Raw genomic sequence first — 71,817 nt, forward strand, 5'->3', positions numbered from 1 at the left:
AGCTCTTACAAGTCTGCATTAATCACATGGCATGACCCTACCAGCTGTCAGAAGAACGCGCGTTGCCCTTAGGCGAAGAGGCTTGTCCCTGCTCCCCCCAGAGGTCTCCGATTAATCCAAGTAATCCGATTTGCTGGAACGAACGCGATCCCATTGCGCCGGCCGCGGCCTGCCTCAGCTCCCGGCGGAAGGGAAGGTGGCGGGGGAGGGGGAGGGGGGGGGGGAGAGTCGCAGCGTGTCAGCGAGCACAGTGCAGACCCGCTGCGCAGTAGCCTCGGGCACTCGCTGCACCCCTCGGTGGTATATGGGAAGCGCTACTGTGGTTGACATGAGGCAGGGAGATCCGCGGATAGGCGCGGGTGCTGCGAGGAACCAGCGCGGGTGACATGCGGCGGACGTGGCGCGCAGCAGCGCCGCTTCCTGTCCAGTCAGCCCGGGCGGCCGCAGCGGCAATTCGTTAGCGCAATCTACGCTGCGGACGCAACGCTTTTGCGATGCTCCGCTGCAAGTACAGCACGAAGAGCCACAAAAATATGGGTTGTTCAACGATTGTGCCGTATGCACGTGCGTGGGCCCTGTCCGACCAAGTTTGGCTTCCCAGGCAGAGACTTGTGCGTTATGACCTGATCGATTTGATCTACTCACTTTGACCGGATGTAAACGGATTTACGTCAACATGTTTCCATAGGCGCTTCGATGAAATCGTGGTCGCGTATTGCATTATTTAAGGCATCGGTGTGCAACTATGCTGGGAGCTTAGGTGAGCCGCATTTTCGCGTCGTTGCATTTAACTTGAAACTTTTTCGCGCTGCCCATTGGACCTCCGTTCTACACGTTACAGAATGCTGCGGCGTGGTCGCCCTGGGCCTGGGAGGACCCTCATGCACCGCTGCCAACTGACCTTTTCATTTCCGCCGGGCCGACCACTGCACACGGTGCTTTGACGCGGCAGCAGCTCTCCGACCAAACGCGGAGCGGACGTGGGACAGCCGCACCGCGGAACACGGTGCGGTGTTGCGATGCGTCACAGCGTGGGAAAGCGCGCGAAATATTGGCGGGCGCCACGGCTGCTGGCTTCAGGCATCGAGCAGCTCACCTGCGCATCAGCGTAGTCTTCGCCGCGCCATCGGCTCGTGGGGGGGTTGCCTGCTCTGGCCGACGACTGATGTCCCGCGGGATGGGCGTGCCACGTCAGGCCTGCTCTAGACGTCAGCAGTAAGTTGCGCTTTTTGCCAAAAGGTAGAGTGTTGCGTGATGCAGCACTCCACCTGGATGCAAGGAAGTTGATGCAAGACCCGCCCAGAAGGGAGAAAGCTGACCTCGATGAAAGGCGCGACGCTTTTCGACGCTGGTAGTTTAATGTCTGCCCTATTTAAATTATTTTGCGAGTGATGGCAAATAAAACGTCGTTGCCCTGTAGGTGTCCGGAAAACGTTTATAAGCTCCGCGATGCTCCGCAGAAGTGTGCATTTTCCCACCCGCCGGAGGCCGTGCCGGAGCGTCTTCCGTCTCCAGGGGGTACAAATCAAAGGCTTTTCTAAGCACAATAACATCGCGAAAAGCGTGCCACCTGCCGGATGGTCGACCATCCCGCAAAGCACAGCACGGAAATCGTCACTTGCCCCCAGAGGGTAATGCACGAGGTTACTCTCGACGTGATGGTAAATGCAAAGGGTGGATAGTGCGACGGACACCATGCCAGGCGGTGGATACCATGTGGTGGATAGTCGGCCGACCTGGTTACCCTCTGACAACGTGCGTATCAAAGTGGATAACGCTCCACCAAATGGAATCAAGCGCGTTTCACACGTGCAGGTGGTAATGCAAAGGTTTTACTCTTGAGACGACAGCAAATAAAAGAAGTCACCACACGATGAGTAATAAGACGCGTATGTGTCTCTGACCCGTGCACCGCGGTTCTTAATCGCTAGATAGGGATAAAGTAATTTCCAGTGCACGATTTATGAGCGAAATTGTAGCTGCACATTTCGATTATTCTAATTTGATCCACTGGATTATAATGATGGGTTAAAAGCGTGACAGTTTGCACCGGCCTTCCAGCGCTTCCAGTGCCGAAACAATGGTCTTGGAACACGTTATCATGCAGCCCCATTAAAAAAGGACCATGTTCGAGCTCGTTAATTTCAAACGATTAATCTCTGCTCCAAATTTGCTTTTGTCAAACATGTTTCGTTCCGTTTTGAGTCAGACCACCCATAGGACAGCGCAAAGGAGAGAACAGTGGTCTAACGTGCACCAAAATACAGCTGTGCATGGTGCCCTATCGCAGCTACCGCTGACAGGGTGCCGGATGAATGCTCTTCCCTCAGCTGAGAGTCAATTTGACCCATGAGATCACAAAAATAAGAAAGCCATTGACACCAAATTTACATGGCAAAGCTGTCTGCACGTGAAATCACTTGTGTCAAAATTTGAGGCCCATAGGGCATAACCTTTTGGTTGAATAATGTCAAATAAAGCGAAACTCAAGGAAAGTGTCCCAGATCCCCTCACACAGTCGCCTTAAACTTAGATGCCTGTTTGTAGCAAAAGGTTACTAAGTACACTTTCGTTCAGTGACCTTGTTTGATCTTAAGAGTGTCATGGTGACAAAAAGCCCAAAGATTGTTTTATTTTTGATTTGAATGAGCGTTAAGGATGGCATAAAACGCTACATTCTTAAAAGCAAAGGATCCATCTGGCAGCTTTTAGATCAGTGATCTTCTTTGTCCTTTGAAAAAGGCCATGGAAGGTACCTTTTACGGTCCTTGTCATCAATAAATTCAAAATGAGCATGGGAAACTACCCCTTAAAGAAGGCACCCCAGTAAAAAAGTAGTGTGGTTTGACGTCGGTCTGGCCTTCGTACTAACCCGAGATCTAAGTAAGTTGCAATCCCAAATCTGATCGTTTTATTGCCTGATAATTGATTTGTTGCCTAAAAAACTTTCTCGGAAAGGCATGGCTTGATCTAACACTCGGAAAGGCATGGCTTGATCTTGCATTGTCGCATCAGATTAAACGCCTCGCCAGAAGTTGTCTTCGCCGACGGCCTGGGCCTGAATTTGACCTACCATAGGTCAACAACCTTACAAGGTGCATCAATTGTTATGCTCAACGATCCCCTTTTCCATTGCGTTCAGCTATGCAAATTTTGGCGCCGCTACATCGCACCGTTAGAAAATTATTTTGTATAAGCCTTCGGGGGTCGAATTGACCACTCTCACCCGAGTGTCTGTTAACCTGCGCCCGACCGGGGGTCTGGGACAACCGCGGCAACCCGGCCGAGCGGCAGTTGATCCCCCCCCCCCCCCGCCCTCCTGGGATATTCAATTTTGAGACGTTGTACAGCAAAAAAGATACCGTTGAGAAAATCCCATCAAATCATGAAGAAAACGCACGAAATTTTTGACGTGAAGTCAAATGTGAAATCACTAAAGGTCACGAAAGGAAGAAACGGTCGTCCCGATTGATGCAGTTAAAACATATGTTGACACATCAAAACGAATATTGATGGCACGAAAGTAAGCGTTCAGACTGTGGGAAGTCAACTTCGACCATTTTTGTTCCTCCACAAGGGTTAGGTCAGGTCAGGCTACCGTTCAAAATTAGTCAACAGTTGGCCTACTAGAACGATGCTTTCGATTGTTTTCTTTCACGATGCGCTTCTGACTGAGTTTATCTTATTAGGTAGACAAAAGTATTCCAGACACAGAATGTTATTTCAGAAAGACCTAAAGACCCCCCTGAGGTCAGCTTAGGTCAAGTTAACACGAGCTCGGGTGGGGGTCAAATTGACCCCCCGAAGTTTTTCCTGAATAGTTTCCGAGCGGCGTGGTATAGCGGCGCCAAATTTTGCATAACTGTAGACCATTGTTATGATGATGATGATGATGATGATGATGATGATGATTATTATTATTATTATTATTATTATTTCTATTGCGAACCTTGGCGAAATCTAGCGAGGGACTTCTCTAACCCCGTGTCAGTACATATCACATAGACGGACACAGAACACGCAACACATGCAAGTGGGACGCAACGCCAGCGATACACATACGATGTCATAAAACACGAGCGACTAAACAATTGACTAGCGGATCGTCTGACATTAACATTTATATGTACCTTGTAAGGTCGCTGACCTACGGCACGTCAAAGTCAGGCCATGGTTTCAGCGAAGACAATTTCTAGATAATCTTTCAGTCTCATCCAACAACGAGGTGCTAGACGAAGTCACACATCTCTGAGATACTTTCTTAGGCAGCACAACAACTGAATCATTAAATTACATTGACCTGAGGTCATGTATGAAGGTCAGACCAAAGTCAAAATCAGCCTGTTTTATTACTCAAGGGCTGGCTGTATGGGCATTCTTTGGTGCTCATTTAGAATTTATTGATACCAGGAACAGCATTATACACCTCCATAGACTTCTTGAAAGTCAGACTAGGTCACTGACGTAGAGTGACCCGGATCAACACTTTCAGCAGCATACTGTCTAGCGTAATCTATGTCGCTTATCTAAATACAAAACTCAAAACGGTCTTGTATGACTTTGGCCACCATGGCCTTCAAAACGTCAAACGAGGTCACTGACTTTAAATGAGCGTGTGACCTTTTCCTAAGAACAGTTATCTAGGTTCCAGGGGCCCTTCGGAGACCAGCCTGGAGTTTGACATTGTTCGACCTTATTTCACCTCAAAGTCAAGACCTAGGAACCTCAACCTTTGACCTAAGTGAGTTCACATACAGCCTAATAAATGCTGTGAATTTGGGGTCTTTAGCTCTCTCAATTCCTTAAATCTCAGTGGGGTAAAACTGACCCCCACCCGAGCGAAGGGTATCCAGCCGGCCACCGGGGCGCGTGTTAATATGGCATCCAAATGAAAAATATTAAATGATAATTTGGTCTAAGTGACCAGTACAATGCTCTTCTGTGGTCAGAAGCAGTGTGTCGCACGCACACAAGTACTCAAGATAGCACTGCTTTTGTATACATTATGCACAGTCCATTCGACGCATTGCAACGCATTCATAACAAACTGAGAACAGACACGTTGGTGCAGGAGAGTATACGTCATCAGCTTCACAGCCACGATATAGAGATATCTATGCCCGTCGAGCTCATTCATCTAGTCTCTGAGCTAGTTAAAGGTCTAGGTCACTAAAACATTTCTTCTTCTTTCAGTATTGTAATGCGCACAATTCCATCGCAATCTATGTTTTGTGAAAAAATGCGGTAAATGTGACTTTGAACAATGAGGACGTTTCAGTCTCTTTTCATGAAGGGTTGGTATTGATGTGAGTCTCCCACGCTCACGGGCGAGTGGGCGCTTTTTTGCCTTTGTTGGAAAGCACGGCCGGCGGGTGCCGTTCTGAGAGCGGGATGCCCCCCCCCCCCCCTAGCGCCCATGACGACCAATACAGACCGTCGGCCGTGTCGCGGCCTGGTGACCGCCGCATCAGCTGACTGCGGATCAGAGGTGAGGTGGAAGGGAGGCTGCGCGTGATGAGCCAGAGCTGGACCGGACCACACCGAGGGACATCATGTCATCGAGCTGGCTCTGCGTTCTCCTGTCGCTGCTGGGTCTGCTGCTCCTCTGCGGCCCAGGTAAGGGTAGCGACGGACCGACATTGGACGAGCGCGGTAAAAATGGTGTGAAAATGCGGCCGGGGCGAACAGTGCCATCGGAAACATGCCAAGACCATGTCTGGATCTGAAACCACTTCAGTACCAAAACACACGTTCTTGAGTATCCAGCTCGAGTAATAAATAAAATAAAACGCAGTGTCGACTGCATGCTGGTAAAGAGGTTAAAACCGATCACACTGCTGCTCGTGAGGTTTGGTCTGGCCAGGGCGGCAGTAACACCGTGTTCTCCGTCTTTGGTGTGTTCATTGGCGTTGGCGTGTTCTCCGTTGTTGGTGCGTTCTCCGTCGTTGGTGTGTTCTCTGTCGTTGGTGCGTTCTCCGGCGTTGGTACCTTCTCCGTCAATGATGCGTTCTCCGTCGTTGGTGCGTTCTCTGTCGTTAGTGCGTTCTCCGTCGTTTATGTGTTCTCCGTCGTTGGCGCTTCTCCGTCGTTGATTCATTCTCCGTCGTTGGTGCGGTCTGCGTCGTTGGTGCATTCTTAGCCGTTGATGCGTTCTCCGTCGTCGGTGCATTCTCCGTCGTTGGTCTGTTCTTCGGTTGTGACCGCTGGGTGGGTCTCAGCGTCGCAGTAGCCCTGTGTCGGTACATGCTCTGAGCAGCTCAGTCAGCACCAGCCTGAAGTGCTCTGAGTCGCAACACCTGCGCCCACTGGCCTATCCACTGGCGACGTTGTCCATAATGACGTTGTTCATGACGACGTTGTTCATGATGAACGAACGTTAAACCAACGACGTTGAGAAACGGTGCGTTCCCGCTATGATCTGATTTGCCTGTCGCGCCCTCAGGCTCTGCTGGTCCCATGATCTGATTTGCCTGTCGCGCCCTCAGGCTCTGCTGGTCCCATGATCTGATTTGCCTGTCGCGCCCTCAGGCTCTGCTGGTCCCATGATCTGATTTGCCTGTCGCGCCCTCAGGCTCTGCTGGCCCCATGATCTAATTGGTCTGTCGCGCCCACAGGCTCTGCTGGCCCCATGATCCGATTGGCCTGTCGCGGCCTCAGGCTCTGCTTGCCCCATGATCTGATTGATCTGCCGCGGCCTCAGGCTCTGCTGGTCCCATGATCTGATTTGCCTGTCGCGCCCTCAGGCTGTGCTGGCCCCATGATCTGATTTGCCTGTCGCGCCCTCAGGCTCTGCTGGTCCCATGATCTGATTGGTCTGTCGCGCCCACAGGCTCTGCTGGCCCCATGATCTGATTGGTCTGTCGCGCCCACAGGCTCTGCTGGCCCCATGCGCGCTATCCCGGGAGGTGGCGGAGTCAGCCACTCCCTCGCGACCATCTCGACCGTTGCAACTAAGCCGACCATGCGCACCGCGAGTAAGTTGTACTTCGAAGGCGCTCTCATGTTCCCCAGTCTCGTGTGCTCACCTGGTGTGACCAGCAATGAGCGTTACTTACTCATTCTACTTAGCTAAACTGCGGCCGCTATGTAATTTGTATTCCATGCCATCGGGGGTGTAGCTTCCTTTTCAGCTGGGAGACTTCTTTTTGCTAGATGTGTATCGATGTGCAAGGTAATCCACCAAAAATCTGTCATTCACGAAACGGCAGTACATCCGCTTCATTTTGGATCTGTTTGAAAATACTGGTTGAATTGCGTCTCATGTGCGTGTCCATAGCGCCGCGTGATGGGATGAGAGGAAAGCAGCGCGTCGTGATGGGTGTAACTCGTCTCAAACTCCCGATAAAACTGATGGAATTCGAATTCCGAAACTCGCGACCGTGGAGCCAAAGTAGGAATTTGCTGCAGGCGCTGAGTCAGGATGGGAGCCTATTCCACTGATCCTACAGCTGTCTCTTCCTCATATCCCCAGGGCCGTTGGCCGCTCAACATAAAATGAAGATCCCGAACGACGAATGGTCCTCGACGACAGGTAAGTTCTGTACAGAGAAGCACGACTTTCTCATCTGCATCTCATCTGTGACATTCAGATGTTTTCAATGACGAGGCACGTACTCGCAATGGTGACTTATTTGCTCAAGACGCAGCGCAATGCCAGGAGGCAGAGTGTGGGAAAGAAAGTACGAATCTACAAATGTTACAGTGACATCGTACCAAGATTGTGATTTGGAAAATGCTCGAGTTGAGATCATGCCCGTGATTATTTTGTTTTATCTGGGCTATGTTTGAGGCACCCCACAGGCCCGATTCACTATATAATTAGAGTATCCATGGGCACATCTCCAGTGTCTTTGGCGATATTGAATCAATCAGGACGAAGACAGTTTAGCGGCTCAAAATTCCCCCCCCCCCCCCCCGCCTATCACTGTAACAAGGAGATGAGCACCATCTCAGCCTGTTTTTAAAATGGATTGCGGGCCCGTGGTATTTTCATTCAAGCCGCCAGCGCCTCGCTCCATGACTTACCCCATAGCGAGCCACCTTTGTCAGTTCTCAGCACTCACGACACCGGGCAGACCATCCACGTGTGCCGTCGATGATCCCGTGCGCAAGATCATGATTACAAGCATGTCCGATGCTGAGCACTCGGGCCTCCTCCGCTCATGACATGGGTCATGTGTGGGGACCGCTTCAGCAAGCGATGACTTTCAGACGGCTGCTTGGCAGACATTGCGCCACCAATGCGCCAAGGTGCTAATGTGCCACCCTATGTCCCACCCATCTGCGATGCTCGCGGTGGCTCTGGCATGCCAGCAGCCAGCATTGCGCCCCCGTAGGACTGTCGGGCCGTCTCTTGCGCCCTCGCGCACGCCTGGGTGTCGGCCTAACCCGCCGTTTGTCTCCAGAGAGCACCACCACCACCGCCACCACTCGCCGGCCACTGGACATCAAGGAAGCCGCCCGTGCTGAGCGGGAGCCTGCCCAGGGATAATCGTGAGCTCCTGTCGACACCGCTGTCGCGTGGCTCCCGTCGGACGGACGAGTCTGTTCCTCTGCCGGGTGGGGAAGGGGGAGGGGAGGGGGCATCACAGGGTCGCTGCGTCGGAATTGTGCGTGCTAGAGTTAAGAGAAAGGGGTGTTGTATGTCTGGTGTGAAGCTGCACCAGTTACGTGTCACGGGTCACCGACGGTTGCAACCTGTCTAGGGTCAGACCGGGCAAGACCGACTCGGTCTGAACCAGGACCGACTCGGACTCATGCTCGAACCCATGAACGTTTGGACGCTCCCAATTTCACTACCGTGCTCTTGGTGCTGCAGAAGTATAGAAATAGAAACAGGGTGTGAATTGGATAAATCTCGCCCCGATGACGTACGCCGCTTACGTAGGCGAAGTGCACGGTGAAAGTTTGCCTTTTGAAACCCCGGAGTTACAAGCAGAAAGAAGACATCCGTATTTTGGAGCACGCCGACTGCAGTGGGCATTTTATACTCAACGAGTCACTGGGATAAGTTTGTGAACCACCGCCGTTGTTTCGCCGACTAAAAAGATGACCCAGACAGTGATGGAAGTTGCGGTCACTTACCACATCAACTGCGGCGAGACTGGTGCCGATCTCCCGTCTATCTGGACGGCGCGATCCTTGACCTTAACCCCTCTGCATAGACCGCTGCTGCTGAGTTTCAGTTCGATATATTTTATCTGCACATTTTGCTCGAGTGTTAGTGTATCACGGTCCACCAGCCAACCGTCGAACGCTGCAACATTGAGATAGGTGCAAATTGACTAAGTGTTGGTGCTAATTGACCGAATGTTATAATCCAGTGGTGTTGGGTTCCAGTCGAGAGACGCGAGCGTTGGGTGCGCAAAGCTTGGCTGGCGTCGTGCGAGAGAGACGGACACGGGGTGGTGGTGCTGTGTTGCGCAATGTAACATGTGATATCGCTGCAAAAATTGTCGATTTAGTCGCAAACCCTCACGAGTTCGGCAAGACTTTCGCTAACTGCGCCGGACGAGCAACGGCCAGAACTGAGTTCGCTGGGGAGTATTACAAATCTAGATGTGAAGAAGAGTGGGAATGTCAGCAACGTATTGTTGATATTTTTGGAAACGCCACAAATCATTATGTATGTCCCTTTTAGCGATTGGTAGTTGCGCTCACATGGCTGTCGCGTTACACGGTCCAAATAATGTGCTGGGTGTTTTATCTCTTTGATAATTCAGAACCACAATTTATGAAAATGACGATTAAATGCACAAAGATCGGTTGGACAACAAGTAAGCATAGCAGACTTCAATGCCATGTGTGCGACTGTGGCCAATTTGGTGCGGAAAGCGAATGGGCTGAGTAAAGCGAATCATGACCGTGGAGGCTCGTTGCCTGGTGTCGTCTGGTTTATGACAGAATAACGGATCTTCACTATTGCCACGCGTGCGTTATGTGCAGTAGACGTATGCATCAGCGTGTTCGACATTAGCAAACGACAGCCAGCACAACGATCAGCTGGCAGAAACTCTTTCCAGGTGGATCACCCAACAAGGCCACGGCCTCGACTGCAGCCCACCGGCATACCGAGCTGGCCCGTCCACCACCGCTGGACCACGGACCGCTTGCAGAGGTGGCTGCAGGCACTTCCCCCTCCCCCCCCCCCCGCCCCTCCTCGTCGTGCCATAGCCGGGACGTTTGAGAATGAGCGCTGACGCCCGGCACCACCCATTCGGCCGGCCTGTTTGAAAATGCTGATGTTTGTATGTTGCCTCCGTCGTTGTTGGTGGCCACTTGGCACTGTGCACCTGGATATTCTTTTCTCCTTTTCGAGCGTTTGTTTTTTGGCGACGGCTGTCGGATTTCAGCACGAAATAAAACAACGGCACACACCTCAGACTGTATGCGTACACTGACTTCAAAGCGCGTGGACGACACAGTGCGTGATACAGCCCTCGTGCCAGACGATACTCTGGGCGATCTGTATATAGTTACACCATGAGCATTGCCGCCATACGCGTACGGAGATGCAGTGCCATGGCAACGATGGTTGCTGCTTTGGCCACGTCAGACTATCCCTGGATCTCTACAACGTCGGATTCCTCCCATCATGGAAATATTTACATACAAAATGCACGAATTCAATATCAGTGCGGTGATACCGTTGTAGTTTTCATTAGTTGGCAACGTGAAAATAATTAAAAACAAGGCGAAATTTACACCGTATCTACGTGTGGGTGGGACCAAAATGGCATTCAGGAATTGCCTACCTCTGTCTCTGAACGAACATAGCGCGTAGGAAAGGAAATCCAGAAACTGATTGGCATGCGGTTCTGATAACTGTAAACAAACCATGGTTGGACATCATAAGCATTTTCGTTGTACCTTGGCCCTAGAAAATGATCCAATATGTGTCCGTGGTTTTATGGCACAATTTAGCTTGGGACTAGTTCATTCAAGCTATGAAGTAAGGAAAGCAATGTGTATATTAGGAATTCGAAATACATTCGTAAAGGTAATGTTTCACATTTGAAGATATTGAAGTAAGCATCACGTGTGATTTAATAAGCTCATATATATATATATATATATATATATATATATATATATATATATATATATATATATATATATATATATTAGAATACAATTATAACTATGGGTTAATTTTAGGTGCAAAATGCTGCTCTTGACAACACAATTAATTTATTTAGGAAACAAACTTTTCAATGCGTCGTTGTTTGTGTCATGGAACGTTTGTATGGCGTTGGTGGTCCTACCAAATTGGCCGTGCGAAATTGCCACGGTAGCACTCACTTGTAGTACCTCAGTTTGCCGATAGGTGGCAGCGGCAGTGCTGGACAGGTTTGCTAAAGCAAATATCGTCATGTGTTCGCGTTTTGGCCTCTGCTCGTGGTGTTTTTGCATATTCGTCCGTGAGCTTGAGTTGTGCACTGGAATTCACGTACTTAGTTGTGACGTTTTCTTAAGTTAGTCGATGTCATGTCCTACTTCTGTAAGAACTAGCGCCCATGTCCGACATATTGTCTTTATAGTACAAAGCGCGATTCGTGTTTGCAGCTTGTACTGCCTTCACAGCATTGATTGAAAGCCATTGGAAGTACCTTATATCTGAAAGCCGTGCTACGAGCTTCTGGCGAGACTGTCGGGGTCATCGGGACGGCTCGTGCAGCCTGTCGGCAGGGTGACGTGGCAGGGACGACCTAACCGAGATAGCGACTTCGCAATGTTACGTACCCATGCAGACGAATTGGAGATGCAGAAAACAGACCAAGCAAACACAAAACCTATTCAAGAGAAATGAATGTGCTTTTAGAGCACACATTGTGATGTATTGAAATACGCGTCGACGTAAGGTGTTTTAGATTATGAACGATATGGTATGATATTAATTTTTGAGTCGTAGCGTAGCATTTCATTGCAGAATTTCGTGCTCATATCCTTCCTAGTAGTAATTTGCGTCTATGGACCGTTGTCCATGCTCTATTTGGGCTCAGACGCAGACTGTTTGAACAGCTGCCCTCGCTGTCAGGAACGAGGACAGCAAGCTTGACGAAGGCGCTTGGTTTATTTTTGCGCTTTGTAAACGAATACACCATTTACACGTGCAATGCGGGCAGAGATGTCACTGCACCTCCTGGTCGATATTTCCAGTGTTAGCAACGTAAATCTGTACATTCTTAACGATGGTCACGCACGATCATCGCAACAATCAGGCATTGAACATCTGGCTTATCCTATGTAATTCTCGCATGCGCTCCACCATTCAGAATGTTCTAATTCACGCGGTCGCTCGCGCACACCTGCATTCGGAGCGATCTCCCTCCCTGACAGAGGTCGGCACCCGCAGCACCCTACTGACCACTCGGGGAAAGGCTGGCGCGTCCGCCGACCCCAGGTCAACCGCCGTCGCCGACGCGCGCTGGCCGAGGTCAGCTGGCGCGTCAGCTGAGGTGTGCTGACCGACCGACCGAGGTCAGGTCAAGCCGCGGGGCACCGACACGCCGTCAGAGGGTGCTCCACAGACAGACGACGTCCCAGGCATGCGAGCACACCAGCCGAGGCGCCCAGCTCGTCTGGGGAGCCCCGGAGCACATGCACACTGGACGGAGATACTGATCGGGGGCTCTCGGCCGGCGCGACCGGCGAGACGCGCTCACAAAAATACAACACACACTGAATGTCGATGTGAAACCTGCATCACTGGCATTTACTGCTGCGGCGCGGCGGCAGTAAATTACTGCTGGGAGCGGCCGCGCGTCGGCCTAACCTTTACAACTAAAACGCTTCTTCATAAGTAGAATGCGCGACATATTGACAACGGAACACCAGTAAGTTGCTGCGCTACATTTGAAACAGGAGAACATCGATTGTCTGCATAGGTAAACATACAAGTCGGAACAGGCGGATCTGAGAGCGGGACGCGGGCGACGAGACGGGTCAGGCGGTTAGGAGGTCAACAGCGGAACTCGTGTACAGGGCCCCCGGAAGGCTTCCACATGGAAGTCTCGCGGAGTGACCCTCACTGACCCCCAGTGACCCTCACTGACCCTCAGTGACCCTCACTGACCCTCAGCGACTCTCACTGACCGGCGATGTCTCGGCGATCCCGAGCCATTCGGTGTTGTTTTGTGAAATGCGATATAGAGCACACATTTTCCATGGCTGGAAACGAGGCGTGACAAAACTCTCAGCCTTTGGAAGGGCCGGAGAACGGCAAGCAACATCTCGTCCCGACTGCACACCGCGTGCAGAATCTACACTGGGTCGAGGCGTCTGATGCCTTAGCTGCACGAGAAGGGCACACATATCAAACAGACATCGCGGAGAATCGACCACCGTGCCCGGGGGCAGATGGGCTACAATGCAATGGCTCCGGCATGCGCGATGCGCCTGCGGAAACAATGACTGAAGAGCGATCCGACAGATCATAGACATCATGTACACAGGTCTTGTCAGTTCGCATCAGACTTGTGTTAGGCGAAGGTCATACAACGCTATAGCTAAGCGCAGGCTCAGAACGCATCCGATGGCGATGACGTAAGCGAGTGCCGTCTCAGACGAGCACTGGCGCATCACTAGCATTGCAGGGCTATCCCGAGTTGCCTGGCTCGCCCCGGCCGAGATGCCACGCGAGCGCCGGGCGAATGCACGGCAACACTGGACACTGTAAGTTCATCGGCCGACGATAGGCGGCGCTAGTGACGACAGGAGGCGTCGACCCAGGTTAGTAGTTGTAGCCGCCGTACTGTGAGCCGTAGTACGGGCCAGGGTAGTTGTAGGTGTTGTAGCCGTAGCCGGGGCCGTAGCCGCCGTTGGACGACTTTGTCGGGTACACTGAAAGCCGGGGGTGCACGGTAAGTACGCACCTGGCCGTTTATGAACGAGGGACATTTTGACCTCGCTCGCTATGGGTGTTGGGGCTGCAAAGCGATTCCAGCTTCAACTCAAATGCCAAAGCGATTGTGACTTTTGCGCTTGAATTCGGTCTCAATGCTGTAGGTTCTGCTGGGATGTAAGAGCCAATGCATTGTATTAAAGCCTGCCAACGGGCCTGCACTGAAAACAGCAATTCTTATCACTAATATGGCATAGAGAAAAACTCACAGGGACGTAATGACGCCAAACTAAACGAAAGTTCATACAGCAGCCTTGCACGCGATAAACTACAACATTGTTTCTCTGCAGTCAAGTCAACTCTAGCTTCGTCAGACTATTTAGAGCAGCAACCAAATTCCGACCAAGCGTGCACAAATAGCGACCATAAATTAGGCCTGTATATGACACCGCCGGATGAGACAGACTGTTTTTGACGGACAACCGCTCCGAATATCACCCTGATTGCGTCCCTGTCGAATATTTGCGTCAAAGCTCCACCCCGCGCATTACGCGAAGCAGCAACGTGAGCCTGAACGGATTACAGCGGTCACCAGTGCGACGAGCTGCGACACAAATCACATTGAGGCTATCAACCAGCGGCGACGCAAGTCTTGCGGTGGACCAAAACCGTTGGCTGGTAACAAGAGCATCGAAACTGCCGCGATTTCCGACGAGTGCTGGTAGCAGGCCACGGCACGGCAGCATTACGCACAGCTGAGCACTCAGGTGAGCCGCGGTTCAGACAGCCAGCGCCACCTGTGTCCGTCGGTGGGCGACTGCAGCGGCATCCTGCGGCCGACGAGCACACTAGTCCTGGTCGAGGCGCCGTTAGCCTCTGCGCAGGACGCATTGGCGGGCGCCATAAACGCTGCGAGCGCTACCCGACCTCTCTGAGGACTACATCTAAGGACCGCATCTGAAGACTGCATCGTGCTGCTGAGTCTTGCGCTGATATCCACTGGAGGTGCCAACTCCACCAGGCTCATGCCCCGCCTCCACCAGTTAGTGGCAGGTCGGTTAGGCTCAGGATCGGATATAGGTTATGGACAAAGTTAGTCCCGTGTTATAAATGACATACAGTTAGCGTGGTAGCTGACCTGGTTGGCGCAAACGTGCCAACACGCTTACTGTGGTCGCATCAGCCACGAAGTGCGGTGCAAGGGACAGTCCATCCATTTCAATGGGTAGTTCTCCTTCGTCACGTTTGATCACAAAATAAAAAGTGAGGAATGCAGAAAACATAGAGCGCCAAAATTGTATGGTGTCGGGATTTCTTAAGTTATGTTTTCTTACGCACCCGTAGATAAAACACAAACTATATGGACGCTTCGTTGGTTGTCCGCGTGGCTGTAGTGACCCAGCACCGGCCATCAGACCGCGGGGGTGAGCGCACTACACCAATCAGCGTCAATGTACGCCTTCCACAGTGATGGACACCTCACTGCCCGAAGCAATGGTCTCAGGCTCCTGGCACTGGCCAACGCGAACTGGGCGCTGGCGAGCACTGGCGAACGCGGGTCGGAACGCACGTGACCGCTGAGGTCAAGGTCGAGCCTCGCCGGTTCGCGCATCGTGAGCGGGATGCTCTGAATGTCTTTAGAATGCGGATACAGCGAGTGCTTTTGATTGGTATCGAGTCATCCGACGCCTCTTGGCACGAAAGCGAGTGTCCAGCCCTCGCAGGGCGGACGGCATCTCAGAGGGTGCCTTAAGTCTTTTGAGACGCCCCTGTAGCCAGCAAACGTATGACACTGGAATTGTCAGCATCTGAGCTTGCATCATTTTACATCCTCTGCACACGCTTAAAGATAATAAATGAATCACGATAAAAAATTGCGTCGCTGCTATATTCTATCGACTAATTGGAAGTGTCAGATGCTGCACCTAATAACATTCTGCTTTTTAATAAACTATTGGAAAGGTGACACACGTCGTCAAGCACCTCTTGATGGAGCGCCAGTGTCTACGGCAGCGGCCGTATTGGCGCTCATGGGCCGTGGGGCAACCGGAATTAGAACCCGAGGTCATGTAAGTGATGACACACAGAACTAATTAAGTATCACTCAGCGCCATACACCGCAGCAGACCTGGAGCGAAAGGCTCCGCTCTGCCATGCCTTTTGCTGACGAACCACAAGTGGCAGCATTGTCCATGTTCTTCGTGAGGAAAGGACGGTGACCTGCGTGCTGTCCGCCCCACCGCTCCGTCCTACCTACCGGGCATGATGTACGGCAGGTTCTTGCGCTTCTCGCTGTAGCTCTCGCGTTTGAGGCAGATGGAAGCGCCCACGAAGAGCAGCGCCGAGATCAGCACCCATCCGACCCCGACCCAGGCGATAAAGTACGACCAATCAAACACGGCCACGCTGTATCGCTGCAGCAGCTGAAAGCCAATCCCGGCTGTTAGTGCTGCGTAAGGGGCGGGGCTCGCCGGTTCTCCGTCAATCGCCGCGCGTGTCGTCGGCGAATCAGGATCGGGCAAGGTTTTAGCGCCCAATCACCGTGCGGCATGCTCGCTGACCAGCCAATCAGGCTGGCGTTGCGTGAAGCGTTAGCCAATGGCGGCGTAGTTACCTGACATGACGTACTGCGCCTGCGCCTCCTGCTTCTGGCGTTCTCTTCGCAGAATGATCGAAGCGATAACGAGAAACAAGAAGCTCAAGAAGGTCGAGCCCACGCCGACCCACGGCCAGGTAAAAGCTCCAATCTACATCAGCATCGGTATACTTTTTCGCCAGCTAGAAAATCAGACAACAGAAGTGAGAAGAATGGGTTGAATGGGGAAAAACTCGTGCTTTGCGTGCGTGCATGGTTTCCGACCGGCGAGATACAGCTGAAATGCACGATCATCGCTTTGAAGTCAGACACAATACAGAAGAAGGTACGATGCATGTCACAGTGTTGTCACTTGGAAGGAATTTATGTCCTAGTTGTATGCGTTCTGGAACATGCACTGCCAATGCATAAGCTATATTTTCAAGACAGTATCCTGAAATAAAATCCGAAGTTTAACAAAACTTAACGTATCTTCAACGTGCAGAAAGGGAGAAAACGGGAACGAAAGAAACTCATACATTTCTGACAATGATTTCACCATTTTGGATCAAACAGGGGTGTAACTTGTGCTGTGGGCGACTGCAAAACCATAGCCCTTACGCTGGTTTCTGGGAGCGCAAACAAGGTCCGCTGCGCTGAACGTCACGTGATGTGTCGAAAACTCCATAACCCCGAGCGGAGAAAGCAAATAAGGGAAAAAGTAGCCATGCTCATCTCTTCAGTAGAACAGAGCATGCCAAGACACAGTTGCGGCGTGGGTGGGCGTAACACACGCAGTCCCTTGTGCAAAGGGATCACCCGGCGGCCATGCAGTCACTTGACGTGTGCAAACAGTTGACAGACACTGAAATATCCGAAACGTCTGAATAGTGCGCGATGGGTTGCACACCACAATCTTTATAAAACACACTCGTAATGCCATCCATGAGTTTGGCGGATGCAGTAAAAAATTTCCTCGGTAAAATACATGAATGAACCACTTTTACAGACGCCTGACTTTTGCTGAGCCCCACCTCCTTTGGTGTCTCATTGGCCAGTGAGCGCTTATCGCCACCAGCTACTTTCGCCTTGGTTTAGAGGCTCGCGTTCTGGCTGTGTGCACAAAAGCAAAAAGACAATGGGCCCATTGCCCAGGAGCTTAAGAGGGTTGGTGCACGGCAGAAAGTACGCTCGCAAACGCTCCTGACAGCCGCAGACGGCCGGCGGAGGGGAGCGGAACGGAGGCGGTCGTCACGCTCGCGAGGCTGACGCAGGTGGAGGGCAAGCAACGGCCCATTGCCAGGGCGGCTGCGCGTGACATCCACCTGCTCATGCCAGCATCTCGCGGATCCGTATCAGCCTCGGCGCCGTGCCAGTGACGAAAAATATGAGTCTTTCTGGCACATTAGGAGCGCATTGGTACAAACTAATTATAAATTTTGCACTGGTGCTCCCCCTCTCAGCCCTTCAGGGACACTTACGGCTGGCGAGTGTCAGCAACAGCCTACTGATAGCAAACGTGCCATCTAATTGCGTGCCCCCCCCCCCCCCTCCCCGCACCCCACTAGTGGCGTCAGTGTCCCCGCCGGCGGACCGGTGGTGCGTGACCGGGCACGGCGCGTGGCGGCACTGTACTGGAGGTGACCCGTGACCTGGCGCTGGGGTCTTACCGGGGGCCAACTGCGGTAGTACGGCTCCTCGTTCAGCTTCTTCTGCTCGAAGTACTGCACTCCGTGCCACAGCCCCATGGCGCCAGCCGAGAAGAGGCCTGCGTCGGAGACAAGACAAGCTGGTTTGGCTGAAGTCTGGTCAAAAGCGACGGCGGCATCTCGCGGGTCAGGACCACAGGTCAGGAGCGCAGGTCGGGTCAGAACTCAGGTCAGGGCCGATCAGCGGCGCAGATCAGCCGGATAGCGTGAGATGGGTTTGGAGCGTAGGCCACCCGCTTATGAGGGCGACACCCTATGCGCCACGCGGCGAACGTCCTGATTTACACTTGCTCGTCTATTTCATCCAAAAAACCGATTATGTACGCTCCCCTGTTCAGTCTTTGCGGTAATTCCCCGCCTTTACGAAGCTACTGCTAAACGGTATTTGGTCGCAAGCGATCGCGAATCATCGCTGTGTATGTCTGGAATAGTTGAAACAGTTTCACGTGTGGACATTCTTTACTCCAATTCGCATGCACACCACCTTACGTGTCTCCCCTTGTGATGAAACTCAACCTGCGTCACTCACAGGCAAACAACATGAGGGCAGCTGTAGTTCCGATGTTGCCCGCTGAGCGGCGCCAGCAGCCGACCACTCCCGTCCAGAAGGCGACAAAGATGAAGAAGAATGCCACAATGAACAGCGCTATCATCGAGCGTGCCATGTCTGGAACAACATAAACTGTATTTAACAACGACACTTGTCAGACTCGCTCACCGAGGCCAAAGGTGCAACATCACAGGAATTAGTTGATATCTCCTGTCATCTCGTTGAGCAAACAATAGTTTATGTGTGGTTGTGAGACCGCAGCTGCGAGACGATTGCAGGGTGCCCAGCTGTGCATAACTGCATCAGACCCGCGGCTGAGAACACGCCAATAAGCCTGGAAGTTTATTGGCATTTCTCGCGCTGCATTTTACGCCGGATTAGTGAACAGGATCGGGGTTATTGCTTTACGCAGTGCTGACTGAGGCTTTCAGCACGCTGAACTGCGACTAACGCGGAGCGTCCTGCGAGGACTGCGACGCTGGCCAAGCATCTAGCGAGACTTCAACTGTGAACTGGAAGCTAACGATGTGAGTAATTCACTCAGCTCGGAGACTTCATATGCTCGACGCCAGGGCAGCCAGCTGCGGGCACTGTACCACCAGTGAGCAACAGACCAGGAACGATGACAGTGAGTTCCAGGCCTGGCGTATGAGCTGCAAACCGAAAGCTGCAAGCCACGATCTGCAGACCGTGTTCTATAGACCGTGAGCTACAGACCGTGAGCTACAAACCGTAAGCTACGGACAGTGAGCTACAGACTTTGAGCTCCAGACCGCGGGCTGCAGACTGTGAGCTGCAAACCGTGAGATGCGGATTGAGCTGCAGAACGGAACCTGCAGATCGTGAGCTGCAGGCCATGACCCGCAGACTGTGAGCCACAGACCGCGACCTGCAGACCGTGACCCGCTCACCGTGAGCCGCAGACCGTGACCTGCAGACCGTGACCTGCAGACTGTGACCTGCAGACCGTGACCTGCAGACCGTGACCTGCAGACTGTGACCTGCAGATCGTGACCTGCAGACCGTGACCTGCAGATAGTAAGCTGCAGATCGCGACCTGAAGATCGTGAGCTACAGACCGTGACCTGTAGACCGTGAGCTTCAGATCATGAGCTACAGACCGTGACCTGCAGACCGTGATCTGCAGACCGTGACCTGCAGACCGTGAGCGGTGAGGTGGGTGGACACTCACGCAGTCGGGCCATCAGCTCCTCGGAGAAAGTCTTGGTCAAGTTCTCCTCGTCGGGGATGTAGTAGTTGATGTTTTCGCAGTACGTCTCCACCGGACTCAGGTACAGGTCCACTGCAAACGAAACATGTAATTAGTAATCTGTAGCCTACGTTGATCAGGCCAAGACAGGACTACGTTAAGCTGGTGCGCTCATTCACCCGTGACATACTCTACTTAAGAACCGGTCCGCTAAGATGAGCTTCTACGGACAGCGGCTTTCAACATTCTAAGAACCGAAATCAGCGCATACATTCCTTGTGCATAAAACACTTGCTTTAGCTCGCTGATATTTCTAAACACGCACACTTGTAAGTCAACAGACGGCTGAGCTGAAGCGTGAGCCAGTGAGCTCGGCTCTCAAGGCCGCTCAGATGGCATGCACTTATCTCATGTACCAACGGGCAACAACAGCAACAACAGCCAGATCTGTAATTGCATGATCGAAGAAAAACCGTTTTCATGCCGCCTATCCTGCCTTTCAGGGTGATCGTCGCTTTTATTTAACATCAGAGAGGGCCAGCGAGTGCTCCAGGGAAAAGGGCAGACAGCTGGTGTGCCGGGATCTGGCAGGTCGATTAACTGGGGGGTCAGGCAGCTTAAGTGATGCCATTGTCGCTAGCACCTACAGCAATAGAAGCTCCTAAGGGGACAAATAGCTCCTACCCCACCCCCCTCTCTACACACTCGAAGCACCTCTGATCCCTACTGCCTATATGCATTCCATGTCATCGTCCCATTTCGCATTATCCATGCCACTGCGGCCTACAGTTTTTGCGTCAGTCACCGAAATTCCTCAAGCCAGCAACCGACCCGACTTCGGCCTTGTGACAACGACAACCGGGCCAAAGCCGCGGCCGCTGCGGTGCGCTGACCCACATACACACAAACCGGCAACATTCCAGCGCAAACTGCGACAACTGTGCGGAATGCGCGCTTTGGTGCGCGGCTCGCCTGTCGCGCCGCCAGCACTCGAAAGTGGCGTGACCCTCCGCCGGTGCACTCTCCGACCCCGGAGGGCTCTGCAGCTTACGATGCCTGAGATCACCGCCGCGCCGCCGCCCTCGAGCTGGTTTGCAGGGCGCGTTCACGGGAAACTAGTCGGGGCTGCAAGGGCGACGAAAGAGCAGGCGCAGTGGCGCCCTCGAAAGGAGGACACGCGAAGCTGGCTGGCGCGCGCTGTTCGTCAGCTTAGTGACCGTCCTGCAGTCTTATCGGGTATCGCGGCCACAAACCGGCCCCCGGAAGCCCCGACGACATCGTGAGCGCGGTTAGGCAATTAATGTGCTGCTAATGGTGGGAATGGGGTGAAGAAAAGCAGTCAGTTACTGTCATGGGTAAGGTGATATTCTCGTCGCTCGATGTGGACATGCCTCGAGCCCCAATCACAAACAAAAAAGGCCCTAATATTGTGGCAGCTGACAGTGCCTCGTTAGTGATTCATGTGGTCGGGCATCAGGTATTCAGTATAGTTAGGGTCTCTGGCACGATTGTAGACATTTAATAAGCGCATAGGTGATCAACTGCATGCCAGTAATTACGCATTGGTTATCAGAAACCTGCCAAAATGAACTACGAGCTTTCGGCCTCAGGCCATCGGCAGGTTGTAAGTTTTTTTCCTGTTCCTCCAAACACATTTTCAGACGCACGCAAGCCAACATTCTGCCTAGCATTATACGTCACAGTCTTTCGGGAAATAACACGTGCTATTTCAGATGTGGTTCTGCGGGGTGAGGCAGTTGCCATCGTTGAACTTTACGAAACTGTGATCGGCAGCAAGCAGTCTCACAGGCAATCAGGTATGTATATAAGACAGTAGCAATAGTCTTATTCCGCGTCGGAAGTCCAGGAGGATGGAGTAATAGATGCATTGATATTTCGACAACGTCGAAGCCATCGCCTTTATCGAAAAGAATAACAGCAGTAAATCCAAAATTGCCTGCCGATCCTACCCGATTTTTCAGGTTTTCTTTTTGAAACAGTGAGCCGCAGATTTTAAATGTCACCATATTCAGGGGATTAAACAAGAAGTAATTGCTAGCCATTACTACGATACAGTGCATATCTAACTAAGAATTATGATTTTTAGTTAGATAGTAATGTGAATTTACTACTGTTATTCGTTTTCATAAAGGCATGTTGCCAAAATATCAACGCATCTATCTCTCCATTATCCTGGTTTCCCTACGATTACTACTGTCGATTACTACTGTCTTATCTATGTGCACAATGTTCCCCGCAAAATCACTTACCAACTTAAAACCAGATATATGTTTTTGTAAATGTTTTCTCCTCATTGAGACATGGCCATTGTTTCCTAAATCGATGACGTATCATGTTTTCGGAAAGGCGAGTTGAGAAAAACTGGGACAGCCTAGGTTCAAAGCTGCGAATAATGTAAACTTGTCCTTGCAAACATGTTTTACTGCTTATACGCATGATCTTCAAAACAACGACTAATTGAATACATAAATGACATGCTTACTCCACAAAATTCAGCAAGAGTGCCGTTTCTTGCTTGCAGCCTATGCAGAACAGTTTTTCAGATGCGGTACATCTCAAGAATTTTCAGCGCTGTTCCCAGACAGTGTTCACGCAAAGGCCAAGGCAAAGCTTACTGCAATAGATGCACAAAACTTCAATCATGTTTCTATAAGCAGGTTTACAAGCACGCACAGATACAAGCACCTTACAAGCACCTGCTTGTCTGACATTTGGCAGCAGCAGATTGCAGCGCATAGCTGGGTGATGTACCAGGAACTCCTAACTCTGTGAAATCCCATGGATTATTGCCATCCATGCTGTGGTTTTACAAGGCCAGCCTTCCAGCAAAGGCTTCTGAGTCTGTGTGTTCGTCTGTCTGAGTCTGTGTGTTGAGTCTGCGAAAGCTCCTCTCGCGCAATCGATTAATCCAATGTCACCGTTTACAGGGGTCACGGCGTCGCGAGCATGCGAGAAGCCCGCCTAACACACATACCAAAATAAAAAAGGCGAACAGGAGGCGGGGGAAGCTTAGAACTGCAGCAGTGCCTCTTATGCACGGCGGAGTACGAAGTCTTCTTCCGAAGGGACGCCGCTACTGCACCTGAACTCATCTGGCGCGTCAGCTGGCTTCACCGGAGACCGTGACTCCTTCCCTCGGAGTGCGAGGGAGGAGCGTCCGCCAGCACCAAACCCGGCCTCTCCCCTGCCGCGGGCCGACCGACCGCGCGTTCGCAGATGGCTGGTTTTTGCGAGGCGGCCGGGCCGGGGGCCGTCCTAGCCCGGCCCACGACAACAGCCCACGCCGGCGCAGCGGCAGCAGCGGGAGGCGGGGAAAGCTGCCGCGCTCGCCGAGCCCACGCCCGGCCCTGACGTGGGCGATCGGCCTCGCGCACGTCCGGGGGGGGGGGGGAGGGGCGAGTCCGGCGTAGTCACGTCTCCGCCTGGTCGCTGTGCGGACTCATCTGAACTGCCTTTGACTCGGACTGACCGCAAGGCGGCCCGGCCGCGGCACGGTGACGCAATAGGAGTGTCCGCGCGGCGGCTGGTTTCCCCGACCGCACCAGCTTGCCAGGCTTCTGGGAGGCGTGAGTCAGTGTGACGCTGCACGAGCGTCCTTCTCAGCCCGTAATAGGGGTGACCGCACTAGTGCAGGGCAGCGGCACCGAGTATGATCCATAGGGCGACAGCTTTCCATAATTTTTTCGCAGTCACGTAGACGCTCAAGACTCAAAAGACAAGTTGCGGTCTTCGAGATCTGCGAAATAAAATGATATTTGTGTCCAGGCATAGACCTTTCCACTATGTTTGGAGAGGTCTGTGATCGGTGGAAATCAAGGGCATTGCAATTTGTATCCATAGCAATTCATTGTTATCCGAAGGTAATCCAATAGCGTTGCCATGGATAATCATTACCTACGTAGAGACGTTTGACCGCTTCCTTGTGGTGTAATTTCCTATTCATTTGCGGCGCCCCCCCCCCCGCCCCACCTTAGAGAAAAATGTGAGCCAAACCCGGGGATTAACGGTTTTTTACTGACTTTAGAGGCGGTTTGGAGAGTTTTCACTGTCAATCCTCCCAAAAAGGGAAACTACAAGTCCATTGATCCTCTAGATTCATCCCGAACCCCTTCGTTTCCAGTCTAAATCTTTTCTGAGCGCCCACGTGACTTCAAGGTCTGCCCGTGACTTAAGCCCGGCCGCGTCCTCGACCGGCGGCCTGGCTGCAGATAACAGCCTTCCGCCCACGGACGGCACATTGCAAGGTCGGTTCGCACGCTCCATGGCCGCCCGCGGAGCCAAGCACCTCGGCTAATCGCCGCCGTTCGTGGGAGCCGCCCTTGGTGCCCTCATCGGGAATGTGGATGGGTTTGGTGGCTGATGGTGGGTCCGGTGGAGGGTGGTGACCGATGGCGAGCAGTGTGAAGCTGGTAGCTCGCCGGATTTAATAAGCACCGGCTGCTGACATGCTAGACAAGATGTGACGTCAAAGTTTCATTCTTACAAAGTTGCGTCGGAAATAAATGAATAAATAAATAGAATATATTTGAAGATGAAAATATAAAATACAAATGTAAATAATTACATAAAAATTCGCCGCGAACTAACGAGTCTGCACTGTTCTCGTCACCGCCACCGGTGATCAGTCCAGCGCGCCGCCGCGCCAAGCGCCTGCGAATGAATGTGCGGTTCTCAGTTTCGCTGGCTCTCGCTAGCCTGCCGCCGCCGCTGCCCGAGCCGCGCCCTGCCCAGCTCGCCTCTGATTGGCTGCCGGAGCCCGGACCTGGGCTGGCGAGCCGCTCGTGCCAGGCGCGGCCAGGCGCCGCCGCCGAGTCGTCATGGACCGCGCGCGGGGGCGCGGTGGGATGGCGTGACCTGGCACCGCGAGCGGGCATGCCAGAGAGCGGGGAAGGGTCTGCTGCGCAGGAGGGCGTCCCACCCGCCGGCGGGCTTGTGGAGGCAGTGCAGCCGTGATTGCTTCTGGGAACGGCTCGTTAGACATCCCGGTAGCCATGGGTATAAGTGTTCAAGTCAATTCGTGCCGCTAATTCAAAGTTCAAGTTAATTCGTGCCTCAGCTGCATATCGGGATCTTATTAAATCAACAATAGGCCATGATGTTACAAGGAAAAAATAAACAGAAAAGACCTCTGCATCCATATCTCTTTTTAAAGCTTCGTCTTTGCCTGTGACTGCTATTCCACCAACGCAGCTCCAGCGGCCCGTCATACGCAGTCTCGGTATACGGCGTCAGACCCCGAGCACCGGTGCGCGTCTCTCCCACACCCGCCCGTCGCGTGGGGAGCGCTCGCTGGACAGGGTCTGGTCGGCGCGATCCTGATGACGTCACCGCCTGTGTAATGGAGCCGGCGGTCAGTGTTTGTCGGACCAATGAACAGTGGACAGGCTGTTAGGCAGCGCGCTCTTATTAAACTGGCCGCATAGCTCAATGTCGGTCAAATAGCTACGCCAAACATGCCCAAGGTCTGTTTTGATGCGCTGTTATAGAGTTCATCAGGAAAGGAATGCTTTCATTCGCCCGCCTAGCTTTTCATCCGCCAGAGTACCGAGAAAAAGCGGCAGCTTTGGTGTTTGTTTTGCAGCCAGCGCAGCAGTCTCCATTGAGACCGCACGGATAACCGCCCCTGCTCAAGGACTTATCAGCTAGTTATTGCCGCTCTGATAGGCATCAGCCATGTCTGGTTAGCTGTTCTTGATGTTTACACAGCACGCTGCAGAGCCAATAGCGAGACTAACACAATGGTGGCAGCCAAATAAGTGGCTTTCCATGCCTTGAATCGCTAAAGGCCTTCCATTGACCCACGAGTTACGAGGGCATATTTCCTGCCATTTTTTTGCCTTTTCTGTCATAACTTCTACTCAAATTGCGCCAGTAAACGGGATGTTACACTATCTGTAAGGTATCCTTGAGGCTCCGTTAATTATACCAAGATTTGGTGGTGCCAAATCAAGATTATGTTAAGCCGTGCCAAAGGGACTACAAGTTTTAAAGTCTTTAACCCATCAAACGATGTATTTTCTGCGTTTTGACGCTCAGGAACATCGACTTCGATCTGGGTCGGCGAAATCGGCTTACTAGTTCTACACAGGGACAAAAATAACAACTCGCGTACTTTACTACAAAGAGAGCTCGGCATCATGGCCTCCGCAACTCGCGGAGAGCTAAACGCCGCAGAAAATGTAGGGTGTTTCTTCATGTTGTTATTGCGCTCTGGCCGTGTACGAAAAGAAAGGACAGAACATCTGTGCTGCTACTGCTGAATAATGTTGTCCTGCACTCACGTTTGACACACCGCCGGGCATAGTACACGGAGCGGGCGTGCCTCACATGTTTGGAGCTCGACTGCAGCTCGACTGTAGCTCGACTGTTGCTCACCAGAAGCACGCTCGTCAGAGGCCGCCACGGCACGTTATATGTTTGGAGCTCAGCTGCAGCTCCGCCAGAAGCACGCTCGTTAAAGGCCGCCACGGCACGTTGCATGTTTGGAGCTCAGCTGTAGCTCCGCCAGAAGCACGCTCGTTAAAGGCCGCCACGGCACGTTGCATGTTTGGAGCTCAGCTGTAGCTCCGCCAGAAGCACGCTCGTTAAAGGCCGCCACGGCACGTTGCATGTTTGGAGCTCAGCTGTAGCTCCGTCAGAAGCACGCTCGTCAGAGGCCGCCACGGCACGTTACATGTTCGGAGCTCGACTGTAGCTCGACTGTAGCTCGACTGTAGCTCAACTGTAGCTTGCCAGAGGCACGCTCGTCAGAGGCCGCCACGGCACGTTACATGTTTGGAGCTCAACGGCAGCTCGACTGTAGCTCGACTGTATCTCGCCAGAAGCACGCTCGTCACCGGCCGCCACGGCACGTTTGGCGCCCGGCAGGGCCGTCACGCAGCCCTCCTGACCGCCCGGAGGCCAGCAGTGACCGCATCTCCTCGCATCGCGGCCACCGTGAGCAGCGCGGACCAATTTCGAGCGGCGCACGGAGCGACAAGAGTGAAAGCAGCTCACGACCTGCACGAAATGGGACGGTTTTTGCCGGGACGGCGGCCGGAGACCTATCAGAGCCGGCTGCAGGGCAGGCCGTCCCAAGCACGGCGGTCGTGGTTGCCGGCTGAGGTCGCACGACGACCGCGCCGCCTTCAGGGCCAAGGGCGGACCAAATATGGCGTTGGGAACACGGGCCGATCAGCACACATTGTTGGCAGCGCTGCTTTTGGCAACACTGCTGTGAGCACGAACGTCAGGGAGCAGGGGGAGGGGGGGGGGCAGCAGCGAGGATGAGCCGTGATAAGGCCCCGCCACGGCGCTGTGACCCAGTGTTCGCTGTGCAGACGGCACGTGGAGTAAGTGCCGCCCGGGGTGGGGGGGGGGGGGGGGGGGGTGAGGTGTGAAGGGCGCACATACAGCAGACGCGGCTCGTGGTGCGCGTTGTGTGATACGCATGCGATAAACTACTCACGGCTAGCTGTGCTTTTGTGAAGTAGGTGATGGACAGACGAGTTTTAAGGGTTCGAAGCTCCTTGTTTGTTGCGTTGCATTCCAGTTGATGTCTTGGAAATGGGAAATTTGTGAATTATTATCGGAAGTGTCATTCCACCGGAACCGCCATCGGTAGATCACCCATTATCCCAGAATAACACTGGTCAATCTGTAACAAGACAGCGGCATGCAATCTTCTGTTTGTTTGGATCTTTTCGTCGGGTAGAACCCATCGTAAACCCACTCTCCTATTCAGATTTGTGTCGGAAAGCAGCGATAACCCCTCTGACTACATGACGTTTGGTGTGTAAAAGGCGGAGACGCAAAATAAAAACATGCCATCAGACACCAGTCATCCTCCTGCTAGGAAGCGCTAGAAAGACTCACAAAAACTAATAGCTTGTCTTGAATCCTGAGCACCTCCAAGCGATTAATCTCCAGTGGCATCCAGTGTTTTCTCTTCACTCGGTTTCCCACCTATTTCCGTTACTCCGGCGCCTAATGGCGCGGTCCCCGCGGCTGGGCGGGCTCCGCCGCCGGACAATCGCCTGTCCGGTTTAACGCGTGACGTCCCACCTCACTTCATGCCGGGCAGTGAGGGCGATCACGCGAGACTCCGTGCTGCTATCCAGTGTGACGGGAGCGTGACGGGAGCGTGACGCGAGCGTGACAACATGCCGGCTTCCGGGCTCGTCTGGATCCCGGCCCAATCCGCGGCGCGCATCAGAGGAAGAGGACGCCTCTCACGGATGAGGAAGTATTACGTGCCTCGGCGCAGGCGCTGTAAAGTGCAAAACGCGTGAAATAACGCCGCGGTCTTCCCTCATGCGGAAACAAAGAAACTGGCCGTGGGATAAAGCAGCACGTTATGTGAAGCTCCTCGTCAAGCGGGTGGTTAGGATGGAGAGAGTGACGCCAGTGTGAGTACCTCACAGAAAGTCTAACAAGCTCAGACATCCATAATTTACCTCGAGCTGGTGGAGGGATAATTGGCTGCGTTATCATGTGTTTTGGTACGCCGGCTCCGCGCTGGCGGCTGGGTTACACAAGTCTCAGACCTACCGCACCCACATCGCATCGAGCGAGTTGTTCAGGTATGACCTGAGAAAAAGGCACTATGCGTAGCTTGAATTCGTGTCTCCTATTGGTCTCCACGTCTCCAACCAAGTGGATGGACAAGAGACTTCAGATCGTAAGACGAGCCGAGTTTTGGTCGTGCTCATGAGGCAGGTCAACGTAAATAGCTTCTGCATTGCGAGCATAAAAGCTATAAAATGCAAATTATGTAGTCATAAAGCCTACATCGGAGCAATCAGCAGTCAGAAACGCGGAATGCCATTGCGGACCGTGCTTGCAAGCATGAACATTTCTGCAGTGTAAACGGTCACGAGATGTTATGGAAATTTAGCTCCACGTTCGCGCATGAGCGCTGACTGAAAGTGGTCGGGTGAATTGAGGGAAATGCGGCTTATCTCCATGGAGGTATCTGTTGGTATCCTGTTGTTGTTGCTGTTGTCGCCTGTTGGTATCTTGTGATCAAGTGCTCGTTCCTTTACATTTTTTTCCGCTTGCATTGCGGTGTACGACCTTGCACGCAGCATTATGCAATCGTGGTGTCAGAAGCACTTTGTGGACGATCCCAAAACAAAGCACTTCACGGTATCAGCAAATTGCAGTCGTTACGAAGAAGACGCTTTACCTCGCATTGCTTCACCCCAGCTTACATTACAGGCTAATTGCTAATGACAACTATTTCCCAGCTGCAGTTTCTCCACCGTCTCCATTGTTGTCCGCGGTACCAGGCGCTGCAGGGCTCGAAATAAAGAACAGTCTGGCCGGCCAGCTGATTACGGCCGGTTTCAATCACGACCCAGCCGCCGTCCTCGCTATTGGTCGGACGGCTGTGACGTCACGCAGCGGCAGGTCTGCGGTCGACACAGCGCCGGCCTTGCATCGTGCGGTGCTCAAGAAAAGCTTGAAACTAATATGTCAGTTGCAAGTGTAAGACCCAGGGGTCACGGAGGTCAGCGCTGTTTAGGAGCCTAATGGGCTCTTCAATAGGCACGGCAGTGATCGTTAGAAACCCGCCCCTCCTGTTGTGGTTTATTGGATGGAAGGCAATCAGGTGTTATGAGCCTGTTTGTTGGTGAGTTGGCCCTTGATACATGTACATACTGTCGGCCCAAGATGAACCCTACTCACTGCACACGCGGCGTTTTTAGCACTCCTGTATCATCTGTGCGAATTCCGCAAACCTGTGCTGTCGGGTCGCAGATATAGCACCCACCCGATGCCGCTTTGAGCCTTATCACGGCGCGGGAGCGGGCCAATAAAACCGATTCAGAACAGCCATCGTAGCCCTGAAGAGGGCGGACCACGGTCGCCAGATCGCCGACTCGGACGAAAGTAGTGTTCCTGCAGCTGTGCAGTAGTGTCCCTGTCCCACAGTGTCCCTGCAGCCATGCAGCTGGCGCACCCGCCTAACCCAAGTCGTCGCATCCCTTCAGTTGCCGGCTGCGGCTCACATCAGTCTCCGCACGCGGCATTTGACCTGGCCTCTGACCCCTCCCCATCCCTCTCCCGCCGATCAAAGATCGGGTCTGAGCGCCGCCCGCGGCCGGCGGCTGGCGGCTTTCTCCGCGGCTGCCAGATCCTGACGGCCGCCAGAGCTTGGCTGGCTGCCAGACGGGGCGCCGTCGGTGGGGGCGGCCGGCGCGCGCGGTTCCGGGCCTCCGCCCCCGGGCACGCCGATCGTTTCGAGGTCGAGCGGGCCGCCTTTGTGGTCGGTAAGCGGAGGTGGCGCCGGCATTGTCCAGGCTAGGTCACGCGGCGTGAGTAAGCCATGACGGCTACGGGGTGGTGATGACGGTTACGGGGTGGTGATGACGCGATGATGGCGTCATAAGAGCATTTATGGGTGTCGCCTCCCTCCTCTTCACCATTATGCCCTTACACTGCTGCTCTGACCTAGCGATTTTTCCTGTTCATGTCACTCGCCTCGCTCTTACTCCCCGTGGTCGAACCACTCCCACTCAAGCCACGCTCTTTATCTCTTCACATAAATCGACACAGATGAGTGGCTCCACCGGTCCGGACCGTTGGGTCAGTCAGTGGCACCACCAGCCAACAGCCAGCCGACCAGAACGCAGCAGCTCATCTGTGACTGGATGCGCTCGGGTTGGGAGGGTAATATACCAGCAGCAGCTGACGAAGCCGTCCAGACCGTTGGTGATAAGATGCAGATACTCCTCATGACGTGCACCACTGACACAACGCAGGCTCCGGTGCGGAGAGCGTCTCTGGTCCGGCCGACTGCAGACCGTTCGGGGGTGCGTTTCAAGTGGGGGTGTCAAAACCGATTTTTGAGTCGATTTCTTGCGTGCGACGCCGTAGGATTAAAGGCTGCGTTCTCTGGAAGTGAGGGTGCCATGGCACCCCCGTCCCCCTCCCCACCTCTATTCCTACGCATATTGTGCAAACATCTGGTAAGAAATGAGCAAGACAATGCTTGAATTTCTGCGTGTTTGAACATAAATGGCCTTGTTTCCTCGGTGAACCGCTAAACTAATTAGTTATGTAGTTACCAAATACCGTGACAGGATATGCTCATTGTCTCAGTCTGCGCCTTAATGCGAGCACCATGCTCTGCTAATATTCGAATGACCAAACCAGCGCCTGCTGGTCTGTGCTGGTTTGCAGGGAGCCGACGGGCGCCTGCTGCTCACTCACCTCCTTTGGGGCGGCTCTCTGGGAAGCAGGTCCTGAAGAGGCCCTGGGTGCGCGACCGGTAGATGGCCTCCGACTCGAACCGCTCCTGGTCCGCCGCCGACAGCGTACCCACGCCGCTGGCCATGTCCTCCTGAAACATCACGGCGGCACGTCAGGACATGTCCTGAAATACTGCGGTATCACGTCAGGAGTAACAAAGATGGGGTCATCCTGGCACAGTGCACTGGTCGCGAGGGTACGTTGGCAGCAGTGTCGGGCTCTCCCTAAGTACAGGCATATGTCCTGAAGAAATACAGACCACGGAGCCCGTGGTCCTGAAACGAGGCAATGACGTCATCTCAGGAGGTCGAGGGATGCAGCAGCGCCACTTTACCTGGGCACGTTGGTATCTGATGGTGTTTTGAGTGCAAGTAGCCAGGGCGATGCTGCCGAACGAGAATCTTTTTCATCCATGCGCTACGTGCCATGGGCCTAATCTTGGGGCTATTATATTCCAAGATCTGTGCCCGTATCGCGAGGCCATTGCATCGTACAGTTGCGCTTGTGGAAGCAAACGCGCAGGAACGTCCCAAAAAATCCTCACGCTCCGTCTCCAGGAACTGAACTTCTTTCCAGCCAAGCTTCCACGCTATCACCGTACGAGAGGTGTGATGTAAAATATTGAGCTACAGCAAGTGACCGCAGCCAGTTCATCCTCTGCTATATCTTCCCAAACATGTGTGCAGAGTCTCTGAGAGCGCCACAAGCCATCATTTATTGTGGCGCATTGAAGACGAACCAGCCATCGTCAAGTCAGCGCCAAGGCCGGCGTCTGCTTCGTTTCCTGCTGGACGTGAACCGGAAAACAAAAATAAAAACAAAACAAAGACAGATTCAAAAACAAGGAACACTGAAAGGAGAGGGGTTCCGTATCCGCCATTGCATGGGAACTCCTGGCAACCCGGCTAGGAGGATGTTTAGGGCATTACAACAGGGCAGATCCGGCTGCATGGGTTGAACGGGTTCCGGTAAATGGTGGAAACGAACATTTTGCTTTGTTACGAGCCGCACGAACCCGCGCCGCGGAAAGAAAAGCCCCGCAGCAGATCTGACGATTACCGCCGTAATCACGTGACGTTCGTGGGCTGCGGCCGTCGACGTAAGCCTTAACTGGACACTTAGTGGAGTGCCTGGGCGAACAGCGAAAGCTTTCCACGCTGAGAGAGTGAGGCTTGGCACATACTGCGCGGAGAGCGAATCAAATTCCGGTGCTTTGCAGCCGCGCGCACAATGGTTGGAACTGAGTTTCAAATGGAGCTCATTAGATGGTAAAAGAGAAAGGTTACCTCTTTGGCAGTGATGAACACTGAAGTAAATGTCGATGTGTAACAGAGATGCTTCGATAAGCTTAACCGGTCTTTTCAAAGCTGTCGTAAAATGACTAGGTAAAAGTAGAGCGTATTGTGTTAAGTGGTCTCTGTGGAGAAGAACAAGACATCCTGTCTGACAGCCTAACTCATGCCAGTTGATTTACATGCACTTATGTCCGCGAGATATCGAAATAACTTCCCACGTGGCGAAAAAGTCCGGGCAATATTCATTTTGACTTACGCGCGATGACATCAATGAGAAAAGCAAACTGCAATGCAATGCAGATTGCAACCGTGAGCAGATGTTTTTCAGCTGGCCTGCACAACGCCTGTTGAACTAATTGGTAAGTGAACGCCTAGGTGAAAGCCTTGAAGGAGAGAGCCTCAGGCACCGGCAGCACAGCGTCCTTGAAGTGACGGCTGGGCACTGGCTGCATTACGCTCAGTCGCACCCAGTCCATTGTCGAGAGCCGGGCGTCCACAGATGAGGTGACGCGTGAAGGACGGGGCTACGCCTTGACACAGCGACGAGAGCGTAACACGAGCCAGTCACGCGACGCGGAGCGCGCCGGCTGTGCCGCCCCAAGGGGTGTTGGCAAAACGTGACGTCAGTCCTAGGCGCGGCGATGTCAGCTGGCGTCATTGTACTGTCGCCATCATGAACGCAGCCTTTCGAGATGTGTGTCAGTTTACGACAGCAAACTGAAGGCCAGCGGCGATATCTTAAGATTCGGCAAACTAAGCCACTGGAGCATTTGAATGAGCTGCGCGTGCCAAATCCGTCATTTCATTTCAGAAAACGCTTGGGCTGCCATCGCGCTGTCAGTTGACAGCTCACAGTTGACAGTTGACAGCCAACTCTGTCATCACCTGCTTCAAGATTCTGCTGTCTGATCTCACCTGCTGTCAAGCATTAACACGCGCCGAAAACGTGCAAGTACCGAAGACGACATGAACCTCCCCGGGCACACTCTCATCGCCTGCTGAGCGCGGCGATCTATTATTGAGCCTCCCGTCCTGTTTCCAGAGACGCTGTAGCTACAAGGTCACTGACCCTTTCCGGATACCGTTACGCCGGCCGAGGACGGCCGGACGTGCCTCGACTTCGTCAGCGCGCTCCACAGAAAACTCGGCCGCCGGCGGAGGCCGTGGCTTCTTCACGGCGCCTTGGTTTTTACAAGAAGGCGCCGCGAGGCCGGCAGGCAGCGTTACTGCTTGCATTCGCTGAGCTATGCCGGATGTCAGAATTTGAAAAGTAGCCTGTGTGTTGCGAAGTACGCTGAGTGCCTGGCATGTTTCTTTCAGATGTCCACAGTCGCACTTTCATTTTGTGTTCCTCGCATAAGGATTGCCTGAACAAGTATTCATTTTGAATTGGGTAGATGCCTGAGCCCTTCTGCAACAAGTCTCTAATGCCGCGCTGTCCGGCCAGAGGCATTCAGCAAGGCATTGCTCCGGAGTAAAATTCCAATAGGCGATTTACTTGAAATAGCTCAACCAACACTTTGGAATGCACATGCAGCACATATTAATCATTCCTAGCGCTCTTCTCTCCCGATTTAACCTCATGAAAGGGCGTCAGTTTCCTCTAGCCGGAGGTGCCCACACCGCTGACGGAGCTCGCGCCGACATCGTGACGTCACACGCCCTGCGGGCCGGGACAGTCAGCTGATACCGCTGTCAACGACCCCGCCTCTGGCGCGGTGGCGGCGGAGAGCCGCGCTTAGAAGTCCGGTTCCCGGAGGCGCGTGCGGTCCGGTTGGTTTTCGTGCTGGTTGGTGGGATGGGGCTGTTGGCCTTTCGACCCGGCGATTCATCAGCGATGGTTTGCCGCGCTCCCCCCCGTTGAGGAATGCTCACCACCTACGTGGCTTCATAGCCCATTGATCTGCCATTTATGAATGGCCAGGTCACGCGACAGACGTAGTGATGATTCTGAACAAGGCGCCCACTAGCGGTGTGAAGCCTTTTGGCAAACTGCCGCACTATTGTGAAAACAGCGATCTGGTGTTTGGCGAAGTACGGCTTGCTTACTTCCACCATTATCATTTAGCATGGAAAATCATTTTTTCTAGCACAACGCACACCCGTTGCTTATAAAATCGATGCTTGGTGAGGGCTTTGATGACGACAGGTAAGATGTCCAACTTCTGAAGCAACTGTCCGCCCCACTGAGCAGTGACTTGGCGTTTCGCACGGTTTTCGCGACAGCCTCACGATGCACGTGTCGCTCCGCGATGTTGCTGCGGGTATGTGAGGCCCGCCGCCACAATTGTGTGGCGGTTCCGACGATCTTGTTTGTCGTCGATCTTGCCGTGACAGCACTGTTGCAAACTGATTCTTACAACCTACATAACTATAGACTGTCGTGCGTGAAGGAATGTGTAAATATTCTGCAGCTGGTGATAACACGTATACGTGCATGCATGCAAATACTACGCATTCCTCCTCCATTTTGTTCGTGCCTGGCGCGTGCACATCTACCCGCAGAATGCAGAGTCCATTTAGGTCATTCCGAACAAAAATGACCGCTGCAGAGCCCATTACATTCGCCCCCAAGCAAGTAAAAACAACCCGCTAGAGCTATGAACGTTTGGTGCCACGCTTCTTTGCTGCTGCAGAACCACTGGCCATGGCGGCCGCGGCGAGAGGCGGGCACCGCCGTGCTGAGGAATGCAAGGCGGGGTCGGGGTCGGGGGAGGGGGAGGGGGCACCGCGCCTGCCCGGTCGTGTAACTGTGCGACTGTCCGAGTCGCGCCTGGCCGGCAGCCTCTGACCGTGACCTCACCGGCGTGACCTTCCTGACGGGGTCGCCGACTGTGTCGGCAAGCGCCCGCGCGTGACGCCCGACCGCAGAGGGGGAGGGGGAGGGGCCGACGGGTCACGACCTCTGTCTTCAGCGACTGGAAGGCGACGAGCACGCGAGAAAAGGCGACTACGCACATGGCGGCACTTCACAGCTGGCGCGGGCTTCAAGCGCATTTGAAGCTGACACACGGAGGAGATTTTCCAAGCGACAGACACATCTAGATTCGTGGTTGGAGATCTCCTTATCTTTCAAAGCGTGGTTCCAACTCTCACCAGGCAGTTGGGCTGACGTAACGACAGCGAACTAAACGTTTTCTTCGACTAGATGGGCGCGCCGACGGCTCGCACTCAGCGGCAGGCGTCCACTAATGACAGGCTAGTCACTAACGAGAGGACGTGCTGGTGCTGGGCAGACGGTGGGCATAGTGAGAGGAGGCTAGAAGACGAGTGGCATTTGAGAACACACAGATTGTAGATGAGAATGAATATGGACATGTGATGCAGCACAAGTGTGTGGGTCTATTGAATCAATGATGTAGTTCATGATAGCAGTAGCACTGCATTCATGTTTGAGTCGCGTACATTCCTCGCCGCGAGAACCCTGCCTCGACTCAGGCCAAGGCAGTTTGTGATGATGCTGGCGATCAAGATTTTCGCGTCTTGTAGAAACCGGCAAACATTCACACACACTCGTGTGACATGCCACACCGTGTGCTGCCCACACTGCGCAGGCTGAGCTGCGAAGCAAGCTGTAGTTTACTCTCCCTGCACCGCAGAATGTGGCGACAAAGGCGGGCTAGCATGCCTCTCAGGCTTCTGCCGCGCGCCACACGAAGGCTCGGCTTCCCGGCCGGCCAGCAGGCCTGCGCGTGCGCTCCCACCAAATCTCTCGCAGCCGCCGACGGTTTTACTCTGCGGAGAAAGCCGTCGTTTGGGGCTCTCGGGACCGCATGGTGCCGCACGGCGACACTTTCGCCGTGCGCGTGGCGCGGACGGCGCGCCGACGGACGCGCGCGACCGCCGGCCACTCGCGGCGTCCCGCTCCGGCGCGCGCTCCTCGCGGCGACAAACAGGTACCGCGCCCGCGCACGCGTGCGCGGGCTCGGCGCCTGCGGGAGTGGGGCGCGTGTTTTCCTGCCCTGCTAATCCGCCCGTCAGGCAAGTGCAGCACTCGCGGAAACGGATTTGGAGATGCGAGCGCGGTAATTGCGCACCGGCGGGCTGGCTTCACGAAACGGAACGCTGGAAAGTCGTGTCCAGCTGAATTGTAGCCTTAAGCTCGGTAGCGTGTCACTGGGCAACGGTGTGAGTTCCGCAGCAGGAACTGGAACGCCCAGCCCAACCCGAGCCCATACACGGCTGCTGATTGGGTGGGTGGACTATTCAGGTGGCCTTTTTCCCAGCTGGGCGCCGCGGTAGGAGTGATAGCCCGGTTTGGTTTCAGGCGCGGGGTTTCGCGGCGCTGCTAGCGCGTAATTTCTCGGCGTCCGAGCCGTTGGTGACGCCAGTTACGTGTAATGGCGCTGTTCTTTCGTCCTGCCAATGTAAGAAACCGGAGCGTATGCAGACACGACGTCGGGTATCGAGCGCGTTTCCCACTCCGGCCGTTTGGAGCCAGAGCTGCTGGTTGTGCCGCTGAAAAAGCTGAGCTTACAACGGGATTTTACTGGCCACGCTGGCTAGATCAAAAGCATATATATATATATATATATATATATATATATATATATATATATATATATATATATATTCTCGTATTATTCGCAGATGTGTCTGACGTTAATCACGTTTCTAGATCAGAGTGGAATGTAGACATCGTCTGAAAATCACTGCAGTCTAATGTGTTAATGCCTGATCAACGTCTGGCCGTCACTCCTCGCAACATGTAGGCATCGTATAAACATCAGTGGAGGGCTGGCGGTTTCAGCTTGTGAGGAAAACGACCCGGAAAACCCACTAACAACGTCTGACTGTTCTCGGTGATAAATGACACACGCTCGACACACCTGCGGTCCGCAACGCTGCAGCTGCATCCAGACCGTCTCAAGGAATCCAGACCACGTGCACCCACGTTCTAGATGTTAGGCCGCCTTTGACGCCGGTTTTGAATGCCTACAATCGCACGGCGGCAGCCGAGCGGGCCGACTCTGGTCCCGGCCTGTTTGGTTAACGACAGCAGCGACCCGACCGGCGGCGACGCAGGGCCGTGCCCATTCCCATCCGCCGCGCGCGCTGCAGTCCCACGCGCTGAAAATGGAGCACGCGAGTCGGCGTGGCCGCGGCCGTGCCGGGCCGGCGGAGCGCAGCGGCCGCCGTAGTGCAGGGCGGCGCTGGAGACTGCAGCGCCGGGAGACACAAAACACTAGCACCGAAGACTGCGGTCGCGCACAGGAGTCTAACACCGGAGACTGCCGCCGCGCACGCGGCCAGCCGGCTCTTTTCTGGCGATCTGTTTGGATGTAGAGTTGGCGGCGGCTGGGCCAGGGGAGTGCGCTACAAGGAGCTCTGTGGCACTCCGAGTGGCTGACAGTCGCCGGGGAGTGCAGGCATGGCTCATTGGTGGAGTGTGAGGATCTGTATCGACCATGCAGTCTTCGTTCCAGCACCCTCACTCTGCGGTGCAGGTGTAAGTTGATGAAATTAACTTTGCACTCCCGCAAATTTCTTCGAATGTGGGGAGAACCCCTCATACATATATATCGATCACACTAGCATAAGAAACAGCGCCTGAGAGTTTCCTGAACAAGTGCGTTATCAATGCGCACAAGGCCGGTGCGCCCCAAGGCCCAAATCATCATCCTCATCATCGTACTAGGCCATCGTGCTGCAGGTGTAGACGCACTCACAGGCGGGCCAGCCAAGGTCGGTCAGTTACGAATGAGCCCAATCTTTGTCATGACTTCCAGACGAAGGTCAACCTCCCCTTCCGCATTAACGGAGTAATTTTGTATCGTCACATCATAAACCGTCGCACAGGTGGTGTCAACAGCGACCTTGACATTTGACATTCGATTTGACACATCTCAGTAGGTGCTGGAGCCCGCAGGAAAGTACCGGCTCGCATGCCATGCCAGTGCCCTCGCCGCCTCCCCTCCCAGCCCGCGGCGGTCGGCGCGCCCGGCGCATTCCTCTGGCCGTTCAACCCTGCGCGCATGCGCACTGCACGCACCTGGATTTGCTTCCGGTCGACGCGGATGTACACCCAGTTGTCGGTGCCGAACGCGATGCCGAGCAGGGTGACGGCCACCACACCGGCAACGGTGGCCAGCGAGAGCGTGATGGCGGAGCACGGCATGGCTCTGTGGCTGGCTCGCTCGCGACGTGCGCACACACCCGGCCGCCAGGCTGCGCCGACTCCGACTGGCGGTCAGGTGCGCCGCCAGGTGAGAGAGCGCAGACAAAATGGCCGCCGAGACGCCGCCGCCGCCGCCGGCGCAGCCGGAACGCCTGCAGACGCGGCAGCGGCGCGGCCAGGAGAGGGCGGTCGGGGAGGGAGTGGATGGCGATGTGGCCGGTGTCACAGCGCTGGATAAGCGCGGTCCTTAGCCTGAACGTGGGCTGGAGATGGGCTGGCCACTAGGCGTGTACAAGGTCGCCCCGTCATCAGAGGGCGGACGGTTGTCAGTCCTCTTGGGGTCTCGCCTGGGCGCCGTGCGTCGCGAGCCATAATGAACTGGCCCTAATGTGACCGGGAGTCATCTGTGAGGAGGAGAACTGGCCGGTGTGATAGTCTCCCCTCTGCCCGGCACAGTCTTTCTGTGCTTGCCCCGGTCTTCCGGATCAGTATCCATTGCACCTGATTCGGTGCCCATCCTGCCCATGCCCGGTCTCCCCTCTGCCCAGCCCGGTTTCCCCTCCACCAGCTCCGATCTGCCCTCCGCCAGCCCAGCCTCCCCCCCCCCCCCCATCGCCTCTGCCAGCGACTGCACCGACCGCGGCACCTGTGTTCCGCTGCGGGCTTGTGTACGGCGGGCGGACGGCAGGTGCCGGCCCCGACCACCCGAGCCGACTAATTTGGGGGACGTCACGCCGCCAACAGCCAGCGGAGCGTCCCTGCCGGGCCCCGCCAGACAGCTCCCGCTGGGGAGCAGAGGCGGACCGAGCGAGTGCCGTCGGTGGGGTGGTGGGGTGGTGAGCCGACGAGCTCGTGGAGCAGGCCGGGAGTGGACGGGCTTGGAGCTTGGCAGGTGGGGTGCGCTCCCTCAGAGTCGAACGCCTGGAGTCGCCCCTGCCGGGGTCGTGGAGCGAGCTGGAGCCGCCCGTGACGGTGTTTTGACGGCGATCGCGGGCGCGGGCTCGGTCGCGGCTGTCTGCGGAATGGTCGCTCTGATCACAGCTGGAGGCGAAGGCCAAAACGCTCATCCGTGTCGGGACAAAAAAAGAAGAAAGACTCGGGGTGGTGTTCAGCTACTGAAACTTGATGCGGGAAATGCGTGATATGGTGGTCAGCACCGCAGCTGGCTGTGAAACCCCAGGGTACCACAGAGTAGCATCAACGGCTTCAGAAAAGCAACGCGCATGTGAACTCAAATTAATGTTGCTTGTCATCCATTTTGGAGCTACGTGGCTGGCATTCAACATAACGAAATACTCCAATATGTACAGCTGATGAAACGTGATTACGATGACCGCTTACTCTCTCAGTGTAAGCGGTCAGCCAGCGGAATAGGTGGGTCAGGGTCTCAGAATAGGTGCTGCATTTGTAGGAGCCTTAGAAAAGACATATGAAATTTGTCTGTAGGCAACTATGCTCGTAAATGCGAGTACAATATCTGTGGCATGTTCCTGGCCACAGTTAAGTCTGAGGTTTAAGTTTTATATCATCACGGTCCACCAAGTTACCGAGACATGCCATCTCGAGTGAAGCTGAGTAATAATATATTTATAGAATAGAATGCCAGAAATATTACTGCAGTAATTTAACAAATAAATATACCAATGTTGCGATCCGTTAAAGGTCTTGTTGCATCCTTGGCCCCTGGCACTCCGGGCGTTCAATCTTGCCGATGTGGTCAGCTGGCGCGTCCCACACCGCAGCGACACAGCCTCCCGCCACGCAGCCACGCAGCTATGCCGCTGGCTGGTGCGTCCCACACCGCAGCGACCCGGGCTGCCGCCACACAGCCACGCCGCCCTTTCCACCTGAGCCACCACGCCGGTGGGCCTGCGTGCTGGCTGCCGTTGTTCGGCGACCTGCCACGCGCCTCCACTCGGCACATGAGAGGAAAGCCGTCGGCCTGACCAAAAACGACGAGGACAGAAGTAATGTGTCGTGTGAAAAGTGTCAAATGCTGCTCTACGCTGAAACATTTCATGTCCTCACCCATCAAACGACAAAGTCGTTCATGTTTACACTAAGAAGGGTAGCGGGGGTCGATGAAACCCTCCCCCATCGTAGGTTTTCTGAGAATTTTCAGCTATGTTGTGCAATGCGTCGAATTCTTCAGTAGCCTATGGGGCATCCATTGCACGGGTTTGAACACAAAATATCGGTGGTTTTAAGGTCCCCTGTAAGGGGATCCAAGGACTGCACGGGCGGCGAGCGGCAACCGACGATCCCGCAAAACGCGCGCTGCGGGCCGATAGTTACATTAATGTACCTATACATTGAAAGGAAAAGACAAAACGCATAACCCTATGCTCTGTGGTACTGAAAATTGAACAAGGAACACACCTAATTAGGTTCCATGTCCCCACAAGTCATAGTATTGTACATAAACCAAGAAACACTAAAATGTTCAATTTTTGGATAATTTTATCTTTACCCTGGCATAATGGGTTCGACTATTAACAAAGCAAGATACAACTAACCATCAATCGAGAGATGTTGTTGAGACCGGTCCAGCGGTGCTTTTTGCCAAGTTGCATTTTTCTTAGTTTGTAAACGGCAAGGGGCCGCATAGCCCCCCTCCCCCATCAGTCCAAGTTATGAATAACGGCGAATCTGGGCGAGGTTTAAGGCAACGTCCCTTAGTTTTTCTAAATGCTCAAGTTCACTACATAATACCATGGCCATTCACGGATTCTGAAAATTACCCGACAATAGCGACACCTATGTTCCGCGAAAGAGGAAGAAAGCGTCGGGAAACTGGCGCTCTTGGATGGGTGATTCAGTTACAAATAATGAGCCGTCTGTTGGGAGTCACAATCGTCTTCGAGCTTTAACAGGACGTGATGAGCTCATCACTGCGGGTCGCGTGCATTGTTCCAGGGTGGTACATCTGGACATCAGGCTTGGTGCACCTGACATGCAATGGCAACGAACAGCGAGAAACGGCTTCCGTTGTACGCGTCTGTCCAGTGACACTAAAGTGAAGTTACTGTGTACCATCACCATTATATCTGCCACCACAAGTAAAAAGGGGAAAACTATCCGTCCTTATCGATCACGAGAGCGATTACCATGCAAAAAAAGAAATCAGGAACCACGTGTTACACAACCGTGCCCGCTTGAAAAAGCTAAAATTATTGAAGCTAGCTTAGTAATGAAAAACGCTTCAAAGCAGCAACGTGGGAACACCTTTTGCATAGAATGGACAAGCGGCAGCCCATGGGCCGATAGGATAAGCGAGTGTACTTTATGCGGCCCGTGAGGGGGATCACAAATCTGTTCCGATAATATTTGACGAGAGGCAAAATTGGTCAAACCCACTATTCGGCCACGCATAGTGCAAACGTAGCTCGGAAACCAAAGTTCACCAACTTTCAGGAAGTGAACTTTCAACTTGTTATCAGGTTGTCTTACGAAACGATAAAATGGACCAATGCGCAGTGATCTGCGGCTTGCATCAACCAGAGTCGCCCGTTTTAAAGTCAGGCGAAGACGGTGCAGTTCGCGAGATAGTTGGAGGAGCCATCCCTACCTAATGTGAAAGAGCAGGGTGAGTTGCAACATATCCAAGTAGTATCAGTGTGCTTTCTCCCAAATGTATGTGACGTACGACAGTCTTGAGTCATTAAGCTGACACACAGCAGCTTCCTGTACTCTTCAGTGTACTTCCGGCCGCATACGCACAAGCGTCTTGGGGTGCGCACGGCGGTTATGTTTTGTGCATGTCGTTGAAAACGCGATAGGTGTAGAGGCGTGTTTAAGGGCTCACGGCATATCTTGACCAACTTGAATGTTATAGTGAGTAGTGCTGAAGCATAAGTGTCGTATACACGGCAAAGTGCGAAGCATATATCAGCCAATGATTTCGGGGTGGTGCGAACTCTCAACCAAGACGTCGGCTGGTGCATAATGTGCCAGCTGTGAATGGAACATGTTAAATCATTGATGCATTGTATTGACAATATCTTATTGACCGAGCTATTGCCAATGACTGGCTGGCAGACAGAAAGTGACAGCAATAGGTTAACACTTGAGATCGGCGGCCTCAGATGTATCAGATGAGCGTGCATATGAAAAAATCGGCCACAACTCTATCGTGGCAAAGGGAAGGCTTAGGGGGATGGGGTGGGGGGTGGGGGTATTGCTTTCCCGTGCAAAACGCCAACAAGCGAAGTACTGCGTGTCAACTGGAAGAAATTTTCGGACCCAAGATGACGCGATCCTTGTCTCCCTCTCCAGTGACGCCACCCCTGAACCAGCGCCTCTGCAATGACGTTTGAGGGATCACAAGCTGGCAACACTGCACTACGCGAGATGAGATGCATCACTGATGCTTCCTGCCTCGCCGGGTTCGTGCATCCATCCCTTTTCAAGTGTTCCTGCGAATCTCATCAGTCCATGACGAGACGTCCGCTTTCCATGACGTGAATAAGCCACAAAACGGGCTCGAGAATTAGCATGGCATGCAACTCAATTTAACTGTGTGGCTTTCCTCAGACAATTCTAAGCTACCAAGACGTCCAAAATAGTAGCTTACTCTCATAAAACCCACTTTGCTATGAAACACCACTTGCCTGCGTCGGATTTCCACGAGTTGACAGCAGGAAAGCGTTCGATAGTTCGCGATTCTGACGAGTCTATTGAGCCCACGGCCATCGGCTGGCTTCGAGATATCGCAAGTGGTGCATTTTACCCGTGATACGTTTAGCCCCGGTCTGCTCTTCCCTAAATCTTGAAACACTTATGAATATGCTCGTGAAAAACATGCTGTCAAATATAAGAGTGAGACTTGTTTCCATTTTACACATATGATCGCCTGATGACCTGATCTTTTTTATACAAAAGTTGAGCATGCCTTAAAAAATAAAACAAAAGCCTCGGGCAATGTAAAATTTGTATATATATATATATATATATATATATATATATATATATATATATATATATATATATATATGTGTGTGTGTGTGTGTGTGTGTGTGTGTGTATGTGTGTGTGTGTGTGTGTGTGTGTGTGTGTGTGTGTGTGTGTGTGTGTGTGTGTGTGTGTGTGTGTGTGTGTGTGTGTGTGTGTGTGTGTGTGTGTGTGTGTGTGTGTGTGTGTGTGTGTGTGTGTGTGTGTGTGTGTGTGTGTGTGTGTGTGTGTGTGTGTGTGTGTGTGTGTGTGTGTGTGTGTGTGTGTGTGTGTGTGTGTGTGTATTATTGCACCGGAGAGCCGCTGCTGACGTCAGAGGCAACACACGCACATGCAACTACAAATGGGCGCCACGCAGATGCATACAGCTTGTTTTTTGCACTATACGTAAGCCGGAGCTGTTTGACGAATATTGAACAGCTGAGTCATGAGTGAAGTGAAGGTGACTGCTCTATAATAAGTCTGACGTATGTACACTCAAGAGCAGAGCCGCTGGTCTGGCTGGTTGTTGTTGTTAGGAGAGACTATCCAGCAGTGGTGATCTCAATGTGAAATAACGTTTGGCGTGGATACTGAGTTCATGCCATCTGCTATCAGGAAAATAGATTGTAACGTACGTAATATGTCTGTATGTAACATATGTCTTAACATATGTATTCAGCGTGCGCGCGCAACCACGCCGGTGCCGGAGGCGCCGCTCAGAGACGGCCTGAGGCTGGCCAGTCCTCCAGCCAGACACCTCGGGTTGATATGACCATAATGGAACAACCTCATTAAGAGACATCACAGCCAGAAGAGCACGCGACATCGCCATCCGCGTCGGATGCAGTACCGCGGCCTGCGGGACCGCCGGCGCCACGGCCACCTGGGCAGGTGGCGCTTCTGTCCATACAGGAGGCTGGGTTGTAGCCGGCGGCGAAGGTGGCGCCACGATAGCCAAAGCAGATAGCGCTGCCGTCAACGCCGCAGACGACACCGCAGCCGGCGGCGCAGGCAGCACCCCAAGAGGCGGCGGCGGCACCTCACGAGGCGGCGGCAGCACCATCACGTCAGCAGTCGACAGCAACGGCGGCGGCGATCCGCAAGAGCACAGGGGTACGAACTCGGCCGTTGTCCCGGACTAGAAATTCCCCCCCCCCGCTGTTCTCCAACATCCACGCGCGAACTGCCACAATTGTACCAAAAATTGTACAACTTAGGCCTAAGTAAATTTTGTGTCGTTAAAAAGCGTTGCCGAGCACGTTTGAGCACGTCAAGCTGAAAAATTTCGATTTTCGGGACAACATGACGTTTGGCCTGGCAAATTGGGAACAGTTTTCATCTAGCAAAATCAAACTTATTGTGAGCGGCAATATCTTGTTGAGGCCAATTCACGTACGTTTTTTCTGATCTCTTACTTTCTTACTTTGGGATCAGAAGCAGAGGGCTGGATTGAGACCTCGCTCCCTCCCATCAATCCACGTTACGAAAAACGTGGAATCAGGGCTAGTGTTAACACCATATATCATATGCGTATCAATACGGGCACTTAAGCTGAAAGAGCATCAGCTTTCTTGAACCCTTTGCGTGGGCTCAGTTTTCAAAACAAATCAGATTTTCGTGGAGCAAGATGGGTTTTCAAACGACAAAATTAAAGGACTTACCGGCACCAATTCAGCTGTCATGGTGTGTAACGAAGGACTTGGAAGAATATACCAGTCGGCAGAAAATTAACGGGACAGCAAATTGTAATTGAACATGGTTAGTTATAAAACAATTAATATTTCTGAACTGAAGTGAACCTAGCTGGTGGGTGATGCTGTTATGACGACATTTTCAGTTGTTATGATAATCAGTACGTTATTCTATCACCAATGCCTCAGGTAAGTTGCAAAGCAGCGCCATCGACACTTATGGTTGTAAAAGGACGTTGCTATTGGCTGTTGCACCTGGGGTTAAAGAGTAACCGAAAGGACTGAGGTGACTTTCGGGTGAGGTGACTTTTATTTGGTTGAAAAGAGTGACCGGGGGGACGTGAAGTGATTTTTATTACGACAGGTCTAAAAAGTTCACTTGAAAATATATCTCGCTTAAAATTCGTTTATAATTCAATCAAAGCAGTTATTTTATTTATCAGACATTATAACCGGAAAACAAGCAAAGCTCCAAAATGAAACCGTGGTATCTTCTTTGCTTGGAGTGCAAATGAAAAAGACGGTGGAAGTTGGATGGAAAAGTCTCAAAAACCTTAACTTTGGCATCCAAAGTGCCTTCAGACCCCTCATGCAACAGTCTTGAACCTAGTTACCTGTTCTGAGTAAAAGATGACTGGTTTCGTTTAAGGTCAGTTACCTTTTTGACTATTGCAAGGTGAAGGTGACCAAAAGCCTACGAGATTGCTTTTATATCGTTCTTTGAAAAAGCGTCGGAAATTACGCTGGGTGGTATGTTCCTAAAACCTGTTTTGTTTGGATCATTTCAGACCAGTGACATCATCACCTTTAAGAAGTCCATGGAACATGCTGTTGCTATCCATGTTAACATTATATTAGTTTAAGTTAGTTTTGACCTTATTACGACGCTTATAGCCGGCTCTAAGTCAATGAAATTTGTTGTAATTATAAATTCAACTGTTTGATTGCCTAGGAAACTAGCAAATGGCTTCGTCTAACACGCCGTTGTCGCTTCAGATTGAACGATTCCTTAGAAATGACCTTCACAGACAGCCACGGGCTAACTTAGGCCACCATGGGTCAGCGACCTTACAAGGTACGTTTTTCATACTGAAAGATCCGCTTTTCAGTTGTCTATAGCTGTGCAAAGTTTGTCGCGGCCACGCCGCGCCGTTCGGGAAACATTGCTGGAAAACATTCCGGGGGGTTAAATTGCCCCCCCCCCCAACCCGAGCGCGTGTTAAGTCAGCAATAACTGAACATTAAGCCATCCCGGGAGGTCTGATCGCATTCCGTTAGTTCTCAGGGCGCACGTGCTCGGTTCGAAGAGCCTGGACTCAACCGGTTATGGCCTTGATTCGGGGTATTTTGTTGCTTCCAGTGAGCCCACCCAGTTAAGTTAAGTATGTCGCTCACGGACTCGAGAAGAAGCCAGCGCTGGTTGGGGATGTCATGAATCCTAATGGTCAAGATCAACGAGATCCGACTATGACCAGGAAAGTTTGTTGGAATGAGATGAGAGGATTACCAATTCTGTAGTAAATATGTGTCGTGTTTAAGTTTACTGTGGATAGCCATATACTAATTGCATGGTTAAAACACTGTATGCTTGTGAGGTGGGCAATTTAGCTGCTAGTTTCCCATAGGTGCATCGTGTGAGAGAGATGTTAAGCAGATCCCTGGTTCTTGTGATTGTGGGGGTTTAAGTTGGACTCTGTCCCCCAGCACAGTAATCAGGTCATCGTTCAATTGCTTGTAAGCAGACAGATCAGATTTGTAATTCATTAAGATGTAAGCATTATACATTGCAGAATTTTACAATTTAGAAGTGATGGAAAACTGTTGAATAGGTAAGGAAGTGGCAATACCCTTTTTCCCCGGAGAAAAATCAAGAGAATAGAGATAAAGATAGGTTGATTTTTCGACAACAAGCCCCTATCGAAACAATAGCAGAGGTGAACTTTTGCGCTGTAACCTTGCAATCAATATGGCTATTGATTGCGAGGTTATAATTCATTTCTGCCATTGTTTCGATGAAGACATGTTGCCGAAATATCAACCCATATATAAGACAGTAATATTAGCCTTATTCCTCGGAGAAAACCAGGAGAATGGATATAAATTTGGGTTAATATTTTGGAAACATGCCTTTATTGAAACAATACCAGAAGTGAATTCACTTCTGTGAATAATGTTTCTCACTAATGCACTGAACAACTTACGAAATATCAACCCGTCTATATCTTCATTCCCTTGGTTTTCCTTCTAGAAATAAAGCTATTACTACTGTCTTATATATGTGAATAATATTCCTCGCACACGCACTGAACAGCTAACGAAACCCGCTGAACTGGAAAATTGAGCTCCAGGATAATCTAGGCAAGGCGCTTCTGCCGTTAAAAAAGCGGGAAGATATTCTCGTAAATATACGCCGCATACCAGGCCAACAACTGACTTATTTGCGGAACCATGAGGCTGTTGCAAGCCAAAAGGACCTGTTTTTGTTTTACATTGACAAATCATGACATGTACATGTTAGCTGACGAAGCTCTGAACGCAATTCCCAAGGTTGGCTTTGAAAGTTAGATTAGAGTCGACCAACAACCCCAGGAAATTTTACAACTGATGAGAGTTTGATGGGCATATTGCTAAATGTTTAAGGTCAGAACAGTAACTGCATCTTTTTTCAGAAAACATGTAAGCTGCTTTTTCACATTTGTAGCTTATTGCCTTCAAAACATCTATTTATCAATTTCAGCTCATTGTTCATCGTTCCTTCTACGTTTGCACAGTTAATCTCACCGAGCACGTGACTTCATCGAAACAGTCCTCATACGGGAACATCATCATGCATCAGTTGTACATAACTAGCGCCGACCATTTGGACGCTGCCATTAGTTGTGCATAACTGCTACCGGCGGGCTCCACGTGCGTTACTTTTCGCTTATTGCCTCGGTAGCTAGGCTTGAGGGCGGTTAAAGGCGACTGTCAGCGTGGACGTGCTCCTGTTTGTGTTTTCCTTCTGATGTTGTTGCTTATACACGGGCTTTTTCGATCGGTTCTTCAAAGCAACGATCAAGGGAAGCGCCGCGTTGGACCGCAGCGATGTATGGCGATGGCAGCGAATGACTTGAATATGATAACGTAATGGATATTATTTCTAGTTGGCCCGTACTATCATTTAAACTCAGCGGCACTGATAGACACAGGAAAGCATCAGTTCTGTTGTAAACCGTGTGAGTGCGCTAAGCTTACGGGCGGTGAAAATGAGATCACAGAACTATGCAGTGATCGTATTACTTGGAGTCTGCTTTGAGAAGAATATCAATAATTCCGCGTAGCGCAACATTCAGACACCTTTTCAGATAATGCTCGCTGGGGTCTTTGAATTCCCCATAACCTTCATGCCTTGTATTATGTTAGGTTGATGCTCTCTTGGATACGGAGCTATGCGATTAAGGAAAAATATATGAGTAATATATGCGGCCACCACGGGTGATTGCCGCGATCAAGACCTAAGCGTGGTTTGCACCGAGGTCTAACACAAAAACGACGGCATCCTTTCCCTGCTAATGACGCTGCGATGCGCGTCAAAGAGCGCAGCTCAATGTGACAGCTTTCCCGGAACAGGGAAAAACCGGTGGGTCTGAACTCCATCGGCGGGTAAACGCTGGACGGTGGCAACTTTTGACGAATGTTTCAACGATGGGTGTCCTTGAGACAACTGCTAACAAACAGGATGCTTTGCGTGATGTATGCAAAATGTTTGCTCCCGATGATAGCTATTTTCTTGTCGGCAGCATCAAATAGAGATGCTGTTCGTTTGTGGTTACGTACCCTGAGAAACAACACGGGCTACAGCACCAGCATGAATCGTGTTAATAAAATACAGATCGATCCGGGACCACAGTCCGACGGTGAAACCGACACGGGATACTACAGGGCGCGTGTGCGCGCGCTCCAGCGGAGTTCCCAGTCAGGGAGGCGCACGGAACGTGTGTGTGGGCGCTGGTGCGGAGTTTCCAGTCAGGCCGGGGCCAACCCGTGGCTGGCGGCTGCAGCATGCCCCCGATGGGGCCAGGGTTTCCATGGTAGACATGATAAACCGGAGAGCAATGCAGCTGGTGTTGATCAAGGTCGCAGGACAGACGGTGTAGATAAACGTTTCCAAATTTGTATAAGCAATTGCAGCTAGGGAGGTCGGGAAACTGCGGTGCGCGACAATTGCTGTCATTGTTCCGAACACATAGACAGTGCGAGGGTTGGGTGTCTCCACCCGCCCCACGTGTGCCTCACCCAACGCCAAACCTCGCTGGGAGCTGACACCACACGTGAGCTAGATCGCATGCATTGCTCCACGCGCCAACCGCTATGTCATACCAACGGCATCGCGCTGCGTCTTGGCGGTGAGCGGACGCTGCGTCCTGACGGCGAGCGTCGCTCCGTCCTACGGCGAACGTCGCTCCGTCCTGGCGGCGAGCGTCGCTGCGTCTGACGGCGAGCGTCGCTGCGTCCTGGCGGCGAGCGTCGCTGCGTCCTGACGGCGAGCGTCGCTGCGTCCTGACGGCGAGCGTCGCTGCGTCCCTGACGGCGAACGTCGCTCCGTCCTGGCGGCGAGCGTCTCTGCGTCCTGGCGGCGAGCGTCGCTCCGTCCTGGCGGCGAACGTCGCTGGCGTCCTGACGGCGAGCGTCGCTGCGTCCTGACGGCGAGCGTCGCTGCGTCCTGACGGCGAACGTCGCTCCGTCCTGGCGGCGAGCGTCTCTGCGTCCTGGCGGCGAGCGTCGCTCCGTCCTGGCGGCGAACGTCGCTGCGTCCTGACGGCGAGCGTCGCTGCGTCCTGACGGCGAGCGTCGCTGCGTCCTGACGGCGAGCGTCGCTGCGTCCTGACGGCGAGCGTCGCTGCGTCCTGACGGCGAGCGTCGCTGCGTCCTGACGGCGAGCGTCGCTCCCAGGGAACTGAACGTGACCTGTCCAGACGACCCAAGACTTCGGGGGAGGGACAATCGGCCGGCCACCATGGTATGAAAATGAAATTACCGGATGCAAGTAGGGTTGGGGCACTCCACAGAGCTGCCAACCATGCGTCTTCTCGTGCCAAACAGCAAGAGTTGGATTAGAGTTAGGGTCGAGAGGAGTGAGGATATCATTTCTGTATGACCAGAAACCAGCTTGGTGCGAGCTTTCTCCACAAACCTCATGACACCATGAACTCAAATATGTTGCAAAATATCATTAAACATACGCCAGGTGTCTTCCGCTTGTCCACACTCCGGTCGTCACAAGGTTCTTAGAATTCGAAAGAATTGCATACATACAGGTAGTATTTACGGCTTTCACTAAATCCTAAAAAACACGTTCCGAACAGGCTCATTTCATAACACAACAAATCACCGGATCAGGTCGCCCACAGATCGACAGGCCACACCGCCGGCTGGCTCCCATCACTCCTCACTGACATGCCACCGAGCAAGGCGCGAGCACGTCATGTCGAAGCTCCACATATAAAAGCGCGTCTTGTGGGATGGACAAGGGGTCGTTCTCTGGAGCTCGTTTTTTGTAAGCTCGCCCATCGGCGCTCGTCCCTAGAGAGCGTGCCGCTGGTTCATCGCCCGTGTGCCCGCCTGCGCGCGATCCCGAAATTTACTTGTCATCCTCTTCATAGCCGCTGCCGCCGCCACTGTTGCCACCGCCGCTGCCGCTGCCTGAGAACCCTCCACTGGAGAACCCTCCACTCGGGAACGACCTTCCGAGGTGGCTCGAGCCAATCACAGTGCCACCTGAACTGGAAAAACCGCCCGAACCCCCAGCGCCGCCCACACCGCTAAGGCCGGCCAAATTGCTTACGCCGCCGCCGAAGCTCCCCGAGCCGACCGAGCCGCCGAAGCCGCCCGAACCGCCTGAGCCGCCGAAGCCGACCGAACCGCCCCGAAGAGCCGAAGCTGCCTGAACCGCCCGAACCGCCGAAGCTACCCGAAGGGCCCGAACTGCCGAGAATGCTCGACCCGCCGAAGCCGCCCGAACCTCCGAAAGCGCCGGAACCGCCAGAACCGCTCGAACTGCCGAAGCCGCTCGCGCCGCCCGAACCACCGAAACCGGCCGAAACACCCGAGCCGCCGAAGCCACCAGAACGGCCCGAAGTGCCCAAACCACTAAAGGAGCCACCTTTACCACCGGGACCGCCGGGAGCACCTTTACCTCCGGAATGTACAGGCCCTCCTGGCCCTTTTGGTCCTGGTAACTGATAGCTTCGAGGACCCGGACTTCCTGTTTTTCCATGACCTCCTGGCTTTCCATAACCTCCTGGCTTTCCATAACCTCCTGACTTTCCAGGACCTCCTGGCTTTCCATGACCTCCTGGCTGTCCAGGACCACTCGGCTTTCCAGGTCCTCCTGGCTTTCCAGGCCCTCCTGGGCTACCAGGGCCCCCAGGACGACGCGGACCAGACGGACGATATCCCTGATGCTTCGAACCGCCCGGACCGTGAGACGAAGGACCCGGGTGGACAGGGCGGCTCCGATAGCCTGTACGTCCTGGGCGACCTCGACCACCTGGACGTGCTGGGCGTCCTGGGCCTCCCGAACCACCCGGCCCACGGTGTCTTGGCACGCTTGGCGATTCGCTCACGATGAATGTATCGATCACGCCAGAAGTCTCAATGATGACGCCGTGGCTGTCGACGAAGCCGCCGGGATAAATCACTTCATAAAAGTTAGGTACACCCAGCACGTGTCCAGTACTGTACCGGTGGCCCCCGCTGCCTCCGCCCAGCATGGATCCACCCCTTCCTCCGGCGGCAAAGCCGAGAGAGGGGCTGAACCCGGATCCACCCGGCGGGGATCGGGAGCCGCCGAAGCGAGCCGGGGCGAACCGGCCTCCGACGCGTCCTCCGGACAAGCGGAGTCCGTTCCCGGAGCGAGCGCCGCCGCCGCCTTTGGACCCTCCCCAGCCGGCGCGGCCAGGACCGCCGTAGCTGTTGAAGATGCCGTAGTCGGGGCCGTACCGTGGACCGTACCCGCGAGCTGCGGCGAGCGCCACCAGAGCGGCGGCCAGCACCAGCTGCGGGAGAGAGGTCACGGGTCAGTGTCGCGGTCAGAGGTCAGTGTCGAGAGCGGGGCAGACGGAACCGGGGCGGACGACCCGCGCTTGCAAGAACAGCTGACATGTTCACGAACAAAAGATTAGGTTTGTACTCCACGCCGACAGTTATTTTTGTTTGCGTCGAGGAGTGAAACTTGGGGCAGATTACATCAGATGTCACCACATGGCTGTTAAATTAGAGGGCAATGGGCAATGTCAGCATGAGACTAATGAGGTTCGTGGCAAACAATATTCAATAGCGAGATTACATTTAAGTGCAAGGTACTTGCGGGTGACACCATTCAGAGAAGGTATGTCTTCGTATTTTCTGCCAAGGTTGAGGCTTTTAACGTGCTAAATTATCAGAGCTCATAGACACGGGTTTCTTCAAAAACTAAAATGCTAGAAATTACCATCCGTAACATGTCCACCTAAAACAAAACAAAGGGAAAGCAAGAGTTCGCTTTCGCATACGTGTAAAGTGACAGCTCTAAAGATTGCGGAGAATTTGTAAATGAAGATGTTAACGACACCGGCTGCTCTGTGTCACTCGCCGGCTATCCTATTACCTGTAGGTTAAGTTCGTCATTTTCCGTTAAACGTTCACAGTCATTGATGCATCAGTGTTAGCAGCTGTTTTTTATTGCGTCTGGTAACCCGGCAACCCAGTGGCAGTAGCCCAGATGTTTTACTGGGGAAAGCCTGGCTCTGTGGTCCTCAAATTCCCGCAGTGGAGTAAGCCACGGCACGATTTAATCGATATCATCACTCGAGGAAACATGCTCCCACGTTTTGATACCTTCGGGACAGCTTTGACCCTGCAGCGGACCATGAAAACTTCTGCGCTTCTGCACGGCCAATGAAAACTAGTAATGACGACACACCTCAGCAGCAGAAGCAAGGGTTTATAGATGGCAAACACGAATGAGACGAACCAAAACCAAACCATCGCTTTGATCAGTCGCGCAGTAACACAGCTGTAGTTTTCACCGGGCCACTAATCTGGAGAATAATTATAGCTGCTTGCACTTGGCGCCTGTTACGTGACTGATCCCTGGCTCACAAGAGACGCCGAGAGGCGGGAAAACAGAAGGGATGGAGGCAGGGCTCCAACAACCAGTCAAACCAGGCAGCTAGAGGAGGCACATGCAGCTGCCACAGCCTTCCAACCAGCACATGCAGCACGTTCACCAGGTTTGAGCTGAAAAGAACCATAAGAATCCTTAACAAGGGAAGAGCCCCGCCTTCGATGCCATTACCAACGACATTCTGGACTAACCACCACCTGAAGCGGCGCGTCGTGTTCTCCCTGTCATTGGCAAGAGATGAACAACAATCCCAGCTGTGTGGAGAAGAGACATATTTGCCGCGCCAAAAACCGCAAGTCACGTCCAGTCCAGAAGCGGCATGTACCGGCCGATCTCCCTGCTCAGCAGCGTGAGTGCGCAGGGTGATTGAGAGGATCGAGAGGATCAATGAGATCAGGGGACTTGAAAGGATCGAGGAGATCGAGAGGATCGAGAGGACTCGAGGGGATTGAGAGGGTTAAGAGGATCGAGAGGATCCAGGGGACTCGAGAGGACTCTAGAGGATAGAAAGCATTGGGAGCATCGAGGGGATCAAAAGCATCGAGGGAATCGAGAAGATCGAGAGGATCGAGGAAATCGAGAGGATCGAGAGGATCGAGGGAACTCGAGAGGACTCGAGAGGATCAAAAGGATCGGGGGATTGAGAGCATCGAGAGCACCGAGGAGACTCGAGAGGATGAAGAGGACGGTACAGCACAGTTTGCAGGTCCGGTTGGCAGACTGATACCTCCTGAACAGCCTGCCTTCAAACGCGGGAAGTCCACAACCGACCAGATGCGACGAATTGTCTGAAAGGTCCGTGGAGCCCATGCACAGTTACAAAACGGACCTCACTGTACTGACGATGTGATTTTTTAAAAGGCGGTGACTAGTCATGTTGCAATGGCCTAGTTGTGATCATGGTCAGGCCTAATGGCTTGGTTGAGAAGATGGTAATGTCTGGCCTGCTCAAATCTGTATCAACTGCATCTGGACGCTTCTTAACGACTGGATGGTACCAGTCCTCCTAAGCTCCGGTACATTGAACCAGAAAGTGCTTCCAGAGGGATTACCGTAAGGTACGCTGCTGCCCCCGATTCTGTGTTTTATCTACATGAAAAACACAGACCGAGCTGGTCATATCACACTCTTCAGTCATGCCCTCATATAATGGGCACTCCATATCATTATCGGTAGACGAGCCGGCTACAGCCGTGTCCTGCCAATCCTGCGCTGGACACGGCTGGCTCCAGGGAAAGGCGGCACCGTCGGTTACCTTCAGCGGAGTCCACCTGTGTCACGACCTGAACACGACGCTCCCGGGTCGAGTCAGGTCCCCACGCCAGCACCGACGGCCACGCAGCCAGCTGAGGCGCAGCCCGTCCCGCCGTCGCTCCGTCAGAGGAGCTGGCCGCTTCGGATACGCGACATATTCGGCGCTACGTTCGGAGAATGCGGTACGAAGCCTGCTGAGCCGCGCTCGCCGCCACCGCGCCAAAACTGGCGGCATTCACTGACGTGGTGGGGAGGCCAGGATACCGCCGCAGCAGAACAAAATCCACCGCAGAAAAGCCGGGCGACAGCGTGACGCTGTAGCACAAGCCGCGCCTCCGATGTGTGGGACAGCGAGTTACCGGCTCTGTGAGCCTTAACATCACCACGGTGGAAGCCCTCGTCAAACTGCAGTTTTCCACAAGCTTCAGGGCGATTTCTGTGGATTCAGTCACAAGGAACCAAATTTATGCAAGATAAATCTGACGCTTTCAAAACGAGTACGGTGGGGTAAATTTTCATAATGAGTATACGCCTGCCACTTCGGCAAGGTTGTGTCATGAACCTATAAACAGCTCTTGATTTTATCGGCGAGGAAGGACGACCTGGTAGCAGTTTGTAACCGGTGTTCACACCATAAATGGAATGGTCTACGTATGGTCATCGCCATAATTGTAAACAACCAAACTGGACCCATGACCCACGGAAGTAACAAGTTCAGAATCCTTTCCTCAGCTTTCCATATTTGATGCATGCAGCAAAGGGCTGCATCATGGAAAGAGATGTTATCGGCTGGATTATCCACAGTGGACCTGCTGACTGCTATTTTCGTGGGAGTTTTGCATTGCTACAGCCTTCAGCGCTGTGACAATACAAAACGCAACCAATGGAGTGTTGTTCAGAATGTTATGGTTGTCTCCTGGTAGTTACGCGGTGGTTTGTTGTGTTTCTTGACCTTACTTAGATGAGTTTGCTTGGTGAACAGCACGGGTTTGGTTTGCAAACGATGCAAGTGTGTCTCAATACTACTCGACCTTGCATTTAATAATCAGAACTCGTCTCCCGGTGAGAACGTTTAAAGCAGGTATTTGAATATAGGATCACACGAACTTTGCGTTGTCTTAAGTGTAAGTGAAGTTAATTATGACGTGGAGTTTAATGCTGCAAAGCAATGGTTCGTTGCCTTTTCTGTTTTAAGAATCCTAGCCTGCATGACGGGAAATAGTGGTCTAAACATATTATTTTAAACGTCTGTTTCATAGTTTTAACGGCGGCCTCCTGAAATTATCTTGCCAGTTGTACAACTGTGTTGAACCAGGTGCTGATGGTTGACGAAAAGGGAAAGATGGAACTCCTATTGAAAGGAACTTAGGGTATAGGATCGACTTAAGAATGAGACGAAAGATCAGACATTGCTCAGAAAGTTTTGGAACAGAAGCAGATGCCCGTCGCACATATCAACTGCTAAGAGCTTAGAAGCTCATCGACAAGAGTGTATATTGTATCAATAATATGCTCCCCTAGGTTTGATGGGCTGCAGTTCAGAAGCAGGCTCAATAGGAAAGATGGACGCCAAAGCTTCAAATGAGACGCAAATTGCCCCCAAAGCGCGGTTTAACAGGATGCACCCAGTGTTTATCGCCTCCGGCACCTCTTGGTTCCCGTGGCTTTCTGAGTCTCTCCTAATGCTGTTATTCATATAGGCAATTCTCAGATGATTTGTTTCGCTATTACATTGTTAAAAATATCATACGTCACGCGCGATATCAGGCATCGCCATACCAATGTGGAGTTTGTAATGAAATGTTAATTGACGGGCAAAACAACAGAGCATCATCCCCATCAAGTACGGCTTTTCTTGACGTAAATATATAATCATAATCTAGGTACATATCCACGCAATATCGCACACGTTGGCCGCCGATGTCCGCCCCATCCCGCCTCACATGGTGCACGCCTCACCTTCATGTCTGCGGCTCCTAGTGCGTCCCCGAGGGCCGCGGCACGCCAGTGACCAGTGTGGGGCCCCGGTCCGGTTATATATGCGGAGGCCCCGACGGCGATTGCCCGTCCCGGAGCTTCGTCACGCCGTCGTGCGAGGCCAACCGCCGGTAGAGTTTCCGCCCCGTCCCGGCCCATCCCCGGACGCGACGGCAGTCCCGCGCGCGCGACCCCGCCGATAACGCGGCCCGCCGCGGCCCGGCCGGCACGCGCCGGGCCGCGGCGGTGCCCGCGCCGGCCGCGCCGGCCGCGCCGCGCTGTCGTCCGGCCGGCAGGCTCCCAGCGCTGTCGGCTGGAGAGCGCCGCTGATCTCGGGGCGGGTGAAGCCGAGAGTGGCCGTCTTTCTCCCCCGGGCCGGCCAACGGTGGAGTATGGGGCGAGCGGTGGAACGCGACTGGAATACGCCGAGCACTGGACACGAACCAAGACCGGTCAGCTGCGCATACCCCGCAATGTGACAATTTGTTCTTGTGCGCCGAAGGAAATTGGAGCTGCTTTTGCGGGTTAAATAGCGCAGTTGTTTGCATACATTGGACCGCGGACTTTAACATTATTTCCCTTTAGCCTGAATATCCATGAAGCGTGGCACTTAGGCCCATGATAAAACCCATGAAGTTTGTGCACTTCCGATTAGACTGGATTGCGAATTTCCTCAGTCAGAATGTGTGGGAGGCTGCTTTGCTCTGTGTCCTTCATAATTAGTGTGTTTCATCTGCTGTTGTTTTCATGCAAGTGCGTGGTGTCCTTGTCAGAATTATGCGGCCTCTGGCTTCAGTGAGGGGTCTGACATTCGCCTGTGGTAAATGCAAGCTATTTCGTGAGACTCTATAAGTTTATCCTTGCTTTTGGGGCATGTGATGCAACTGTCACATACATCAGGTTTTTGCAATATTTTCTTCATGAAGTTGATAACCTGAACAAGAAATTATTGCAAGGCCTATATGCTACCACACACGGCTTTTGCATAAAAGAGAACATGCTATATATATATATATATATATATATATATATATATATCAGAAAATACCAGAAAATTAAGGTACGGAGAGGCAGCGTCTTAGCGTTGTTCCAGGCAGAGCAGAAGTTCGACGTTTTCTTCGATTTTCCGAATCGTTTTAAAGCAGGCCCTTTAATTTCTCGTTTTTCCTAAGCCTAGTTTCGACATAGGTCGCGAGACTGGTGCAGCTGATGAAGCCGACATTTGTCTATTCCCTGAACACGTGACTACAGCTCTGAGCTACAGAGCACTCGGTCACGGACCACTCGCCGGGCCTGGATTACGGTTGGTAGTCAAAGGATCCTCTGGTTACCTGATCCTCGGTTGGTAATCAGCTTTAAAGCAGGTCGTGCCCCCTTTCTTCCCATCGCCCGCACCACCGCATCTCGCAGGCTCACAACAATTCCCCCTCGTTTTATCAGATATCCGCACTCCTTCGCTTGCGTCCTCACGTTGCTCGGGTCCTGGCGATTGGGAGAGGATGGGGGTGAGGGCGGAAGGGGGGGGGGGGGGGGGCGTCGTGCGGATCATTTGCAGCGCGCCTCTCCACTCCACTTTAGACAGAATATTGGGAGAGGGGTGAGGGCCGGGGTCATAAGGCACTATTCAGCTCTAGCTGCTTGTCTGCGCTGCATGCTGTATACCTTTCGTGCGTCTTCTCTCGTGCGTCTTCTCATCTCTAAACCGTCCCGCGACACACGCCCGGCTGCGCGTGACCAGGGGCGGATCTAGCCTGGGTTTTTGGGGGGGGGAGGGGGGTGGAGGGTGGGGGGGGGGGGGGGGGGGGGAACCGCTCGTCGCCAGCTGGCTGGTGCGGGATCCGAGGTCCAGTGCACTTATCAAACACGATGTTTACGCCGAGTGCGACTAAGCCGCGTCAGCATGCGTTTTGATTTGATATTCAAATCGCTGCCAACTTTTCTTCATGAAGTTTTTTTCCGAAGTGGAAAGAAATGTTTGATACCGCACCATCTAAGTTCAAACAGACGGTAAGTAGACGAAACTTTTATGAAGTTCTAGTAATGTTTTTTGTGGGGGGCAAAACATACTCTCAGAGTTTTTAGGTGGCATGGCCCCGTGCCCCCTCCCTCCAGGATCCGCCTATACGCGTGACAGGTGGAGTGTCGAGAGGCAATGGCGCTGAGCTACGGTCAGGACAGTGAAAGGCTTCCACAGGTACGCCTTGCTGTGTTGGAGATTTTGTTGAGGTTCCGTAAAGCACCGCAGTCAGGTCCCCTGGTCTCCCGGTGGGACCGGCGGCCGAGTCAGATCCTCTGGTCTCCGGGTGGGACCGGCGGCCGAGTCAGATCCCCGGTCTCCGGGTGGGACCGGCGGCCGAGTCAGATCCCCGGTCTCCGGGTGGGACCGGCGGCCGAGTCAGATCCCTGGTCTCCCGGTGGGACCGGCGGCCGAGTCAGATCCCCGGCCTCCGGGTGGGACCGGCGGCCGAGTCAGATCCCCTGGTCTGCCGGTGGGTCCGGCGGCCGGCGCCGGGGCGGAGCTCCCGGTCCGCTGCTCCCCTCACCAGTCCGCTGTACACCCGCCACGCCGCCGACCTCCTCGCGTCGTCGCCGCCAGCAGGAGGAGGCGACCGCACCGGACGGCGCTCCGGTGCGGCCGCGGTCCGCAACAGCGTTACCGGCAACTTTACTGCATCCCGACGGCTTCGGGCAGCTCCCCAACGCCCCGTCGTGGAGGCCGAGCGAGCGTTATGTACGCTGCATGTAAGCCAGTTGAACTCTTGAGCACAAGCAGCAAAGGTTTGTGCGCTGCGCAGTCGCATTACTGGCCAGTACTCTTCAGCGCCACGTCCCCTACCCTGCATGAAAAGTCGATGCTTCACGCAACGCCGTGTTTAGCGTAAGATATCTTGGATCAACTTCGATTCGGACAAGCAGCTCTAAAGCACAATTATTTAATAATCGCCACACTTATGCCTGTCATCAGCTCACTTTGCAGCTTGAGAAGCTGTCCGGACATCGTCCATGACACAATACAACGACATGCCCCAGCGACTCCCCCAACGACAGGAGCATGTATGGCCCGAGTCCATGACACAATACAACGACATGCTCCAGCGACTCCCCCCAACAGCAGCAGGGGCCATGTCGGTAGCACGCATTACGCCACCAGTTATGTTAGAAGGAAGACTCCCCGGCGTCGTTGCAAGAAGCTCCGCTGCTCCGCCGCCAAATCCGGGTATGAGCGGGAGGCCCCACCGAGTATCGCCCAGTGGCGCTTGCTTTCGCCGTTGCAAGCCTTCGGAATGGGTGGCCAACGCACGATTGTCCTGGTTTTTGGAAAGATACGACATTTTTACAGACATTCATGCGGCTTCAGGAAACATCGCAGCATGGCCCATCATCTTTTGGCACTGGGCTTGAACTTGCGCACCAGTTTTAAGGAAAAAGATGCGTAAGAGCTGTGTTCTTTGACATTGAAACAACTTGTAACACCATTTTTGCACCATGGCCTCCTGCTGATGCTTTTGCGCTGCGTCTTTCCGGTGGCTACATGCACTTTTTTTCCTTTCTTCTTGCTGACCGTTTCTTTAGAGTCGGTGCTGATCCTAAATTCTCTCACCGATGCCCATTAGATTACGGCGATTTTCTGAGTGTTGTTTGAGTTTGAATGGTGATTGCCTGAGTGTTGTTTGAGCTTGAGTGGTGATTGCCTGAGTGTTGTTTGAGTTTGAGTGGTGGTTGTCTGGGTGTTGTTTGAGTTTGAGTGGTGATTGTCTGAGTGTTGTTTGAGTTTGAGTGGTGATTGTCTGAGTGTTGTTGTTTCGTTGACATCATGAATGACGTCACGGACAGTTTTCCGCAGTGAGCTGGCCCTCCCTTTCCTTACACAGCCTACGAAGGTGGTACAGCTCGTCAATAGCATCGCCATGTCGAGCCAATAATAATAAGGTGCGCTCCGTCCAGGGGCGTACAGACTACTGGAACGCACTCCATTCTCGACATCTAAGACAGCTCTGCGTGTTTTGTCGGTGCTGGCGCTGGTGTTCTGGAACAGCGTTACGGCTTTACCGACAACTTGGTCCGTGTGGTACGATGGCACGCTTTCTGGGAAAACATCGTGTTGGTTGTTTCGTAAACCAGAGGTACTTCATGATTTTGCAAAACAAGTGTTTTAACGCTAGTTCCGCTTTGATGGAGAGTTGCCATTTTTTGACCATATCTACAGTTTTAGAAGGATCGCATTGAAATTGCTTGACTTTTCCGAGTTTTATTGCACTTAGTGACGAAATTTCCAGATCCAGTCTCGACCAGAGATGGAACTAGGACTGGTTTTTAAAAGACATAAAGGCATCAGACCATCAGAGAGCCACAGGGGCCATCGAGGTTGGCCTACTTCAGGTTCCGCACACAGCCTTGAACACTAATCTTACCACCTGACCTGCCTGAATTTAGCTATAACTGTTATTTTTGGACTCGTGGAACTTGTTCTAAAGATTTTGAAATGTTGCTGGAGAGGGACTTCCTACAACGTTGTTTGCCAGTCCATTTCAATGATTCACTACTCTTTGACTAAAAAAGTCTACTTTTATGGTTCTACTCCTACCGTTTGCTAACTGAAACTGAATTCCTTCAAGTCTCGGCCTAATCTCTAGAGCTCTTGTAGATCTACCTTCTCTGTCCCTTTTGTAACTTTAAATGCTTCTACCAGATCCCTAAGTAAGTCATAAGTCTACGAAATTTCAGTGAATACAAATACATGGCATTAAGCCTATTCTTATATCCTAAGTTACCAATTCTATGTGCCATCCTGGCTGCTTTTTGCTGCACTCTCTCCCGCCTACCTACATATTTTTGGAAGTGTGAGGAGCCAGCCTGTACATAGTACTCTAGGCGCTGGCATAAGCCAAGTACAACTTTTAACAGCATTCATCCTCTTGTAAAGGCCATTCCTGTTGATAAGTCCCGGCATCTGAAGTGCCTTGCTCCTAGAAGCCCCACATTCCTTCCAGCCTTTAAATCCCTACAAATTATAACCACTAAGTCCTTTTCTTCCTCGATTTGGTCCAACTTCCGGCCTTTAACTTTAAAGTTGATGCCCTCACTGCCAGAAGTACCCAAATGTATCAGTTTACACTTATTCTAACTAAATAACATCTGCCACGGAGAATTCCAGTTCACCAGCTCCCCTAAGTCAAGCCTCACCTAGTCTGCATTTTCGACTCATCTATCAATTCAATATCGTCAGCAGTTTAAAGTACCTTACTTTCTAATCCTATCCCAATATGATTCACAACGATAATATAGAGCGAAGGGCCCAACACCGACCCCCGTGGAACCCCAGTCTCTAGTAGCTCCCACTGAAATTTAGAACCACTGATCATTTCTCCCAGTTTTCTGTCTTGCATCCATGCCTTACCCAGTCAATATTCTTTTCCCTCAATGCCATGCCATGTCAACTGATTTAGGAGACACCGTTGTCGCGCCTTATCAAAAGCCATACCTAATCTAGATAAACAACACCCAAATTGTTGCCTTTATTTACCTGACTTGTCACATACTTTATGAACTCCTGAAGAGTTGTCAAAGAGCATATACGAGAAGGAAAACCACGCTGACTACTATTTATAGGTTTTTAAAAGATGCGTTTGGTCATTTCTCATCTTAAGTACGCTAATGAGGCAACACTTCAAGTCATCTCGAAACAGCCTTCAAAAACAGCATGGCTTAGACAGATCTACGCGACTGTGGATTGCTGTTTTAGTTGTAACAGTGCTAGGGTGTATACGCTGACTTCATAAAAAGCAATGTTAGATGTACCTGGAAATGACGGACAGTTTCATGGTGATAAAAATGGAGGAAAGAGTACTCCCGAATGGAGAAACCTGATAATTCATGTTTAGATATTCATTTCATACACCCGTTTTGATAAAAATAACTTGTGTTGTCCAGAGACGGCTTCAGGATAGCTGGCTGCATCTATGACCGCTGATCCAGCCATCCTCAAGTTTTGATTCAGGCGGATTCTAGATCCAACTTTAACACCTGTCGGTTAGGTGCAAATCGGTCAAGTGGTTCTGGCGAAATACAAGGGGGGGGGGGGGGGGGGTGATTAAGCCCCATATTAATTCGCTTACTTTCTCATGGACATAAACATAGGGTTAAGACATTGAGTGTCTTTGCTCGGTGTCTTGCATTACACGTAGTTCTCACAGAATAGATATATGTTGTTCTTTTGCCGTTCATTAATTTAATTAAAGTCTGACATCGAACGTCATACCTACAACCGTGAACTCACCTCTAAACGCCGTTTCGATACCACACGATATCCATCACTACGCATAGCGATCGCGGTGCTCCGAGCTTCTCCTGGCGCGAAGCTCCTGGTAGAGGCAAATGCGCCATAGCCCGCATTCCGAACGGAAAGGCGCGGACTCGCTGTGCCTGCACGCTGACCCCGTTTCCAAACCCCCGCCCCTTTCACCTGTTGGGCAGTCTTTACATAACACGCTGCACGACTGCTTCGAAATGAACAAAGAAATCATGCCATGTCTGTCTCGACCCGAGAGAGATAGCCGTCCGGAGAGGCGGCCTCAGCGTGAGTGATCGACTAGGTCACTGGCACCTGAAGACACACCTCAGGGGCCCATCTGCACCAAACGTGGACATGGCATTAGCACAAATAAGGAAACGGGATGCGATCAATAGTTATTCCTCATCCCATCTTAGGAATGGTAGACGGTGACGTTTGCAGACAGATTCAAAACTGACTTCGGTGTAGCTAATGCCTTTTTTCGACCATACCACTCTTGGCAGCATAATAGCATCTCGATGATACTATGCGTCTCGGTGAAAACCGCGGAGATTGCTGTCGTTACTAACGCATCGTGTTACAGTGAATAATAATCATTATAGAGACATATATATTTATATGTGATATATATGTAGATATGATATATATATATATATATATATATATATATTTGATATATATATATATATTATATATATATATATATATATATATATATATATATATATATATATATATAGAAAAGAGTATTCCCGAATGGAGAAACCTGATAATTCATGTTTAGATATTCATTTCATACACCCGTTTGGATAAAAATAGCTTGTGTTGTCCAGAGGCGGTTTCAGGATAGCTGGCTGGATCTATGGCCGCTGATCCAGCCATCCTCAAGTTTTGATTCAGGCGGATCAGGCGGATATATATATATATATATATATATATATATATATATATATATATATATTGTGTCGAGGTCTTGCAATTGAGGTTGTCTCACCAATACTGGCTCCCTTTGCGAAGCAGTGGCTCTGAATACAATTTACCTTCAGCGCATTCTTTTACAGACTGTCCAACACGCTGGCCAACATTGGCTGGCGCTGGTGCACGGCATTGTTTTGCCGGATGCGAAACCAAACAAAAGCAGCGAACGGTGAGCTGACGCTTGAGGCGACAAAGCGATCCACACGCGATCTTCAGACTCCCAGGCGGTAAATTTCACAGTGCAATCGCATGCTGGGAAAAAAGCAAATAATAATAGTTCGGGGATAGCATGATAAGTATGCAATTCAGGGCAACAAAACCACAGTTAATCCTGAGGGCTGTGGGTACCCTGTCCACCCGTGGTAAGACAATGGAAGGTAGTCTTTGTACACCACGAGTTAGACAAATGCATGCCACCCATTGCTACCTGTTATGTGGTCAAGATATACCGCATTGCCGTCTTTGCGATGACTTGCGATTGCGTGCTGTTCGCAACGTGGTAAGCTATATCTTCATTAAAAGGAAGCACGAATTTATGATTTCGGAAGAGACGCTCGAGCCATGACCCGATATGGTATTCCTGGCCGAAGTGCTCCCTTGCTTGCAACGCATCGGCGGTATTTCCTGAATGAGGCAAAAGTTTCGGCAATATGCCAACCCCGATGGTCAACGAAACACACAGGGCAAAAAATCTTCGCAGACGTCAAGGTGCTGGAGAACTCAACCAATCATAATCATGATAATGAAATGCACTCCTGTTAGACCACGTCATAGATTAGATGAATCCGTTGATTACTGGTTTATCCATGGATCGAATCGATCGCGTCAGAAATTATCACCAAAACATGGACTGTGACCCACCCGGGATTTCGATGCTCGCACGGACTGGATGAACCGAAAACACCGATACTCAAATGTTCGCTCACCTCTGGAATGCACAGAGGCGGCATCAACTCAGCACAGTTTAAATAAACGGAATACATTATTTTGAACAGCACGTGATGCACATCTGGTTACATAGCCAGTCTAGACATTCCAATGATATTTTCCGATCAGTAGGTAGCAGTGACAGATTGATGCCTGTTAGCGAAACACGTCAGTGCTGCTTTCGAAAGCCACAGCTTTATTCCCTACCCACGTAACTAAAATAACAACGGGTATCAACATGTATTTCATTAATCGTGACTTCCACTCATCCTGACTTTGTGGGTCTGATATTTTCCTGACAATTATCATTTTGTCCAAGTGGGTGACATTCTTTTTCATCATGGGAAAATATCGCCCTTGTTAGTAGGAACCACACCATAAAGTTTTGAGCTCCGAGCACGTGACTGAAGAAAAAACTGTACTCCACGGGAACACTACGATACGTAGTTATAAGCCTGGTATGCTGCAAGGTGGTCGTTTAGCAGCAGTACAACTTTGAAAGCAGGGATAGCGGTCCCTGTTGAGGTTATTTCCTCGGTTTCTCCGAGAACGGAAACACTTATGGTCTATCACAGTTTAGGAAAGATGCCCGCCTTGTTTGATCATGAGGCATACCAAAATGGTCGTCTTGCTGCGATTAAAAAATATGGCACGCCTAATCTCTGTAACACTTGGCGCCAGTGTGCAGAAACTGTTGAATGCAAAGCTTATGCAGTGCACCTAACTCAAAGTCCTGAAATATGAGTCAACACTTTTGTCGTTGAGTCGTTTAACCAGAATTCGATTCGCCCCCCCCCCCCCATGCTGCTATGTATGGGAGATCTTGATCATAATCACCAGGGTGTAATAGCGATATCTTGCGTCTTGTTTGTGTCTGATGTTCATGAAAAATCTTACTCCTGACAGGCATCCAGGCAGACTACTCATTTTAGCACTCGCACATGGGCGGCAGCTGATTGAAATTTTTTCAACGAGAATCGATGGATAAATAAATCAAATATGTTCATTAGTACAATCTTTGCTCCTGGTGCTGTGAAAGTCTCAACGTGGCAGCGGATTGGTACGGATTCTGTTATTCATTTCAAAAATGAGCCGGACCAAATCGTTGGTGTTTATGATCTGGAAAAGTGGACCTGCCTGCAGATTGGTACTAGATGAGTAGGAACAACCTGATCCAAAAAAACTGAAGCGAAGAACAGCTCACCTATCTGTGATATCTGAAGGGTGCGCAACAAACTTGGCTGAAAATGCATTATGGTCCCGAGAGTGTTCACGAGATTGATATAAGTGATGCATATTAAGTTATTTCTCTGGAAAGGCGATGGGTTGGTCATGCCGTGACTATAGCAAAAAATGGCCAGGTTTGGCGCTATCTACCAGGTTGAGTCACCAATGTCCTCGCAATAAGGCGTGCATTGCTACAAATGGCGACATTGGGCATGCTGCGTTACGACGTCCCACACTACATTCATTATAGAGCCTGTTAAAGTGTGATGTCTTATGACACTCTTAAATCTCGGCAGGGGCTATTCAGACAAAACTATGTTCAGCGAATTCTTTCGTGGCCACAGACAAGAGCATGCCTGTGTGTAGCTGATACCGCACGGACGTCTTTGGATAATCTACAAAATCTCCAGCGATGATCAAGCGCACTTAATATCACATTCAAATTGTCTCTTACGCGATGGTCAATGATGACAAGTGAAGAAATGAAGGTAAACACAACCCAAATGGTTTGGTGGCTTTGAAAAACAAGGGCAGCAAAATGTGTTTTGCTCTGGACGACCAGCCAGTAGCAACTAACGTTTCTTCGAGGTAACAGCTACTAGCAGCTAGCATTCTAGTAGCATTCTAGCATTTCTACCAGCAACCATCATTTCAGAGACTATCCTTCGGGTATGCCATGTTCGGGTAGCGTGCCTTCAAGGGTGCAGATATGACCTCGGAGCAGCTGTCATAGATGACCGACCTATTTTGTCATTCAGAGACAAATGTGTTCAGATATGACGCACAGATCTTCGTTTTCTTAGACTTGTAACGGCTGGGTGACAAGTTAATAAAACGGCCAAACTTGAATGCCAAGTCATCGCGTCATGCATATTTTCGACGAAGCCTGTGCTCACACATTGTTAGAACGGTAGGACATAAGTAAATTATGGCATTGCCATCTCCTTACAAACCCAACTGGATGCATATGAATATGCGATATAGTTGTGACTTGGTAATGTCGGAGAGCGTCAAGTTAGAAACAGACAAACATCTTATGTCTGCACTCAGACGACATTACCACGCACGGTCCAAACAATAGCGATGTAAAACAACTTCCACGCTATTAACAAATAGCACCAAATCTGGCCAGGCCGTCTTTCGACACACATCGGGAACGCCGTCAGTCACGGACAGCCGTATGGTGTAATGTCTTCAGTCATGAGCAGCCATGTTGTGGAGGGTCTTCAGTGATGGGCAGCGATCTTGTGGAAGGTCTTCAGTCGTGAGCAGTCCTGTTGTAGAAGGTCTTCAGTCATGAGCAGCCGTCTTGTGGAAGGTCTTCGGTCATGAGCACACGTGTGGCACCCATGCTTAATATAATAGTACTCTCGTGAGAGCCTTCAGCAAGTGCTCGCACAAAACCTCAAGCCGCGAGTGATCCATGCTAATGCGTTCTGTCAGCCCCCACACCCATGTTATTACTGACTGTAGTGATGCATGGGTTGGGGTGTCAATCGAACATCACAAAAATTATTGACACATTCACCCCGTTGCAAAAATTACATCAAATTTGTGTCTGTAATCATTAGCTGGCTCTGTCGCAGGCCGCACGGCGCTACACGGCAAGCAGGCAACAGCGTGACTTTGAGTGGCTATGAACGGCTTTGAGTGGTGATGGACAGCTTTGAGTGGCGATGGACAGCTTTGAGTGGCGATGAACGGCTTTGAGTGGCGATGGCCATCCAACTTCACGCATCCTTGGAAAGGCCCGTCGAGGCGATGAACGGGCCCCAGCGACAGCGGCCACCAAACGGGCGCAGAACTGCGTGACGATGCAGGTCGGTCACGCTATGTTGTCGGCGTACGCCGGGAGGAAAAACAACATAATCGGCTGAGTTATCCAGCCGGCCATGCGCTGGAAACGTAAGGAAAGTAACCGTGGTCACCGTCGTCGCAGGATTTATCCCTACATGTCGGCGCCCGTTTTTGTAGCTCAACGCACTTCTTTGATTTGCTTCCTAGAATTATGTACGCGGTTTCACACGGAAAGAGGGAAAATGCAGATGGCATGTGTACGTGTGAGGAGAAGGAGACAGGGAAGCTGAAGTTTATATTGCATTTCGGCACAAGGTTTTCTTCGCACGCATTGATAGTTGTACACCGAATCAAACTCAGCGTATGTACTGTGGGACAGAGAGCGGACACTGTGGAATGTTCAGCATGTGATTTATCTCCGTAGAATGATCATCGTCATGATTGGAACATCGACAGGTAATGAAAATAAACCTACGCAATGTTTTTGTTTTGTGTCACAACAACGAAGACGACGACCGTGCCATACCGCGCCTCCCAAAAACAATCAAGACGGTCCTGAACGTCAAATTGTATACGGCGCACAACCATGGGCAAATACATGTTCTCTCCGAAACGCTCTTCTTCTCCTTCCAGCTGTCTGAGAAGGGCCGAGAAAAGTTAGATGACGGGCCAGGCCTTAAGAACTGAGCATGGTATGGCAACATGACAAGCATGCAGCAGTACATGCCATCGGCATGATTCTCTCCAGGTCCGTTATGACCACGGGCACCCCTTCACGGCTGTAACTGGGTCACCGACCGGCACGCATCGGTTCGTTGGCATGTTCCAAAGTCAGACCAGCCCAGCTCCGTACTCCTGCCCCTCCCCCTCCCCCGCCGCCGCTGGAGTCCAGGCCAGCGCGCTGTCTGCGTTCCCAAGGTCGTTGGACGGGTGGGAGCCATTTTCCCTGCGGACGAAATCCGCTGAGAGAGTTTTTGTCTTCAGGCTTGTGGGTGCTGTGGCCACGCACCGTTATGGCTGCTGCGTGCTTCGTCTGTCTAAAACGCCAGCCGAAATGCTGAAAAGTGCAACATGTCCGGTGATTCCGTTGTTTATTGATGACTAAACAAACAGCGTTTTTCTCCATTATACGAATGGATGTAGATATGATATGAAAAGTGCACACGAGACATTAACAGTACTTCAACCGCACATTGGGCACTTCAACAACATTTCATGGAGAAATGCACGATATTTAATGCAGATTATAAGTACCCAGGACCAGTACACAGTCGGGTATCACAATCTTCTCACGCTGGAACAGTCAGTGCTCATGGTGTTATTATTGAGGACATCGATAGCGTTGCGCGGCTGAAGCGCATCTGACATACTCATTAAAAGGCATGCGTCTGTCTGTCTGTCTGTCTGCCCGTGCGCTTCTTAGCCAGACGCACAGCATAGACGGCTGCATGGATTGCCGTGAGCTTTGCACATCGACGGCCCGATAGATAAAGTCACGCCCTTTCGACACCAGTGTCGGCTACAGCGCTGGCAAGAGGAAGGCACGTTTTGACATTTTACAGAGAGGCACATTTCGTTTATGTAGGAGACAAAACGTTGTGGAAAGGCGAAGCCTTTGAAGACATGCCTCAAAGGTCTGGCAACGGTGGATATGTCGGTCCCATGCGTAGGGGACTGCTAATTGATGCTGGGAGTGAAAGCTTGAAAACTAACCCGCTCGCGCTGTGCATCATTAAGGTGCATGTGACTGGAGACGACGGCGTACTTTTATTGCGCGGCGAAGTGAGCTGACACTGTTTGTAATAACCATCGATTCGGCTTTTCCTGTAATGGTTATTGTCAAAATAGTGCGAGAATCGCGCATATTATCTTACGACAATGCATACCTTTCGATTAGTTCCAGTTTTCTGGCATTTCATATCCCCTCCCACGTATCCACTTGAAGTCACGCAATACATTTTCCCTGGACTTCAATCTTATCTTCTGATTGTCTTCAACTTGCTTCCTGATTTTAATATGCGTGACAGCTGTTCGCATTTTTTCGGTGGTTTCATTATAAGTACAGAAAGTTTCTTGGAGATGGCTTTGAGCCTTTCGATAGGAAACGAAAGGTTGCATTTTACCGTGCCCATTAGCTAGCCAGTGGTCGCTCATGACCAGTAGTTCCCATGATAGGTGATAGAGCTCAGCTATTTACTGCAAAACCAGGCCATGCCAAATCGCTCGCTGCTAATTCTTTAACCTTGTGCCACTCAAACGCTTCATTTTCCCGTTCCTTGCATTGTCTATACTGCTAATCACCTGGCACAAATCTCCTTATCAGCTGCGTTCATTGGTTTTGCACTCCAGTCAGGTTACATAATGCAGCGAGCGGAAATTTGAGACGGCCGAGGTAATGGAGCATAAGCAAAACAACTCCGCTACATCCGTTGTGTGACTCAGCATGTGCTGTCATTTCCACTGCCTTGTCCATCAAAGGTAACTAGAACATTAATAGCTACCATGGCCGAGCGTAGTTGTTGAATGGCACCTCCATGCGACGCTTAGATGAGCAAGGGCCACATGTGTTATGCAGCTGAAGGTTAGAGCCTCTTTTCATCGACCACGCGCTACCTTATATCGCAGGCCGACCATGTCAAATTTCGCTTAAAAAAGAAGATTCCACCTTTGAAGATGTAGAAGAAAGCATCAGATGTGATGAAACAACTCACTTACAAGTACAAGTGCACTTTTAAGTAGAAAAGACTGCTTGATAACGCAATTTCCCTCGCCAGTAAATATGCTCCTCAATACGCCTTTGTTAGTTGCTTCATCGTACTTCACACAGCATTGAGTGAGAGCCAGTTCACGGCCGTTACGTGTGCTGGAAATTGCGGTCACAAACGCCAGAATATTTGAACGACTCAATAATTCTATTTTTATTCACCTCGATAGCCGTATGACCAATAAAATGACGGAATTTGAATGACGTTATTATTACGCCATGGATGCCCGGGTGACCTTGAAAAAGACCGCCCAAGGACAGGGCTGTGACCTGCACCAAATGGCCTTCAACATGACTCTTCCAGTTCAAAATCCTATACAAATGTGTAACGGTCCCTTTACACCAGCGGCCACGTCTTGTCTCGACACATTACAGCTGAATGGGATGTCTACTGCCGCATCCGTCTACAGGCCATATCCTATAGGCGAGCATTGTATTGACATGCAGTAAAAGAGTAAGAAAGCCTCAGATATGACCCATGCATGAGCGGACAATCACCTATGAGATTATCTAGGTTAACCACCTCGGTTTACACCTATGCAGCATTTGTCTGTTCTTAGGGCTTTTGCAGTTGTAATGCTACCATCTGATTCATAGTGTTTTTTTCCAGAATACATGTTAATGTTATCTCCGCAGTTCCCACATTGGTCATTTTGTGTAAAATTTGTTTTATACGCCTGTCGTGAAAAGAGCAGCCAGCTAAAGGACAGCTGTCGCAAACTGGGTAAGCTCATTGTCAGTGTTGTGCACAGCATAACGATTTCAGACATTTCATATACTGCATTTCGCATGCCGTTACCCACAACACGCGCACGTGTTCATGCCAGGTTTCGGGCGGTCTCGGGGTTTGTGTTTTGTGGGGCAGGCAGAGTTCACGAAACAATCGAGAACAAATTCATTAACGCAAAAATGAAATGTCTTGGAAACGCTCTGCTGCAAGTTTGGATTGCTCCTGCTCCAGCTCAAGTGACTCCTGCCACAACACCGCTTTGTGTAATAAACTGTGGGCAGCCTTTGAGTAAACTGTGTGCGACAGCGAATGCAGCCTTTGAGGTTTGGCTTTCTCGGGTTACCCAAGTGAGTGACACCGATGGACCAAGGCGATTTTCATGTTCTCTAACTTTCCTACTATTCATGGCAATTCGATGCGGCATATATGCTTACACGCTAGAAAGACAACAGCTTGATGAGCTAGTCACTGTTTCGATTAAGCTGTGGTGGTGGTTATGCTCACTGAGTCGTGGTGATGGCTGTTCTGACTAAGTCGTGATGGTTG

General features: G+C 51.9%; 1 protein-coding gene and 1 long non-coding RNA gene across 3 annotated transcripts; one reads left to right on the forward strand and one right to left on the reverse strand.

The window, feature by feature from the left end:
* The first annotated feature begins 7,413 nt into the window (after positions 1-7,413).
* LOC119113681 (uncharacterized) lies at positions 7,414-10,098 on the forward strand. The gene is made up of 3 exons (XR_005095918.1): positions 7,414-7,531; positions 8,406-8,493; positions 10,023-10,098. It is a non-coding gene; the product is annotated as an uncharacterized LOC119113681 (long non-coding RNA).
* Positions 10,099-12,054: 1,956 nt separating this feature from the next.
* LOC119113765 (voltage-dependent calcium channel gamma-5 subunit) lies at positions 12,055-38,616 on the reverse strand. 2 transcript variants are annotated; one of them, XM_037238008.1, is made up of 7 exons: positions 38,431-38,616; positions 31,105-31,234; positions 19,870-19,980; positions 18,657-18,794; positions 18,089-18,186; positions 16,101-16,266; positions 12,055-13,842 (listed from the first exon to the last, which is right to left on the reverse strand). In XM_037238008.1, the coding sequence occupies exons 1-7, from the start codon at positions 38,554-38,556 to the stop codon at positions 13,733-13,735; spliced, it is 879 nt and encodes a 292-aa protein (XP_037093903.1). In that variant the 5' UTR covers positions 38,557-38,616; the 3' UTR covers positions 12,055-13,732. The 2 variants fall into 2 exon arrangements, with proteins under 2 accessions (XP_037093903.1, XP_037093902.1); XM_037238007.1 differs by lacking the exon at positions 16,101-16,266 and adding an exon at positions 16,458-16,621.
* Positions 38,617-71,817: the final 33,201 nt, after the last annotated feature.

The sequence above is a fragment of the Pollicipes pollicipes genome, unplaced genomic scaffold, assembly GCF_011947565.3.
Source record: "Pollicipes pollicipes isolate AB1234 unplaced genomic scaffold, Ppol_2.1 Scaffold_7262;HRSCAF=8765_pilon_pilon_pilon, whole genome shotgun sequence".
NCBI classification, from domain to species: domain Eukaryota; kingdom Metazoa; phylum Arthropoda; class Thecostraca; order Pollicipedomorpha; family Pollicipedidae; genus Pollicipes; species Pollicipes pollicipes.

Coding starts and splice junctions, on each gene's coding strand:
- LOC119113765 (XM_037238007.1), bottom strand. CDS start 38,556: ATGCCGTGCTCCGCCATCACGCTCTCGCTGGCCACCGTTGCCGGTGTG. Junction 18,187..18,656: donor TGCCCTCATGTTGTTTGCCT/GTGAGTGACGCA, acceptor TCTCCGACGCAG/GCCTCTTCTCGGCTGGCGCC. Junction 13,843..16,457: donor GGCGCAGTACGTCATGTCAG/GTAACTACGCCG, acceptor CCCGGCTTTCAG/TGTACCCGACAAAGTCGTCC.